A 68,411-nucleotide genomic window follows, 5' to 3' on the forward strand; every position below is an offset into this window, starting at 1 on the left:
AACACACCGAACAGATAAACAGGAGAGTTAACACTGTCCTGAAGCACCAAGATTGACAAGAAGGACTGGCAATCAGGCAAGGGTCTCTTCTACATAGAACTGAAAGGATACAAGGATTGCAAGGATTTTTGTGCAAGAATTTTTAACTGTGTCTCTACTGAATATTATCAACACATGAGTTTCTTCACAAATAAATAGCTAGTAAAACCACAAACCTTGAACTCTGAAAGGGGCATTATTTCAAGAAAGGGTTTCTATGTTCCCTCAACTATTTTAATCCGCACCATGAAGGCATGTTTCTTCTCATGTAGCACTTTTCAGGGCTGAGAAGAAGGAAAGGGGACACATTTTTATCAGGACAGATCAGTTAGCGCTTATGAGATTAACTACAAATGTCAAAAAATGAATTGCAGACATATTTTAACTGTCTAGTTGCTACAGAATATCTATTTTAATTTCAGAATTCCTCAGTTAAAAACAAGCAAGTTTCTCAAAGTTTTCATCTGTTGCAGGCTTTTCTAGTTTTCAGCAGCAGGATTTCCCAAGTGAATCAGAAATACCATCTTTCATCACAGTGCTAATGATATCCTACAAGGTGATAAAATTTAGCGTCTGGAAAGTGTAATCTTGCCACCGCGCTTCTCATTTTCCCATCCACCCCTTCCAAGCTGTTGTCCAGTTTATGCCATTTTCTCAACAAATTTCCAAACTGTTTTCTTATACATCCAAAGCATATGCTGCTGACAAGACTTTTGCAAGATAAATATTTCCATTACTGTCATGAGAGACTAATTCCCAAGAAACTTCTGTTTTTGACTCCACAGTCAACATTTCTTTATAAAGTTTGTGCAGGTCACTTAAAAGTTATGATTTCCATGGAATTTTCTCAGAAGACATCCTTATTTTCAAATTGTCTTGAAAACCAAACATTTATTAAACACTCATTAAAATTTGCTAGTGTTTTGATGTTCCCTGATAAAAGAATTTATGCTTTTAACAGTGTGAGCATTTCTCTTCATAATTAGAAAACAAACCAAGGAGTACACAACTTTTTGGTTCAAAGTATTTAAAACTGCTGAGAAAGGAAATATATCTGTCTCTCACATGAGATTCCAAATGCATTTGAAGAAAGCACAAACTGAACGTTCAGGATAAATTAAATTAGAATTTATCCAACATTTACTTTACCTCATAAAATGATTGAGCTCTGCAACAGACAGCAAACTCCGTGAAATTTCCTTCTACTATCTTTACCATTCAAGGTCTGGTTTTAGCATTTTAGAGGACAGGCTGGAGTATTTTTGCTTTAAAACCTTTTGTCTGTCCCTGACTCCTCTCTGCAAATTTCTTGCAAGCAATACTATCATGTCATTTTTCTGCAGGGAAATCCCAGGCTAAAATTCTATGACTCATGCAAGCATTCCGGTGCTTGCCCTGGTCTTGCCATCGGAACTGATGCAGCCAGGCAGGAACTGCTGGGCTAGAGGCAGAAGTGAGATAATAACAGGCAGCCAAACGAGCCTAGGAAGCATCCGAACTGGTACAATTGCCTCTATCTTCCTCAAGACATATATTACACTAAGCTGGATTGTTACTAAGCTAAGTTGGAGCACCCTTGTAACTTGTGTTCCTTAATTTACAACATTCATGAGTTTATTACAAGAGCATTAAAACCACACAAAAGAGCCCAGGGCTGTGGAGAAGTAGGAAAGCTAGCTCAGGGCCTGAGCAGGGAGGAGCTGCGTTAGCACAGAGACTACCCACACTAACTTAGTGACGCTTGTGACTTGCAAATCGTCCTTTTCAACAGGCCAAGGTAGCAAGAAGAGCTGCGCTATGCTCCTTACAGGAGGCAGCAGTGCTTGGGTAACTGAACTGTTAACCTTTACTCATCTATATTGAACTGCCACAGAAATCTAACAGTTTACACGTCTTCTACAGATTAGAACACACCACATCCATCATATGCCCACCTAGTGAATATTGCTTGCAATTCTGCTCACTCTCCAACAGAAGAGCACTGCTAGAGTTGAAGAGCAAGGTTAACACGACACATACAGCAGCTTTCATAGGAAAGTAACTGGGTTAGGCCTTTCCAGCTAGGAAAAACGTCGATGGGAGAGGACATGCTGGATGTCTATAAAATCACACTTAATGAGGAAGGCAAAAAGGAAGTGATGCTGCAGTGTTCTTAGCAGCATCCTAGGAGGCTCTTATGCAGCTGCCAGGCATTGGGATTATCAGCTCAACAAAAGGAAACAATATGTCCCACAGTGCATAATTTCACTGTACTTTGTATTATTTTGTTGCTGCCATTAAAGAAATTAAAGGCCAAGAATATAAAAGGGTTTGCAAATGAGGTACACAAATTAATAAGGGATAGGTGCATTGCTAATTTCTCCCTGACAACCTCTGTGTAGCTCCAGCTCGGTCAGGAGAGGTCAAAATCCTCACAGCTAGAGGATACTATAAACCAAAATACTGAGCTATAGCGCTAACCTGGCACAGGACAGTTATTTTGATGTTCTTCAAGTGTTCCTCTGTTTCTATACTGTTAAGCCCTTATTTTCATTTTCAAGTATTTCTGACCCTAACAGAACAGTCTAGGCTAGCCAGTATGCTGCTCTAATTTGTACTGGATAAGCCAGGCTTGCCTTGCTTTCCTTCTACCCTGTCACTTGTTGCATGGAAATAAAGAACAACTGAACAAAACCTAAGGCATTTTTACACTGGTGGAAAGGGACTCTAAGGTAGAGATCAATCTATTCCTTCATGTATCTACTGGCAGAGACCGGGAGCACTGCTGAACTAACGCATTCCACCAAATTTGTCACTCTATCAACTCCTTATGTGGTGCCAGGATGGGTGGTTAAAGGATTTTTATGGTTGACCTTAGAAGCTTACCATGACACAAAGCTATTGAGGAGAGGAGAAGAGAGCCTTTTGCTAGAATAAGAGAACTGGAATCAAGAACAGCGAACAAGAGAAAAGAAATCAGCATCAAAATAAATTAACTCATTAACTGGCATGACAGTCAAGAATGGTAAAGTGATCCTCCTGAAGTGCTCCTTTCCAGATTAGACTGGAAGTCAATACAACTATCTTGTTTCAGGGAAAATGTTGTGATCTATTTTTTTAATTGCAAGACAAATGCTGAACTGTTTTTTATCTGACCAGTATTGCTCTGTGCAGATCACCCCTTGAGCTTGCTCTGTCTTAAGTGAAAAAGAGAAAAAGAGCTCAGTAAATTCTCAAACCAGTTAATCTATTGATGTTATTCTCTCTTTTCTTTGTTTTCTTCACAGCGCACCCATTTTTCAGCCTAAGTGGTAAAGTGAGTTTCCATGATGGACATGTACTAAAAAATACAAATTTCTTAAGACTTGCTCTGATTCAGATGCCTCACTTTGGAGGGGACACACACATTTGTCCCAAAACAGCTGCGGCACTATAGGTCCAACCATACCCAGATTCAACCTAGTTCAAAAAAAAAGAAGGAAATAGAGTTTTTTTTTTTTTTTTTTTTTTTTTTTCACCCGGGAGGGGAGAAAAATCTGCCTCACTGCCTCAAATCCTAGTCTGCTCTTAGTGAATGGCAGACTGTGTGTGTGTGTGTGTTTTTTTTTTCTTTTACACACGCAGTAGGAGTCTGATTTGAAACAGGGTAGTAGTGAATAAGAGGCAATTGTAAGTGATAGGATTATAGCTGGCATGTTCTTGTGCAATCCACAACAGTGCAAGTGGAGTGCAGCAAATACAGAATGGCTGGTAGACTGCTCTGCTGCCTTGAGCTTTTAATGCCCATAGAATGCTTATTTAAAAAGCTGCTGGATAATCAGATCACCAAAAGGAAGTAACTTGCCCCACAATGCCTAATTTCACTGTACTTTATCTTATTGACAATTGGATATTTGCAACTTACCAAGTGGTTGTTGGTATATACAAAGCATGTGTTTCGCTTAAAGAAGTTTAGCTCCTCTTAATCATTTTGCAAATGAAATTAGAGAGTTCTTGCAAATGTTTTGGTAAGGTAACATTTCCCATTCTTTCAAATACCCTTTTTTTTTTTTTTTTTCGAAAAGGAAAATGGTATTATTCCAAGAGGAAACCTAAGGTAAGCCAAAGTACAGGTATCGTAGCAGTGAATTAAGTGCCCCAACATATACAGAAAAAAAAAAAAAAAGGCTTTTAAAAAGTGTTTACATATTTAATACTAATGGAAGTTTATTTGCTAAAAATTGGTATTAGTGGTGTTTAAGTGCTAAATACAGTTTTAGTGTTCTGACTGATGCATATAAAACCTTCAAACACATCAGGTAAGATTAGAGAAATGGGGTAAAGTTTCAAACTGCTGGGCTTTGAGTCTGGGTGTGCAGATGGAAGAATAACCCCCTGCCAGAAAGGCAACTTTGATTTGCTGATTTCCCTTTTCTACAGTTAATAACTCATACAAACCCTGATTTTTTTCATAGAGCATGTGCTACTGTTAGTGCTTACCCTAAATGACTAAGCTCATGCTTATAACCTGCTCTGAATATCAAGGAAACCTTGAGCAGAGCTGGATCAAGACATTCACATTGATCATTAAGCCTTCACACAGATGGTATCTTTGGTGTGTTTGCAGCGCGTGCTAAACCCTCTCAGGAGCTGGAGTTCACAACTGCTCAGAGACAGAGCCAGAGCCCAACCAGCCCCCTGTATGGATTATATGACACTACAGCCCATGACAGCAGGGGAAGAGCCTCAGTGACAGAGGGCATCTCATATTTCTAATGCCATCCTCATACTCTCCTCGTTTTGTAGCATTGCAGTCTCTCTTTCAGAAGTCAAAGCTTTAGGTGAAAAGCTTGGCAGCATCCAGCCTCAGACCTGGACTTTCTTTAGCTAACAAAACCTCACATCTTGCTGTAAAATAAATACACGATTCACCTAGTTTCACGCAAACACTTTCTTTCCATCTCTTGATAATTAACTACACTTTCTTAGAAGCTGGTAATGCAAATGTGCTTTATGCAACAAAATTCTATGAAAATAATTTGCGTTCTCTGTAACCTGTTCACTGCATTACCATGAGGAAAGAAAATTGACTCAATTGCTTTGTTTACAGTGTAGATAAATGACATATGTGCAACATCATTCATTGGCTTTAGAAGAAGTAATAAGGTCACAGAAAGAGCTGAAGGAGCCTGATCTTATTTTCCTGTAGGGCTGATTATATTAACACAGTTACCGACGAATGGGACAGTAATGATCCAGTCAGTACTTGTAAGGAAAAATTGAGGAATGATATGCAGCCCTGGTAGTTTAAAAGTAAGAAGCTCCAGTTCTAACAGAAGTCCTGATAATGCCCTCGTTTGAAGTCCAAGCAAAATCTGTGCACGTAACTCTCCAAAACAGCTTAGTATTAACAAAAAGCAGTAGCAACAAAAAGAAAACAGAAAAAGATCACTCTTTCCCCCCAAACCCTGAACCAGCTCTAAAAGTTGACTGCTCAGACATTCGTGTGCTGAAAATGGGATATTCATGTGCTCTCTACAGCTCTAAAAGACTGATCATGAGGAAATCTGCTGAAAAAAGGTCAAAAAAAAGCAAATTGGAAAAACCGTATTTTTTTAAGTTCTAATGATGCAGAAGCTGCATAATAATCTCTCGGTGAACCATAAACATAATAAAAGCTGAGGCCATTTCTAACATAATCTCTATCAGCAAGATGCCAGCGCTTTTCCAGATTTCCTAACGGGTCCCTGCTAATTCCATGCCAAAACTAGCAGTGGATTTCTTCCTTCTAATCTCCCCTAATGCCTTATTCGATTATTGTCACTGCTCTCCGGCCGTCCCTCCAGCCCCGGATTCCCCCGTGGAGCCGGCGGAGGAGCCGCGCGGCGGCACCGACGGGCGCGCACGGCCGCAGCCCCGGCCCGGGCGGAGGGCACGGGCGCCCCGCGGGGCCGGCCCGCCGCGGCCAGCGGCCATGAGCGCCGCGCCTCGCGCCGGCTGAGCGGGCTGAGGGCGCCGGGCCGTCCCCGCCACCCGCCCGCGGCATGGCCCCGCTCGCCGCCTGGCTCTGCGTCGCCCTGAGGTGAGCCAGCTCTCGCCCCTCACCGCGCTGGGCTCCCGAGGGGACGAGGCGAGGCGGCGGTTGGGCGCGCGGGGGGCTGAGGTGGCCGTTGGGCACGAGGGGCTGAAATGGCCGTTGGGCGCGTGGGGCTGAGGCCGCTGTTGGGCGCGTGGGGCGGGAGAGGGGTCCTGAGACGTCCGTTGGGCGCGTGGGGCGGGAAGCAAACGGTCCGTGGATGCGTGGGGCGAGGGGGGGCGTTAAACGTCCGTTGGGCGCGTGGGACAGGGCGGGGGTGCTGAAATGGCCGTCGGGCGCAGCGGAGCGTACCCGAGGCGGGCTGCGGGGCACTGACGGCGGGACTCGGCCCTCCCCGCAGCATAGCCGAGGCGCTGGGGGGCCAGGAGCCGGATCAGGGCGACGGAGGGGACCTCTACTCGGAGAACATCACACGCATCCTCGACAAGCTGCTGGACGGCTACGACAACAGGCTGCGCCCGGGTTTCGGAGGTAGAGCCAGGCTCCCGCGCCGCGGGACGGGACCGGGGCGGGACGGGACGGGACGGGACGAGGCGGGACGGGGCGGCAGGAGGAGGAAAGTTTCCCGCAGCCCCCGCGGGGCTGCCCGGCCCGGCCCGGCCCGGCTCTGCGGCGGCCCCCGGGCCCCGCCGAGGGCAGCCGGGTGCCGCGGCCCACGCGTGCCCCTGTCTCGCAGGCTCCGTGACGGAGGTCAAGACGGACATCTACGTGACCAGCTTCGGGCCCGTGTCCGACGTGGAGATGGTAAGGGGCCCCCCGCGCTCCTTTCCCGGGATTCATTACGGTGGCATCTGAGTTGACCGTCATTAGAGCAGATTAAGAGGCTTAATCTCCCTGACAATCTCTGGGGCCCGGCAGAGCGCTTTGGCCGGGAGCTGCATACAGCTATTTCCCCTGCGGAATCACCCCGGGGCAGCGCGGCGGCTGCCCCGGCCCCGCACGGAAGCCTCTTTAGCCTCGTTAAGAAGGTTGCTCGGGTGGGTGCTGGAGCCTCCCTAGCCCAGCTAAGGTCAGCGCTGAGGCAGTTTTACCACTTTGCTGCTGGAAATGGCCTTTGGTCTCTTGTTCTGCCCCTCTACTGCAGTGTGCTCTGCAGGCTGCAGGAAAAGAAGTGGATGCCCTAAGGTGGCACCCAAAAGTTTGTCCATCTCCCACTCTCAGAAAGCCTTGGAGATGGCACTACCTCACACATGCATCAGTCCAACAACATCACTGCTGCTGCCAAGATTTAACTGCGTTTCCCTTCCACCACCCCAGTAGTGCACTGCTCTGCATGCTCAGGACAATAGTACCAAACATCCCTACGAAAAAAAGCTTAGCCTAATATTAACAGGGCCCCATAATCATACTGAAATGGATGTTTTAGACCTTCAGAACATTTTCCTGGTGAACATATAAAGCAAGCTGTCTGATAGCACGGCTTTTTTTTTTTTTCCCTCTGGCAACCAAACATTAATAGTTTACTTTAGCACACAGAAAGGGAACCGAGACATTTATATTTCCTTAAATCTCAGTCATGTGAATTAAATTATTTTCTCTGAGAGGACAATGAGTTTCTTCTTTATACATATAAATTTATCTGCTCATTGGTTAATTTGCAACTATTCATTAAAACAAGAAAATGAGTTTTTTTTTTTTTAATAGACTGGACTTTTTTTTTCTTCCTTTTTTTTTTTTTTTTAGTAACTACTTAATGATAATAGGATTAAGTGTATAAGTAGTAAATGAAATGCCATTAATGCGTATTAGGGTCTCCCATGGAGTTACTGTATACGCAGCAGCTCAGGACTGCTGGCCCATACACAAGTCACCTATTTGCTTTCCACAGGAATACACAATGGACGTTTTCTTTCGTCAGACATGGACTGATGAAAGGTTGAAATTTGGTGGGCCAACTGAAATCCTGAGATTGAACAATTTAATGGTCAGTAAAATCTGGACACCAGACACCTTTTTCAGAAATGGAAAGAAGTCAATTGCTCATAATATGACTACACCTAACAAACTTTTCAGAATTATGCAGAATGGAACTATTCTTTACACAATGAGGTAAGAGCCCTCTGCTTTTGGTTGACATTTGTTTTTCCCATATTCAACAGTATTCCTGAGTACCATTTCTTTTTCAATGCCGTCTGCTTTAATGTATCCTAGACTTACCATTAATGCTGATTGTCCTATGCGGTTGGTGAACTTCCCAATGGATGGGCATGCTTGTCCTTTGAAGTTTGGAAGCTGTAAGTTTTTCTATATAATTCAGCTTTATATAGTAAATATATCTGGTCTGCACATATGCAACAAGATCAGAAGTGAAATGCCAGGACATTACTTAATGGCATAGCTAAATTTTTTACTATATTTTTGTATTAAAAACTTACTCCCCTGAGACTCAAACCTTACACAGGCATTTGGATTCAATCACTGCAGATGACTTAACAGGATGTTTTCTGGTTTGTTATTCTTATGGAACTGCTAATGTGTCTTTAACAAGTCTTGCAAGCTGTGGTAGTTATTACAACATTACTCTTAGTTTTACAAAATAAAAAAAATTAGTTGATCCATTGTAATCAATGTATGTGTTTTGTAACAATTAAGAAGCAAAAGCCAGTATCTAATGGTTGCCACCCCAACCATTGCCTCACTATTGATTTTTTGCATTTTGCCATTAATGAGATTAGAAACTTATTGGAGTAAGATCCATTTTTCTATGGTTATTTGAACAATAGAAACCTTTGTGTAACTCATTTTGTCAATCGCTAAAGAATTATGTAGTCAGTTATAGTATTTTTTTTTCCCTCCATAATACAGATGCCTACCCAAAAAGTGAAATAATTTATACATGGAAAAAAGGACCCCTCTATTCAGTAGAAGTACCCCAAGAATCTTCCAGTCTCCTCCAGTACGACCTCATAGGACAAACTGTATCCAGTGAAACAATTAAATCTAACACAGGTAAGGTGTGACCACATAGAAACTACTGACATTATAAAATACATCTTAAAAGATAAATGTCAATTATTTTTCAAAAGGAACTGTTTTGTTTTCTTTCGTGAGTTTTAAAACTAAAATTTCAAGAATCTAATTATCATCTCTCAAAAGATAATTTTACAACTTTTTGTGCAACTCTTTCGAATCTCTAACTTGCAGGTAATTCAGTAGACTTTTGCTTTGTTTCAGAGAGGTCACTTTAATTTTTGTTATCAGTTTATTGTTTATACAACAAAAACCTACTAGTGCTTTCTTCAGAAAATAGCATATACTGTATTTTAAGGTGCAGCATGGTTTAAGCCTATGATGTTTACTCATATTTTGCAAAAATAATGCTGACATAGTTGTTTCCTAACAGGTGAATACGTAATCATGACAGTTTATTTCCACTTGCAAAGGAAGATGGGCTACTTCATGATACAGATATATACTCCTTGCATTATGACAGTCATTCTTTCTCAGGTGTCTTTCTGGATTAACAAGGAGTCTGTTCCAGCCAGAACAGTTTTTGGTATGCTGCATTAAGGTCTTTGCAACAGCTTTGCTTCACACATACCATTCATTCATCGCTTTCATTGCTTGTTTGTTTTAGGTGAATATTCACTTCAGCTGCTCTATTTCCACCTCCAAAGGAAAATAGGCTACTATCTCATTCAGACATACATTCCATGCATCATGACTGTTGTCCTGTCTCAGATTGTGTTCTGGATCAACAAAGAATCTGTTCCAGCAAGAACTGTGGCTGGTATTCATGTCTTTGTTCTTCTCTCATTCACTGCATTCACTGTATTGAGTACACTGGGTTGAACAGCTACTGTAATCCAATGAGGATTAGCTTTAAATTGGTAAACTGGTAGGTTTCAGTAAATACTAAAATTCAGTGAATACTAAAATTCAACCAAGTAGTTTTTCTTGTTTGTTTGTTTGTTTTTTTTGTTTGTTTTTGTTTTTTTCTTCTTCTTCTTCTTCTCGTGGTTGGAATTAATGCTTAGCACTAGCTGTGAAGCTGAGTGTTTTGTTTCCCATTTTTAGTGAGTGCTCTGCTATTATTAAAGCTAGCTTCCACATCCATTTAGGTATTGACAAACTCTAAAACTGCTCTTAGAGTCAAGGGCTAAGCTTTCATTGACTGGATTTTGCTTTTAGAAAAAAAAAAACATAGAAGAAATTAAGCAGAAATAACAAAGCTTGTGTAAAACTGTCTTAAAATTTCCAGGCCCATTTTTCTATTTTCCCTTAACCCAATATTCCTATACAATCCATTCCTGTTGTGAGACTTGTCTTTAGTAGCAAATATGCAGTTATATGTTCCCAGAGAGTGACTGAGCGCTGGAATGGGTTGCCTAGGGAGGTTGTAGTGTCTCCTTCCTTGGAGATACTCTGCCTGGACACAGTCCCGGGCAACATGCTCTAGGTGAACCTGGTTGAGCAAGGGGGATGGACTAGGTGATATCCAGAGGTCCCCTCCAAACTTAACCAGTTGGTGATTCTGTCATTCCCGCTCCATAAATTATGTATATCACAATTTAAAATAAATTTATAATTATAGTTAGCAACGTACAGAAGTTTGTCAAAAGTTGTTTCAGTAAAGTGGTGTTTCATGTTCGCATGCAACAGTATTCATAGAAGCATTATGAGACTGTATTGTTCCAAATATGCGATCCATCTTTTAGGAATGGTAAGTGAAGACAACATCCTCAGTTGCCTCTGAAGGAATATCAGTACCCTTCTTTTTTTGAAATCCCAATCTTAATCGGGGTGCAACTGAGCAGCATTAAATAATTGCAAACCCAACATTAGGTATTCATCAATTGGGATTTCTCCCCCTTTTTTTTTAAAGTTCTTACTTAAAAAAACATATATTTTCAAAGATGCTAACTGTTACTGAAACATAAAATATATAACAGGAAGTTTGTATTACCTGATGCAGCTTTGCCTCAGGTGGGAAGAGAAAGCCAATTCCGTGTTTAAAGTAATGTGCAAATAAGTCTTTGGATGATTCAGTAATAATTACATAAAGACCCTGAATCTTGAAATAATGACTCTTACATGTCATATTGAATAACAGAAATAGAATTAGCAAAAGAACATATTTTAAGAAAAATAGTAAAATAGTCACCTTTCTCAGTATTGTAAAAATTAGTCATTCTGGCATTTTAAAAGAATATTTCAATCCTTAACACATTCTTATTTCTCTCAGGCTCAGCCTGACTGTATAGTCCTAACTAATTCAGAACTTCACAACATCCTGGTCTTCAAATACCTTCAGTCTGAGGGGAGAGAAAAAAAAAAGCCAATTCTTTATGTCAAAAAAAAAAAAAAGATTTCTGGACCCAGTAAGAAAGGAAAGCTTTAAAATAGAGAAATGTTCTTGCTGCATCATATGGCAAATACTTATATTACAACAGTTTTTCAATTTTGCATCTAAGCTGCCTTCATTCTGTTCTAGGATAAATCAGTGGTAGAAGAATAACAACAGTGTACCCAAACCAATTTCTCACACCAAAGTCAATGCAGCAACTCCATTTTCTTTAAAAAGAGGTGCCAATTATCTTTTGCAGATAGTGTCACAATAAATACTCTAAAACTTTTGCGAAGACAGATTAATGGTTCTAAGGATCTGTTCTTCCCAGACCTTTAAGTAAAATGTGGGAGACAGAAATACCTGAAAATACACACCTGTGCTCTTTGAAATTGTGTCACTGAAAAACTTCTGCACATATGTGCATTTATCACACCTTACAAAACATGACATTATCAGAACCAGTTTAGAATAAGAAACATGGTTCTCTGAGGCCTAATTTTTAAGTATTACTTGCTATGTGTCAAGTGCTCTGAACTACATAACAATGGCTGTTATTTCAGGTATTTGTTTGTGTTGATTTGATCTCTCAGTCTTGGCAGAAAAATCCTCCATTATTTTTGTAGAGGAACACGGTCATCTTCTACCTTTCTATCAGGTCACTTTGGGAATTTTAAATTATCATCTATTCATTAAACTGTGTTTATAATAAAGTCTCAGATACAGATCTTTTCTTTTTAAGATACTTAATATAAATACTGAGATCTATATTAACAGATCTTTCAAACCCTAACAAGAAGTATTCAAAGTAGCTAGGCAAAGGTGAACAATCACCACTCAAACAATTTAATAAGTGTAGTTTGGCAATGTCTTGAACAGCTTTCCATAGTCCAGAGCATTAGATCAATATTCATGCCACATTAATGAGAGTCTCATCTATATCTCTAATGCCATAGGAGTCCTATGCCTTATTTAAATTCCTGCTGCAGTAAGTTTTTATTCAGGTTTGAAATACATATTTTTGTTATTAAATGGGACTACTCTGATTCTAATCTAATAACATTTTTACTGAAAATATTTTTTGATTTTTAATTATTAAAATAATCATTTTGAATATCTGAAATGGAAATATATTTCAGTGTATTTATACTGCTATTATAAAATGTACATGGCAGATTTGGGGAAAGTAGAGATCCTGCTTATTTCATAATATCTCCTCTTTATATTTCATTAAAACATGTTAAGTAATGACATTGGGGCTTAGTTAACCTCAGACAGCTGGCAAACTACATCATGTGAGAGCTGCAGGAAAAAAAAACACCCTGAAAATAATCAAGTCACACTGCCTTGGTGCTGCAGTGAGATGCTACATCAGTATGCAATGACACTGCATTCTTTCCACTCAGCATCACTCATAGCATATTGATTCATCACCAGAACATGACATTATATTATCTTTTGTTTTCCCACCTACCCTTTCCCAAAATGCAGAAAAGAGCAGAAGAGGGCATTCTCCAGCTTACCGTCTTTAAATACCTGCAATTTTCAGATTTTAGTAGGCATAATTTTAAGACTTTAAGAGAACATGAGTCATGGAGGCTTACATGTTACTGGATGAGTTTGTTCTTTGGAATATTTTTTCGCTTGTATCATGGTAGCAGGCAGCAGTGGGATGCAAGTACATTTCCCATGTTATTGATGAGGTACGCTCCAAAATAAAAAAAAAAGTTCATGACAGATATGAAGAGTATTATGGGGCCTATGAGCTATGTGATCAGATTTGTTGTATGAAAACAATATCAGGAACTCTAGAGAAGCAACTTTTCCAGCCTTGCAAATCTATGGCTGTGGATACGTTCAAATCTATACGTTGTTAGTAACTACTACAGATCATACTCCATGATTAAATTGCCCAGAGGACCAAACTTAGCAGAAATATTCGTACAATGGCCTACCACTTGTTTTAATGCAGGATTCTGCTCTGTTCAATGAACGTTATGTAAGCCATGGTCTGTCGGGGCAAAAAAGAGGATAACTGTTAGGAAGTTGGCACACATCAATCTGGATTTCTGCTGAGCATTTTGCTTACTAACTCTTAGGTAAAGCAGGCATCTTTCAGAGTCTGAACCTGAATTTTGTTATAGCCATGTTTTTTTTCAAAATTCTAAGCATCAGCAAGGTGGCAGACAGCTATCTTAACTTTCAGTCTGCTTAACGTATTAAGGATTTTATTCAGAGCTTGTAGAAACACAAGCCACAGAACATGAATTAAGAATTTGAAATACTTAGCAACCTCGCTAGTTACCTGATAGGTGGGATGACTGTTAAAAACCAAGAGGACATTAAATACATATAGGTAGATATATTTAAGAGTAGCAAGGTTGAAGCAAAATCCTAATGCCTCCATTTTCTTTCTCTTATTTTCAAGGAATCACAACAGTTCTAACAATGACCACTCTAAGCATCAGTGCACGCCATTCCTTGCCCAAGGTGTCCTATGCTACCGCCATGGATTGGTTCATAGCTGTTTGCTTTGCCTTTGTTTTCTCTGCACTTATCGAGTTTGCAGCTGTCAACTACTTTACCAATCTTCAGACTCAGAGAGCAATGAGGAAGGCAGCCAGGGCAGCAGCACTGGCAGCAGCGCTATCAGCAGCAACTGTACCGGCAGAGGACGAGATTGTCTCGGTAATTGCTTGCTTTTCTGATAATAAGCATCATATAGGATGAGGCAGCTGAAGTAGCGAAGGCAAAACAATATTAAAGTGATCTTAACCTGAAATAGATTATGTAACCAGATCGTGTTTATCAATCAAAGGAGTTCTTAATTCCATAAAATGAAAAGACCTTACTTATTCATACTGTTTATTTAAATTTGAAATATGATTTGATATAGAGATTTTTATTTAGCAGGATATTTGGTGAACACCATTAGGCTGTTACCCATAATATACTCCCTTGAGCAATGCTATAGGTACTGTGGTCAGGCAGCCCTGTGGTTCTCACCTCAGAATTTCTACAGAATTTTTAGAAACAGTAGAATGAATGTGTGCATTGGCCAGATGATTATGGGATCACTGTAGTATACTGGTACATACCATAAGTGGGTCATCTAGAAGAAGAGGAATTAGCTTTTACATAAACTTGGCATCTGTTACTTTCATAAAAATCTGTGTCAGTGGAAGCTTGAGGAAAAAACATAAATTTAAAGATTAGAGACAGATTTTATACATCTGATAGACAGGAAAGCTTTTTGGCATCAGAAAAAAAAGAAGAGTTATTTCCAAATAGTAGTCCTGATATCTTCTGCTAAGTAATTAAATTTGTCTCATAAAATACGTTAATACATTTATAAGTACAGCCCTCCTGTTTTCAAGATCAGCTTTAATACCATCTCATTCGCCAATCTGAGTGCCCTTTTACAAAATTTTTGAATCTGTATTTGACCTGAAAGTCAACCAAGAGCAACTGAATGTCAGGGCAACGCCTCATTGCCAGTATAGTCATTCTTTTATGCTTCCTTACAAATAACAGTTAAAAATACACGATTTAGGCACATTCAACTGTTAACAGCTAATAAGCTCCACTTAATACTGAAACAAAAGCTGTACCACATCTTGCTACTTGACCTCGTTGGAGCTAATCAACAAATCTTCTTTACTTTCTGTGCTTGTGAACCGCATTTACAAATTTAGTGCCGCAGACATCATAAGGGATTTTTTTTTTTAAACATTGTTCCCTCAGCACCTGCAGAACCAGGAGTAAAGATTCTGTAATTTTCCAAACAAACTTTCAGTTCAGAGAAGATTAAACTAAAATTATAGTTGTTCAGCTACATACCAGTCAAAAACTTTGTTGTTTTCACCTCTTTTTTTTAATGCTCAGAAATATAACAAGCAATCATTTCAAGCCCCAGTCTGTTTTTTTACAGAGATAAGAAAAGACTGCATCTTTCCTATACATTCTCTGTTTTTCAAATTTCCCTTTATCATAGGGTGGTTCCAACTCTGGGGAAAATACATATATATATATAGATATATATATACTTGTTCTGTTTAGGTCCCTATTGAGTGATAAGAAGATAGGACCTGAACTATTCAGCAGTTGTTATTGCTGCTGAATTCATAGCAGCCGGTACAAAGGCGATACACGCTCCCGCAAATTCCAGGAGCGCTACTGTTGCAGGAAAAAAATACCCCTCTACAGATCCCGAGTGCACTAAACATGAACTTGATGACTCTGGCTACCCCAGGTACTTGTGCGTGAGATTTACATGTTCTCTCTATAACCACTGATCAAACTAAAAACAAACTAAAAATTTACACATGAATTAATAAAACAGCAAAATTAAGAATTCCAAGACATTAGTCTGTCCAGTTTCCTTCTTAAGAGTTCTAGCCATAAACAAGCACAGAGCTGAATACAAGACATTTCTAAAATTTTAAATCTTATTTTTAAATCTTTTCTCATTAGTTTTTTTGAAGTCAAGCAAAAGCAAAATATTAAAAACAGGTAGGAAGTGCATTGCAACAATTTCTTCTAGAAAATTATTTATTGCTAGCTAGTAACATCTAGATATAGAAAAGAAGAAAAGCCAATAAAATCAAGGTCCTAGGTAAAACCAATCTCTAAAGCAGCCTACAGTATCCACACTAGTGTCCTAGTCTTACTCAGAGCTCATATTACCAAGGCAGCTGTTTTCAAGCCTCAGAAGTCCACCACTTTTTGTTTTCCTCACAGGACCAATCCTCCCTAAGAACCTTCCTCTTTGTAGTAATAGAAAAAGAAAAATCAATAGACACCAAAAATAAGGCATAAGGCACAAGGGCAGGAGACGCCGTCAACACGGCTCTGGACAGGCCAAGCCGCTGGACTCTGCTAGGTTGAGAGGTCCCATTGCCCGTGCAGAAAGATATGCTGGGAAAAGGAGTAATTACAGGATTAGCAGCTTTAGGGATGTTTTCCCTTCTTTATAGCGAAGGTAGGGAGGAAAGAACTTCAAATGCTTGGGGATTCTGTTATAATGTGATACATAAGGCAATACTGCAATGTATTTTCACCTTAAATCACTTGAACAAACTGCATACTAACAATGTAGTTAAAAAGCCAACTGCATGAATAAATTAGATAGCTATTTTTTCAGAATGATCATCCTCCTGGCTCTATGTTTCCATAGATGCATTACTGCTCTTAGGGCAGCGTTGTTTACATAAGGCATGTAGCATAATACTTGTTTTCCATGCTATGAATATCTAGGAGCTGTTTTGGGATCCCTAGCTCCAGACTTCCCCCCTACTTAGACTCAAACCTCTTTGGCTTATCTGCTTCTAAATTCCTTCATTGCTTTTCCTTCTACATCGTCTTTCTCTGATTGTTGCCAAGTTTTCATTCTTTATCTCTCGTATAACTTAAGTTATATCCTCTCTCCAGCTTTTCCCCACCCCCCCCCTTTTTCCTGCCCCCAGTCTTCTTTCTAAAATGTTTTTTTTTAATTGATTAGGAAAAAAAAAGATTAGAATCCACTCTTATTAAAAATGTCTGCTTTATTTGATTTTTAAAATTTTAATTAAGATGTTTGCCTGTTTGCCTTCTCTCATGCCTTGAGCTTTGCTTCCTTGTTTTTCTAATCGAAGGGGAGTTTTCTTCCTCTATTACACAAGGTAGAAAAGTTTCATCCTCTTGCAATGTTAGAATGTTTGTATTGCAACTTCTGTGTACAGAGATTGTCAAAAAATTAACTATATGAAGGGGCAGATACAGGATCAAAAAGAATCAACAGTATCAAAAATAGTCATCTGTATTTATAAAAATGAAATAGCATTTTTAGATGGAGAATATTTCTTTCTGAAGACTGTATAAGTAAGTTGCATTAGCTTTGGGGTGTCCACTTGTAGAAATCAAAGTCAGATATACTGGGAATTTTTCATGGCTGTATAACTCCCAATGATCAGTAGCAAGGGTAGGAGTTAAGATACAGATTATGTTTTTAATAATGCATTATCTAGCATTGCTCAAAGAATGGCTAAAGGACATTTTGGTGGCAATATCTTTGTTTTCTCTAAACTAGTACATTCTGTAGAGGAGAAGAGCCATTCTTCTTTCTGTAAAAAAAGCCTGGAAAGATGGCTTGAGCAGAAGTGAAAATTTGAGAGCGCTGCAATGTAGTTGGTTAGAAGCTTTTGTTACTCGAATGGGGGCCCGACTTGATCATTTTAGAAATATTTGCAGAGTATATTATTTTTTCATTCCAAATTAATAATTTTATGTGAAAAAAATCAAAATACTATCAAAACTTTCACCTATGAGTCTAGTTCATTTTGTTCAAAATCTTATTTTATTCCAATGAATAAATCTTTTCCAATCTTGGAAGCTTTTATATGGTCCAAAAACTCTACACTCTAAAAATAAAAATGGCACAAGTCTAAATCCTGCTACATCATAGGAATGAAAGTTAGAGTAACTCTTGAAGTTATTGTACTCTACTGGTTTAAATGGGCAGGCTATGTGCTCAGTTAGCTCATGACAGCCCAGGATGACTGTTTTGGTGTCAGGAAAGCCTCTCTGTTCACCTCAGTTAGCTGAGAGCAGAACTTGGCTTGCTCTGTCTGTCAGCTGCAGGCAATCCCTGTGTGAAATACAAAACTATGGGTGTTCCACTCCAAAATATGACAGCAACAAGCTGAGCGCTCATCTGGACCCTGACAGAAGCCTATTTTTATTTACGTGGTGACCAAGTGGTAGTATGTCAAAAACAGACATTTCATATTATATATAGCATACATATGAAATGTCTGCTTATATATGATGATATATTAATATGTATCTATGTGTGTATATATGCATACTTAGATAAAGCATTGTACCATTTAGCTTTTTAGTCCCCTTGAAAACGTATATTTTCTACATCAGTTATATTGTTTTATCCTTGTGGCTTTCTTTATCCAGAGTATCCCACTTCTGGAAATTACAGTGGAAGGGGAGTTGGGGACACCACCTGGAATGCACTGTTAAAGGGAGAAGGTCACTCTGTGACCTCTGACTGCACACTGTGGGTCAAAAGACATCCTTTCCATGGGGAAGAGTACTTCTAGAGACAAAAGATGGTTGGAAAACGGTAGTTTGATTATAGTCATATCCTGAAGAGGTGATAGTAAACAGAGAAGAGTGCACAGCACAAATATTGGTGGGAGAATTTCTCTCTCGCTACAAATAGCCCTGTACCTGTGTTTCAAAATAGCAAGCCTCAAGCAAAAAGGATTCTCATTCTCTTTAACACCCCTTCCCAACTGCAGAGCAGCCATATGTCACTTCAGTGTAGAGGATTTAGTTTCCTATAATAACATCAGAATATACTGAGTATGTTTAATGAGTATCCTAGTGTAGCTGAGAGCAGTTCTATTCAGATTATCAATGAACCATTGTAAGATTGTCCTAGAAACAGCTTTGTACATTAAAGACTCAGAACATGGCACTTGCAATCCAATTAGGGAGATCTTCCTGCTCCTCCACAACTGCAGATTATCAAGCACACTGTTGGAAAGAACCAACAACTTAGAATTATATTGACTCTTTGGCATTCCAACAAGCAAAGTAGATGCTGATCATTTGGTTCCGTTTGAGTTAAATATTTGTCTGATTGACAAAGCAGGGCAGTAAGGAAAGGTCAGAAAGAGTTGCAATCTACACCAAAATGCAAAAGTACAGGAATTACCTTCTTGGCCTTAGACATTTTTGCTGAATTTTCAAGTCTAATTCCATATTTTTATTTTTGCTAGAAGGAAAAGATAAGGCAAACTATAAATAGAGAGCAAAAACAACCTCTATATGAGTTGTGTAATTAAGTCTCCTGCAGACGTGCAAGAAGTGGTTTTTATGTGCCGCAGAGGTTTAACAAAGCAAACAGAGGTTGAATTTTGATTACTTTTACTCAGCTCCCAAATCAGAGTCCTGTTATGTATCCAGGATTACTCTGGACTAGCAATTATAAGTTTCAGAGCAGAATCTGACTTTGAACATTAGAGTGGGAATGGTGCCTTTTTTGAAAGTAATACTCACATATGCTCTCTACTTCTAATGGCACTTGATTTATTTTTTTTTAATGCAAAATAAAAAAGCTTCAGGGTAGTGAAGTAACAGTCTCTTCCTTACCACCTTCAAACTGATACTAAGGCTATATTTTGAGAGGTGAATTTCAGTCCCAAAAAGTAAAGAATTTGAACATGACTTTGGCATGTATGAAGCAAGTGATTTAACCTTTTCACCAGGGTAAAGACCAATAAAAAAGTGTGGAGGGTAGTTCTTCATAAGACGTCTAGGGAGGGAAATTTACAATCCCAAAAATGGTTGCCTAAAGCTAGGAGCCATGAATTTTTTTTTTTTTTTTTTTTCTGGAAAAGGGATTTTTGAGGATTTAGTAACTAAGTCACAAGCACCTGATTTCATCCATGCAATATGAATGTTTAAAATTACTTAAATTGTATGTATTAATGAGACATGCAGAAAGAAAGTCTACATGCTGACTTTTGGTCCTAATTCTGTTATGTGATATCAGCAAATCCTGTACCTATAATCCAATAATTCAAAAGGAAAAGGAGAAATATTATGTTTTTCTCTAAACTTTTAAAGTTTATTCCCATCTGCCCTATGAGGAGAGGCTGAGGGAGCTGGGCCTGTTCAGCCTGGAGAAGAGAAGGCTGAGAGGGGATCTAATCAGTGTCTATAAATACCTCAAGGGAGGGAGTGAGGAGGATGGAGCCGGCCTCTCTTCACTGGTGGCCACCAACAGAACTAGAGGAAATGGCTGGAAACTGAAGCACCAAAAGTTCCACAGGAACTTAAGGAAAAATTTCTTGACAGTGAGGGTGACAGAGCCCTGGAACAGGCTGCCCAGAGAGGTTGTGGAGTCTCCTTCTCTGGAGATCTTCCAAACCCGCTTGGACGCAGTCCTGTGCCACGTGCTCTAGGTGACCCTGCATGTGCAGGGGTTGGACTAGGTGACCACCAGAGGTCCCTTCCAACCCTAAGCATTCTATGATTGGTCTTATTTTATTGTATGGCACTCACAAGGAAGGCACATGAACTTAAGTGAGTAAAAGAGATGTATGCATGTATTCATTTATTTAAAGTTAGCTGGCTTTTGAATACATAAATGAAGTATTCATGTTACTGTTATATCATAAGCTGAACTGATAGCAAAGATATATATTTACAGTACAAAGGAACAGAGATCTTTAGAAAATTTTACATATATGGATTTTTGAACTATCTTGAGGAAAATGTAAGAATGAAGTATATTTTCAAAACACAATTGGTTTCCATATAAAAAGAGAAAAAAAACAAGAATTAAACGTATTCTAAAGTAATATACCCCATACTAGTAAAAAAAAAAAATAGGGAGAACAATTTACTGAGAGCTTTCTAAGATGTTCTGAGCATGAGTGAATTCTAGTGACAACGATGAGAGGTGTGAGAGATCAACACTTTTATGGACAAGATGAGACTGCTCTGTGAGATCAGATAGCTAAGCTGCAAGAGCTTAATAGGATCCAGACTATACTTTCTAGCCTATATACCAATACCTGTCTGGTGCAATTTTATTATACCTCACATTAAGCAATGATGTGTCCTGTGCTACTGGGCAGTCATACATTGTGGCAAGTTAAATTGTCTAATGGGAATAACATTCCATAGGAGTGCAAAAGTGCCCTTTTAAATCAGAATTGAGTAGCTTAAAAATACATTATTCATTATGATAGCATCTCGTGCCACTTATAGGTTTTGTTCTCACTGTAGCTATTTCTACAATAGTCTGTACTATTTGAATAATTGGCTGTATGAACTATGCAAAACAGGAACAAGAATAGACCCACTCATTCCTGTTATCTCTGCTGAAATTTCATCACGTCACTGCAGAAATCTTTGTCAAAAGGAAAAGCTAAACCTAAACATAGTAAACAAATGACTGTAACTGCTGTTCAGAACTTGGATGCCATAGAAACTACATGGCTTTCTCCCACTTCCTCTTCTTGATTTAGCAGTGTTTTCTAATAAATTTGGGTCATTTTTTTTCGGGCACCAGGACTAGTCTGCTGTCAGCTACCAAATTGAGAAACATCTTCACTACAAGTCTGAGGTAAATTTAGACTTTATTTCCGTATCCTCGGTAGTGGCAGACAACCAAGTCATCTAGACCCTGTCTTGCTGGATTAGCAGACAGGGGTGTCAAAAACTATAAACAATTGTTCACTTAATGATTTACATCAGCTCTGAACCATACCCTCAGCAACTCCAGGGTGTCAGAGTGTAAAAAATTACTCAAGGTCTTGCTTAATCACTTGTATCAATTTGAAACAATATCTTCAGCATCTGAAGAGCATGGCAACTGCAGCATTACTGAAGCAATAAAATGTACTCACCCTTTTCAAATAACAGAAGAGGTTATTTTAGAGAATGAGAAGGGAGCCATCTCTATTGACCCAAAGGGATCTAAAGAGGTCCAAAAGTGGGACCATAAAACTGTTTTCAGCTAAGCATTGCTGTCCTCCCCAGATTCTGAGGATATATACATAATCTCCAACTCTTAAAAGATAATTTTCCCTCTATAGGAGTATGTGTATAATTTAACAATTAAGCAATGACCAATATAATATTTTTCAAGGGTTCAGACTAACAAAATAATTGTATTACCTTTGCATTGCAGAGTATGTCCAGTACAGAAGATCATCCACAAATCATGCCATGTTTGTTCCATCTGTTTTAGCCATCACCTCAGAACTACTGATTCATGCTTGCACAAAGCAAAGCAAATCTGACCTAGTCTGTTACCAGATAAGGACTGAGATATACCTTCATTATTCCATTTATTCACCATTTATTCACCACAACAGGCCAAGCCATCTTGCTTGTAAAACAAGAAACTACATTACGACCCCCACAGGGCAGCACAAAGCAGAGCATACAAGCAACTTGAATGAAACCAGTGGCCCTGGCTCTGTCAGCTGGTCTGTTCATGGAACGAGATTATTATTGTGATTATGAAAGTGAGCATGGCTAGCCCTCTCACTGGTTGTGACACATCCGTAGATGATGTTCCATTTAAATCTCTGCTGCTTGCTATGTAACCGGAAAACACAAAACTAAGCATATGTGTTCCAAAGAGGCACATCCTCAGAGTATGACACTTAATATCCATTCAAAGCATGATACTCATTTAATGTGGAGATGACAACATGAAAGGAAGAGGGTATGGCAAGTAGGAAGCGTTGATGGGATGCAGAGGAAAAAGGGCAATAGATAAAAGACAGATAAAGAACAGTGTGTGTGTGTGTAAGAAAGAGAATAAGATATTGTTGTCCTCTCTTCCTTATCCTTAGATTAAAATTGACTTCAAGAAATCCATCTCTCTCCACTTCCAGTTGGATGCCAGTACAGTCACCCACAAGCAGAAATTGGCATTGTGTTCTAGCAATGTAGTTTGCTCTCGTTTTTTTGCAGTATAAAAGGACTGAACCCTGAGAGGGTAATCTCTGTTAGATCTCCTTTTTTTAAATCATACCTAGCATTCCAGGTAGGTAGGTTAGGCTTTTTTTTTTTTTAATCTAGAAATTATTGCTAGTTTGCAAGTATGACCCATGTATTTCAACACATGCTCATTCCTTTTTTTTCCTAAAGATGCAGTCCATCTGAGTTACAAAAATCTATTTCCATGCATAGAAATGCTAGGGGATAAAATCATGATACTGAAAGTAGGCTACACTTAGGTAAATAATTATCACTAAAAGATGCTCAAAGAATCACGTTCGAAGTTCTGTACATAGCTAGCAATTTTGCTACCCTAAAAACATTTAAATGTTTCTATTGTGATTTACAATAGATACACCGTTCTATTGTAACAGTATTTACATGGCCTAAGACTCTCCTTATTAGCTTCTTTTATTTAATCATCTGTCTGACCAAAAAGCTGCTTATTTAACCCAGAAATATCTATCAATATTTTGCAATTTGACTGCACAATGTTTTTCATCAGTGATCTCAAACTAAGTTTTGCAGTCATTCCTCCCTCCATTATCCTGAGACTCAAGCCTAACTAAAATATTGCTTGTTAATGTTGCTTGTTAAAATCCAAAATACTGCTGCCCATTAGCATAAAACTTGAAAACTTCATATCAAAACAATAAAAAAGAGAAGGTCTTGTTTACCTTCTTCTCAGCCATTCAGCATGTCTTGTAGCTGCTGGCATGGATCTGCATTCCTCAAGGCGAACTCTGGTGGTGGCTGGTAGCAGGGGCTGCTACGTAAGATTTGAAAATATCCTCCCTGTTGGATGCTACTGTGGAACTGGGTGAAAAGTGTACACTGTGATAAGGCATGAATTCTGTGATACACTCAAATCCAACTTCTGCAACTATGACATTTTCACTTCTCTTGTGAGAGTTAAAAAAAAAAAAAAAAGGTCAAATAAAACACGTCACGATATAGATGTTGACCTCACAATTAAGGCGATAAACACTAAACCTTCCTTGGGTCAACTAAATTTTAAGAGATTTTGTACAACTCTGGAAAGTGGAGCTGGCTATGAATATTGCACAAGTATGACAATTGTGAGGTTTCATTTTGCCATAAATTACAGTAAAAATAGTCCCATTATAGTTAGGAGAAACTTGGTCTTCATTTGTATATATGACACTGCTGTAGGAATCATATATTTGAAAACTGAATTTCAGTCTAGAAAAAAATGAGATTTTGGTATGAATGCCTTTGGCGCCTGTACTGTTAGTTCATTACCTTCCCTTTATCAGTTTTCTAGTTTACCAACAGTTAGTTTGGGGAACCAATAACAGTGTGACAATTTGGCTCCATTCAGTATTTTTCAAAACTTATCAATGGATTTGTACAGTGAAGAATGCACTGGAACCAATACATGCTATTTAGTTTAAAGTTGTTTCATATTTAAATAAGCTTTAGTCAGACACATGCATTGAAATTTAGACACACTTACCTCCTTGTGTGATCCTTTTAATGTTGTCTCGTCTTTTTCTTCCCCCTCTTGTAACTTCCCATTAGTAACATACTGGCAATATGGAGTGGACATTCTTTTTCTCTTTTTACAGCAAATGTAAATGTAGGCCACAAATGTACCTCTATTTTTCTCTTAGCTGCAATTTCTTTGTATCATTCTCTAGCATAAAAAAAAAAAAAGTCAGTAAGTCAAATATTGCAAAACCTAGAGTTGAAAACCACGTAACCATAAACTAAATGTTGTTTATTTTTTCCCCCCACACAGCATTCTGATTCCAATTGTAACCTGAAGAAGCGAATAAACTCAGTAACATCTCAAGCAGAACAGTCTCCTCACGCAAGCATAATATCAGATATTACATCCCAGTGTCAACCAGCGTCTGCTGCTCCACCAGCCCCACCGCCACCACCACCACCACCTATTGGAGGGACAAGTAAAATAGACCAGTATTCTAGGATCCTCTTTCCAGTGGCATTTGCAGGATTCAACCTGGTGTACTGGGTTGTTTACCTTTCAAAAGACACTATGGAAGTGAGTAGTAGAATTTTATGGTACTCAGTTATAATACCTAATACATGCACTGGACCAATGTTCATTTGGTTGTTCATTTAATCTTGCAACTCTGGTTAACCAGCTCTTTGCAAGGGAAATGATTGATATTACTTTTCTGTAAAAATCAGCTGTGGCTTCCAGTAATAAAGGCATTCGGGGTACAATGCCAAAAAGCAATTTGAAGCTAAGAAATATAAACACTTCTAAACTATATGGCACTGAGTAGGACACAGACAATTATGTAAGGCAGTATATGATGCTGTTCTCAGCAAATACTCAAATCTTGTGTCTTCCATTACTTAAAATTCTTATCTGTAGTTAAAGAATGGCAGAACATTTGTTGAAGCAATGCAGCAAAGGAGATAAAAACCTTAATGTCCCCTAAAATTTCTTCAATGAGGTAATAAGATAACATTCTCAAGAAAAAATATTTCATGTGCCTTCCAAACACTTATCAATAGGGCAAAGAATTGGCTGCACTCAGTGCACACAAGATACAGTTCTGATAAAATGTATAAGAACAGGGACTCAATTGTAAAATTGACTTTTTCTGTTCCTTTAATATAACTGGACTGTTTTATGCAGATAGAGCTACTGAATACTTGGCTTGAATTTGTTTGAATCAAGCAGTAAGATATCCTGTCTTTAGATTTGCAGGAGGTCCAGAAGAGATGTGTGCCTTAAATATTGAGCATGCCTAGAATAATCAGTCAGTGATTAGCTTATTTTCAAGCCATTATTAAGCTTCAAGTCTTTAATGCTTTAATTTCCTAATTTTTCCTTCATATAAATACAGCTAATGGTGTCCCATTTTGTTGGTACAAAATATATTTATTTGCCTTTCTGCTATAGAGTTTTGGAAACTTTTTAAAACAAAATACTCAGTTGTCAGTAAAATCGCTACATTTAGCTATATTTAGGACAGCTAGATAATGACGATATTTAGACAATACTGAATGCAAAAACTCCATATGTAAACCAAAGCAGAGGTTTGCAATCTGTTATGAGTGGTGTGCAGATTATACCTTCATTTCCTAGATTAGAGGTAAAGCAGGCAAAGGGAAATCTCATGGAGATCCAGGAGATGTTGCAGCTCACAGCAGCAAGATAGTATTGATCAGCCGAGTGGTTGCAGCTTGCCCCTGCTTGAAGCAGAGGCTACTAGCTGCTAGTTCTACTGATTTCTGCTGCTAGGATGATCTGGAAAGCACTGCCTCTCAAAGAGGGTGTGTGCTGCCAAGCAGCTTGTAGGAAAGCAGGAGGGCAGGAGGATGCGAGGCACCATCTCTTACAAACGTTGCTGCAGATGTCTCTCTCAAGAGGTCACAGCTGCTAACTCCTGGCCACTCAAAATCTGTCCATCCATAAATTTAGCATTTGTGCCAGAGATACTGATCCCTCTTAAAATATGGACTACGTGTGCACATTATTTGTCACAATCAAGAGAAGTATTGAAAAAGCTCATGTGTAATTATGATAGCTTCTGGTAGCATGCTGTTTAGGGGCTACTTAGTTTATGCAGCTTGCCACAACTGCAGTGATTTCACTGAACCATTAACATTTTGGATATAGAAGTGTTTAGAAGATGGCTGCTGAGTTCCCTTGGTAGCTATGAAATATTTATACTGAACTGTGTACAATAAGTGTTATATTAGAACTAGCCATCTGAAATACTAAAAGCTAGGCCAGAATGCTGACTGTAAAAACCTTTATAACATTTCACTTCTGCAAACTCAAACTTGCACAAAATTCAGTAATCACTTTCTGTAGTATTGTTAGAGAATGACAGAAATCCACCAGCAAGATTTGGAGAAATGGAGAATGTGAGCAATTATGTAAGACATTAAGTTCTGCATTAATTGCATTTTTCTGTTTACTCAGTTCTAAATAGCAATGGTTGTGATATGTATTTCTGGGTTTTTATTTCCCTGCTTGAGCAGGGAGATTTGACTAGATCTCTAGAAGTCCCTTCCAACCTCAACCATTCTGTGATTCTGTAATTCTATGTTCTATCAAGGCTGTTTTTGCTTTAAATATGTATAAAAATGTTATCTCTCCATTCAAGCAAAGAACATACAGAATTTAGATGAGCAAAGCATGGCATGCTCAAAGCCATCTCAGCTCAATTACAGACTCAGACCTAAAACATCACGCATTTGTACAATACTACTCAGTTATCGAGTAGTATTGTACTTTGTGAAGAAAGTGCATTTTATGTGGTAAATATTAGCTTTTGGAGTTACTGCTAGAGTTAAACTGTCTTTTGTTTAAAAAGAAAAAGGCAATAGAAATCTTATCAGCTTGAAATAGGAAATAACCAAACTGCCTGGGCACAGGTTCTTGTAGTCCAGCTGTCCCCGATTTTGATTAGTGCAGTCTGGAATGTGCTTCACTTGCATCACTCCAAACAAGCGTTGCTTGATTGGAATTTCTACACTGGTCCCAATCTGACACACAAGACATCTAGTCTCCTTTGGGAATTCTCTCCACCCAACAAAGCACTGCACTTGGGGAGCTCATTTCCCTGCCTTTGACTGCTTAAGGGCCTCAGAGGAGCCTGATGACACCACAGTCAACTACTGACATTACACATGTTATTGCAGAGATTCCTATATTGAATAGCTACCTACACTCATTGGATGGCCCATACACAGTAATTGACAAAACTATAGAAGTTAAGCTAATGTAATCTTTCACCTGCATTTTGCTAGACTGCATATTATTTGAGCCTCGTTTAACTGAAAACATTAAAGAATAAAAATAATTTGAAAATATTTACATAAAATAACTCCTTTACAACATAAAGGTTATTAAAGATAGGAAATATGAAAATATGAGATCCCCATGATTTGTACATGCAAAACAATCTTGCCAGTTTCCTATGATGCATGTTCTTCTGCAAAGCACAATAATGCCCACCAGCCAAAAAGCTCTACACAGCAACAAACACCACATATTCATATATATTACTCAAAGTTCTTAAAAGGAGAACAAATTTACTTGACAAATGGTAAAGTTATTCTTTTAATTTCTTATACATGCATTTCTTAAACCTTGCTAAGTCCTTAGCACAATGATTTTAATAGGTGAATTGCATGTTGTGTTTAATGTAATTTAAATTATTAATTTAAAATTTAGTTCACTTAGAAAGTAAATACCCCTTAAATTAGAAAAATAGGTACACAGACTACTTAAGCCTTGTCATTCATAGTTCACATTTTTATGCATATTATGACACCTCTTTTTTCAAGTAACCTGCATCAGTTATTATACAGAACATTATGTTACAGTTTTTCTGTATTAAAACATGGACTAGTGTCTGCATGGAGTCAATCAGTCTAAAGGAGATGATTTAAAAGTTTTCAAGATAATCTGCAGGAAAATATTACAGGAGATATCTAGTAATTTTTTTTATCCTAAAGGTGTGAAAAAAGTAAAAAGTCATTGAACACGCTAAACACGCCAAGCACTTGGCTCAGAATATCCATGTTCATAAAGCTTGCCAATCATATGGGAGAATAAAGTCCAGGAGAAAATAGTTATATTAAGCTACCTATAATTAAGCTTTGTTGATCCAGACAATGTATTTCAGATTGAGAAGAATCTCCCTTCTCATATAATTATATTTTAAGCCTGCAGAGACAGCAAAAATTAAAGGTAACAATTGATGTGGTTTTCTTAATACATTATTGACTATTTGTAACTTAAATTTGCCTTTTCTTCCAGTTTTTTGAACCAACTGCAATGCATCTTCGAAATGATCATCAGCCCAATTGAAAAGTAATAGAAGGTTCACAAGGAAAATTATTGAAGAATTTGTAACATTTCAGTTACTTGAAAGGATATATCTCTTCACAGGTGCTCTAATCAAACAGGAAACACTCATATTGAACTTCTCCTGGAAACATCACCTGGCCAATTCAAAAAAATGGAAGTTGTACAGAGTTCTAAACATACTTTCTTATAATTTGTTATTTGATTCTTCTATAAAATAGTTACTTTGTTGAATGGTCAAAGAATATGAATGTGTATTTGTTATAGTACTTTTGTAAATGATTGAATGTTTACACCCACATGCACCATCAGACCTAGAATTATTTTTCTTACTACAGTTAGGTTGGCTAAAGTCAGATTCTGAACTGGTAAAACTTATTACAGCTTCACTGAAACCTTAGAAGCTGCAGTGATTTTTATCTGTTGAAACTGGTCTAAAATAAGACAATCCCATGAAAGGAAGCTACACTATCCTTTTCTTCTTCTTTAAAACTATAAGCAATATTTGTAAAAAAAGTATAATAAGGAGAAAAACTGTTATAAGATTAAGCTGCTTAATTATGATGGTATTTTTGGTGAGAGTGACAGTGGAAGTACAAACTAATCACAACCAATCTGAGGGCAGGATCTGGGAATGGCAGGATTGACACCAGGAAGTTTGAGGTTCAAAAGTGGACAGACAACAGCAGCTTCCCATCAAGCAAAACACAAGCCTATGGCTGCAGGAAGCTTCCCGGTAGCAAGTCCCCACATCTGGGGAAACAGCTGCATTTTATCAGCTGTTGTACTGAACTGCCCACAGCAACCCACCAGGACCCTTTTGCAGCAGCAGGAACTATCAGCTACTTTATCACTCTCACCAAAAATGTGCAGGATTTCTTTCATGTTTCCTAGTCATCACCTCATTGTACATTCATTTTTCAGCTCCATAATCATTGTTAAGAATGTAATTAGTTAAGATATACCTAACTAAACCAAAACCAGGCCTTCGCGTTGCAGGGATAATGGAAACTCGTGGGCGGCAAAAGCACCCAAGCAAATGTTACAAGTAGCAAAACATAAATTAAGGACTCCTATCCTGAAATTAATTCTAGTATATCAAAACTCAATTTATTTGAAAGAGAAAAATGAAATCTGGCATTTTTTTTTTCTCTCTAAACAAATATCTCAGTCTCTATGAGAAAACAATTAGGGTCTGGCTGGTTAAGGTAAGTCATCAAAAGCTGTGCTGGCAGTGTAACAATTTCAGCTATCTAAGGACCTAGCACTAGCTGTTTCTCTCCTCCCATTTTGAGGGCCCTATCACTTGTACTAGTGCAGGAATTGGATCACTGCTTGATCACATGCTAGATCACTTTTCAAATTCCCTATATTCTTTATCTCTGTAGAGCTTGGATATGGGCAATTTAAGTACATTTGATTCAGAAACAACTGCTGTCTGCAGAAAGACCGTTTATCCTCCCCCTAGCAGCAGATTGGCATACTTGGATGTATTTCTAAGTGCACTGAATTTTTTCTTTAGTTTCTGGGAAAACAAATTTGTGAAGTTTCACCCTTTTAGGCTTTCATATACCATTTTAAAAATAAAAGCATGGACCCCACTCAAAATTATAGTTTATGTATTTACATGTCATTTTGCAAAAAGCAAATTGTGTTGTAGGGACACAATTAAATTTCCAGTGTAACTATACTTATTTTTGATTCACAAGCTTATTCTGTGTATTGAATATGTTAGCACATGCATAGTATTCTCAGAATCCTTTAAAATTCTTTTATTTTTTTTCCACAAAATCAAAGTGTCAAAAAGATGCAGGAAACAAAGCTGAATTGGTTATTGCATTTCCCTTGTCTAAAGAGAACTCTAAGTTTTAGAGCAAATCTGGAGAACTATTGAATAATCAAAATTTTCATTACAGTGCAGAATTTATATGTACAAAATACTAGTAACTGCCTAAGTAGTAGAGTGTATCAGCACTTAAAACATACTAGCAGCACTTGGTATGTGACTTTTTAACATAACCACAAAGACTGTTTATCTTGTTTAGAAGGAGGACAAGACATGTGGGCGAAATAGAAACAATTCTCTACCTGAATATTAGCAAGGGAACATGCATTTTTGCTATTAAACACTTTGTAGAGACATGGGTATAATCAGTGAAAATATTAATAATGTCCAATTGTCCCTTAGAATACTTGCTATTTATGTCAGCTCCTTTATGTTAGCAGGTTATGCTTTCCCACTAACCAAACAAGCAACTCCGTGAAGAATCGATGAACTGGTTTATATATGTGTATTTATATGTATGTATATTTGTATACATTATATAGAATATATAAATATATTTAATGCAAAGCTGAAGGAAAGCAAGGTGGGTTTTTCCAGCCTTTTTGAGCACATGCAGTAGGAAGAGCAGGAACTAAGGCAGCTGTAAGGGATTTTGTATGTGCAGAACAGGACGGACACAGAGCGAGAAGGATGGAAGTTACCTTGAGCTATTACCCCGATAATATATTTGACATTGACCTAGCTTTCTATGCATCCTAGTGGGAAGTTTTCAGCTCACAAACCCTCAAAGAGATCATGGGCGGCTTGAATTCCTCTTCAGTGTGTTCTGCTTCAACAGAAATGGGAGAAACAGAACTAAGGACAAAATTACAGAATAATAACTTAGATGCAGTTGAAATCTCAGTTACATGCTAATCTCCACTTTCATTGTGTGGGGAGTTCTAAGGTTCTCCCCACACTGTCTTTCATGACTTCTGAACAAAATAAAAATCCAGCAGCTCAAGATATATATGGCACTCTAGATGAGCTCTGTGATCTGTGTTCAAAGAGTAATCCTTACCAGGAGCTAACACAAGCAGTGTATAAATCCCTGAAATATGGTTGTGAATATCAAAGTCCTGAATACCTCTGTTATGTATTCAGCTCGATATCAAGTACTGTCCATGATTTTGATGCATCTTGTCAAGGTACTCGCTTACTGGTTTTGTTATTATTATATACACGTAAACAAAATTCAAATGCAACTTGGTCTTTGTTTAGTTTTGTTACATTCTTGTTTCTCTTCCAGTTCATGAGAAGAGCATTCCTCAACTACTTCACAGCATTCATTCTTGCAGGATTTTCCTGTAATCAGTAAACAATTAAAGCCTTTCAAGTCTGTTCGGATCCTGTCTGCCACTTGGCCCTACGAAGATAAAAGTCCTTATCCAAAAGCAGAACTGGTAGAGACTTCAGGAGAATAAACTGTTCCATTCTTAATCTCTTCCATGTTTTCTGATTATATTTGAGACATCGCAAAACAGAAAGGTTGTCTAAGATGCACAAAACATCCCCCAAGTACCAAAGGATCCATACAAGCAGCCATCTTGAGGGTCTCTGGTTTGAAAAACATTCTGAATTCTGTCCAGAAACAATCCTAACCCACATGTATAATACAGTTACATAAAATTAGGACATCACAAGTTTGTAGACATTCATAAAACATTTAAGATGCATTTTTGCTAAACCAAAAAATAAAGCCCAAACTTTGCAACACATCTGGATTGTAACCAAATGAGTATTTTTAGACAGCAGTCATTAATCATGACGTTTATGAAAACATCATCCGTCCCCGGTTATGACTAGACTTTTTTATTCCATAAATAAGACTGAAGTTTTAATAGTTTAAGAATATTCTTTAACCTTAATTCTTTAGTAAATTCTTTACATGCCTTAAGTAGCAAATACTGTTCTTTGGCCAATATGAAACTAGATATTCAAGCAGTATTGCAAAGGTTTGGGGTAGGGGGTTTCATGCCTGCTTTATTTACCATAGAATTTTCATGGAGCAGGTAGAAATGCTTTTGAATTAATAAAACTGACCATCAAGACCTTTAGTGCAATGTTTAACATCTACCACCTATAAATAAATCAAAACATTTACAGTAGCTGAATGTCATCCTAGCTGTGGATAATATTAGTAACACAGCTATTGCACAAAGTTGACTTATCTAAAGGCAAAACTTCGTGTGTCTACTTGGACTATCTGGAAACATGCTCCTAAAGAGAGGTATAGGGAGTGGTTTACACATTTAAAATCAGGTTTGAGATCTGTGGCAGGTGTGCTTCTTCCCCAGTCCAGCCTGACTTCTCACACATTGCCCTCATCAGATGTTAAATGACACATTATCTGATCTGGTAGTTGCCTCCATGATCATAGTAAGAGACAAGAAATACCAAAATTCCAACCATACCTTTTAGAGCTTGCATCCACCCTCTTCCTGTTTACCAATTGAAGAGACTCATTGTTATTTAAGACAACGCAAATAACTGGTGATCGCACTGGGAGAATGACTTCAGAGAATTATTAGTTCCATAGATTAATCTATGGTAAAGAAGAATTGTGGTGCTGAGATAGACAGGAAATGTTTGGAAATGGAATATTTTAAAGCTCAATTCAGTAAAAATCAAATATTTCAAGGCAGAACTATCTTTGCCATATATGAACAAATGGATGCTTTTTGGTCAATGTCTCCATTTTAATAAGCTATGAATTCCTCAGGGGCTAAGACCCCTGACATTCTTTTTTGGTATTTTATGTAGAAATATTCTGTAGTCTTCTCACTTGTTTCAAGCATACTTTTGTGAACCAAAGTGAAGCCTTTTAATACTGTGTAGTAAACAATTCATGGAAACAACTGACTTGGCTAAATTGTTCCTAAGTTACTCAACAACAGCTGCACAACCTCACAAGAGTAACTGGGTAAGTATTAATAAGGAGTAATTTTTATGAACACATGTGAGACACCCAGAGCACAACCTCTGTACTACCTACTCATTTATTGGGTTGATTCCTGTGCTACCTGCTGCCAAGGGCAGATTTTCTCTTTCGTTAATTAACTTTATCCAAAGCATAAAGAAAAAAGTACTAAAACAAGTGTTAAATACATTAAAACTGTAATGTACCACTGAACATCTTGCATTTGGCAGGCAGAGGTTGTAATCTAAATGTTAAGGCTGAATGTCTAGGTCATTTTATTGTATCCTGGAGCAGCAAAAGCTTGTGAGCAAAATCTGGAGTGCTGTATGGTGCCTTCCATCAGCAAGGGATGTCACCAATGGCTGCCAGAGCTCAAATCACCGACTGAGGGCAAGGAAAGGCCATTACTTGATCTTGGCATTTGTGAAAGACTTGGGACATTTTATGTTCCCTACAGACCTGCCTTTACTCCTTTCCCACCTGCCAAAAAAGGTATGGCTTATTCTAGGGAGTAAAAAAAGCATTCCCGGGTAGGGAGAGACCTGAATAATGCTATCAAAAAGGGCTCCATAAAATAGTATTTCACAGTAGCGATTACCATATTCCTGTTTTCTAATGGTTACTTCCCAATTCAAGAACTTTACAAGCACGTCACCTGTCTGGCCTGGTCTTTGAAACCATTCTGACATTTATCACTACAACTATAGTTACCTCAACTGTCCAAAAAAAGCCCTTTTCTACTAGACTAAATGGACAGAACTTTTGCTGGTAAAAGTCAGTGTAGATGTCAAACTTCATGAAAATATAACTATCTAAACTAAGCCTAATTTAGATAGAATTTTAAAACAATATTAAAAATAGTAAGTTTTGTCCTTGCTACTCTTGGGACTTGATTGAGATTTTACTTCCAATACTGTGTAAGTGGACTAATTTTGCTGAAGTTGATTGAGACCAAAATGAAACAAATTAACTGAGACTGTAAATGGCAACATATTTAAGAAGCTAATTTAAATATCAATTTTAAAACATATGTGATAGCTCAGTTGTAATGGTACTATATTGCCTAGGACTTGTGGAAAAACCTATTACAAAACTTACTTAAATCCTTTCTTGGATATCACAAATTGAAATGCTGAAGAAAATCAGCCAAAGAAAATCAAAGGGCCTCTTTCCATAATTACAAGAATTAAGGTAAATGTATCTTTAAAAGCTATACTAGAAATTCCAGTTATTACAGTACTTTTTTTTTTAAAGAATAAAAACAAAAAGCAAACCGGCCTTTATGTGCATTTGAGGGCAACATTAGGAGCTCATTACAGTGAATAAAAGACAAACCCTCAGAGATGCAGCAACTTAGGAACCAAAAAGACCAGTGATGTATTTGTAAGAAACTCTGTATACAATGTACCTATTAATATATTTTTATTCTACAAGCATAAAAAATTCTATATCAAAAATTGCTTTCTGCATTTGAGACCTGCTCATTAACACCTCTTTGCAGAGCAGTCACAGTTATTAGCAGGTGCTTGAAAAGAAATAAAATCACTAGATAAATATGCTCTATTCAGGACCAATAAGCAGCCAGTGAAGGTGAGCATGTAATTCCAGCTGTACTAGAAGTTCAAGATCCATAGAACTGCAACATCCTGACTTTATTTTAGGATTGGAAAGTAATTTGTTCACTTACAAAGTATCATTTCATTAGAGGCCAATCAAGGAATCTACTTTTAAAAATGAGTACCTTGCTAGTGTTCCCAAATCATCAGGAGAATATTCGGGTCACTGATGTGCAAATATGACATTTCTTCTCCAAGACTTCCATTTAAAGGTACAGCAATCTCAAAAAATCTCCCCTGACACCCAGACTGGACAAAAATTATCTCCCAAAGACAACAAATAGAAAAATGTAACTGGAAACTTATGGTTTGGGACTAAAAGGAAAAAGCTTAAGTGGATTTTGATACTTTGGTATTTGTGCAGGGGACAATTCAGCCATTACAATCTCTCAAAGGCAAAATGTGTAATTCATCATTTGTGGTGGTCTCAGAGGGCACTGCCAGCAGTAGATGAATTAAGACCTCCAGTAGCCAACTGAGCCATTCTCTTCACCAGACTCACAACTCATGTTGGCTTAAAGGCTGAAGAGATGGTAAAAGTGTTGGTTTGGCACCAACAAAAGGGATATCACACACAGTCACAGAGGGTTTTTTTATGGTGCTGAAGGACAGTGGGCCAGTCACTAGAGCAGCAAAAAACTATTTTCCTTGCAGACACACTAGTGAAATTTGTGAGTCCCTAACATTTGATGGCCCTTCAAGGATGGAAATAGGCAACTAAGGGAATGATAGTGAAGCATGCTGAGATTCCATAAATCATGCAAAGGCCACATAGAAACCTCATGTTTCTAAAAGTGCCAATCCAATGCACACCTATTCAGGGGAAAGAGACTGTCAAAGAAATTTAGAAGTCAAATCCAAATGCAGAAATTTGTATATGGGCTCACCAATACATGATCTTGTACATGCTTCCAGTAAAGTGGAAAATAGCCATTTTAAGTATCTTATAGCACTGCACAACTGCACCAATTCTCAGAGGTACTTTTCTACAGTAGTTTATTCAAGGGTTGATTTCTACTTTTCCACTTCTCAATATTTTAATTAAAATGTCCCATAAATCACAGATCTTTGATTTCTGTTACGAACACACGTGTGTTAATCTGTGCTGCAGTGCATTGAGTTCAGCACCCGGAAGGCCTGCTTGAAGACCAAAACACCAGGGACTTAACAGAACACAGGCAGCCTCTCGGTCAATAGAGAACTGGTGCACTTTAATAAAACACTGCTAGAGTTGTTTTCCACACTCTGTGTGCCAGATGAATACCCAAATTAATTAACCTTATGACAGGGTAATTACACAGGAAGTATAGTATGTAAAGATGATGTTTCAAGTCAGAAAAGTATGCAGACAAATATGCTGAAAAGCATCTGAAACACTGCAGAGTGCTACAGCTGGATTAACAACTCTAATTAAACTCCGTACCATGCTTTTCTAGCTATTATATATAGAACATGTGGACTAATCTCAATTAAATGGGATGGTAAGTAGAAAGACAAGAAAGAGCACTTATCTACAAAAAAACAAAAACCAAAATATCTGAACACAAAATATAAGGCATTTCTTTTCCTTTCTAAATGGAATTATTTTGCTGTAACTTTTCTGACTGAGTTATTTTCTATATATAAGCATATTAACAGTCAATTCACTATAATAAGAAAACTTAACAGATAAACATTTTCCCCTGATTCTGTTTGGATACCACTAACGTGCCTCCACAGTGCTAACACACTGCCAGAATATTAACTTCTGCAGCCACTATCTTCTGCTTCTGTATCTGCAAATAGAAATCAAACATGGGACATGTCAGTCCAGCTTAGAGGACAGAACTAGAGGTAATGGCCACAAACTGAAGCACCAAAAGTTCCACAGGAACTTGAGGAAAAATTTCTTGACAGTGAGAGTGACAGAGCCCTGGAACAGGCTGCCCAGAGAGGTTGTGGAGTCTCCTTCTCTGGAGATCTTCAAACCCGCTTGGACGCAGTCCTGTGCCACGTGCTCTAGGTGACCCTGCGTGTGCAGGGGGTTGGACTAGATGACCTCTAGAGGTCCCTTCCAACCTTAAGCATTCTGTGATCCTATGATAAGGAGAGATACAGTATTTTCTTACTAATCCCTGCCATCTTATATTTGATTGGAGGTCATTATACGCAACATAAAAAGGAAAAACACACCAAACCAAGTGGGTAAAATCTGCCTGAGACTAGGGAATCACTATAACCTTTTTTTGTCTCATGCGAGACGGTCAGCCTCAAGGAGGGTCTTTTCTCAGCACTGCAGGAACAGAAGAGGCAAAGAACTATGACAAGCCAACCTCCTCGTCAGAATGTTGCTCAAAATTTGGTTTCCCATACAAAATGAGACCAAGACAGGTATGAAATCCAGTATTTCTAAGCAAAGTGATTTGTATTAAAAACTATTAAAAACCAAATCAATTATTTTGGAAAATAATTCTCATGAATGTCTGATTCTAAGCAATGCAGGTTGCTGTCCTGCCCACTGAATTCTGTGAGTAAAAAAGTGGTTTTAGACCCGCTATTCTTACACTTTCTTCTCATTACTTCCTTGCAGGATGAGAATGACTTATCAACCACAAGATAAAACAAGCACTATGAAAGTCCTACTTTAATTAACAGGAAATAACTTTTGCAGAGCTCAAGAGGCTCACTCGTTTTGCTAAATAAAAAAGCGGTCAGTGGTGCTTGTTAATATGAGTTAGTCTGGAGAATCACTCATAAACAAACCTTTCAGACAAATTTTCACTACATGGCTTAAAAATAATGTTAGGGACTAACCTAGGTACAAAGAGGCACCAGGTGCCTGTAGAGAAAAACCCAACCCTGCTAATTATTGTTAACCTGCTGACACAATTCTGAGATAGAATTGTCACCCAAAGATTAGAAGAGTAAGATTTAGTTTGTATGTTCTTCAATAAACTCTTAGGTAACATAGATCATTTCCAGCATATCTGTAAACAGGATTTGCCATAGACTTACACAATGTCAGCCCCAATCCCTTCCCTAGGGCATGAGAACTAGACATGGGCTCAGAACTTGTCCATATAGTTCCCATTTTGCTTCCAGTGGCACAGGGCAAAACTGAAAACTTTCAAACTTTATTTCTAGAGATTGGACATTTTAACTAATTGTAATCACTTTTGTAATCAACGCCAGTCTGTCTCTTCTTCCACTTGTAGTCATTTTATGTGGCTCTGAAATTCCAACAGTTAAGGCTTTCATGAGATGAGATTATCAGTTCAAAATACAATGTACCAAGATTACACAGTAGTAGTCAATACAGTAGTCATTTGAACATATTGCAGTGACAGGAATCACCAGATGGTGCAGTTACATGTGGTATTAAAAGTTTATTTTCAATTTTGAGTAAACTATTTGACAAATCCAAATATTGGGTTGCACTTCAAATTCTATTGGTCAATTAACTCAAATGCACATGGAAATGTTTTCTGATTTTGTGCCTCAACTTTTTCATCACAGTGTGAGTAGAGTTAAACCACTGAAAACAACAAACAAATGTTTGTACTACACTTTGCAGTTAAAGAGAGATTTGCCTGCATGCTGTTGATGAACCTGTATCCAAGGCTTGATGTCTCTGACCTGATTTGCCAGGTCAGCTCAACATCACTGATTTCTCTCTCCCATGAGAGCTCTGTGCCTAGTAACAGTCAGACTTGCATGGTCCCCCCAGCTCTGCATATCCACATTCTCAGTTCCGAACCACACCTGTAGCTGCTATGAATCAGAATCAATTACGCCCTTTGTAAGAATAGCCTTGGTTATCTACATGAATCATATGTAGGAATGCTAATTAGTAACCATTTTAGAAACAAGATGCTTGACATACATATGAAATCTGAAAGATTTAGGCTCAGAGTGCCTGACATTATCCTAATACACATCTTTTAAAAAAGGCTCAGAAGTAGCACAATCACTTTTAAGTATTAAACCTCTATCTTATTATCCTCACATTACAATAGTAATCAGTTTTGGTGATAAATTTTTCAGAGGGCACTTTTAAACCAAAGAAACTGTGTAATTTTACATCAACCCTGTAAGGTAAACATAGATGTCTATTTTTAGAGATAAGAAAACAGAAATGGGAGAGTCACCAGCCCAGTATGACACTCAGCATTGTGTGCAGGAGAAAATTAATCTCATTTGCCACTATATGTGTAACAAAGCTGTCATAAGACATTCAAAATTAGAGACTGATTTTAAAAAACCTTAACACAACTTTCCAAGGTCAAATTAACCAAGACAGAGCAAAAATTAGAACTAATGCTTCTTCCACTGTGGCATGTTTTATAGCCACTAGTAGAGCAGCAGTATCCATGCAGGACCTCTGAATAATATACAGCTGCAAAATTATCCCTTTGCAAAGGGATAAAATCCACCTGCTTTAGCCACCATTTTGCAACCTCCTTTTGCACATGCAGCAAAATCCAAATCTACATTTTAGAAAGCCAAAACTTGGCACTCATTTATCTGACAGGAGGATTAGCACAAAGTAGTGAAAAGTGCTAACGCAGTCCGCAGCCACATTCCAGATACAGGTATATCAATAAAGACCTGATTTACAGTTACCAAAATAAGACCAGTAAGATATAGGGCATTACAGTTCATGCAATAAACCAGGATTCAGGGTGTCTAAACTTGATTCCTGGTGTTGTCACAAGTCTCACATATGACCTTGCAAAGTTCACAGTCTCTCTGGAATTTGCATCTGGCAGATGCAGACCAGGATATCTTCCGTCTTTCCCACTCAGATTGTCAACTGTTCACATCAGGGTCTGCCTTACATACCTATTATAGTGAACTTCCCCTATTAAGCACCAAAATTACCATCTGTGTATTTCCAATATATAAGGAAACTAAGAATAATTTGAGTTTTCCAAATCATACAAGTCGATGTCAGAAGACGTCCTGCTTGGTTAAAGAGAATGTCAGGAGCCTCTCCAACCCACTTACTCTGTAATTGGTGAACATTCATCCACCTCACTGTGGGTAGAAACACCTCTCACTTTCAGAAGATATGGTATTTTTATGAGCACTTATACGCAGCTGTTAAGAATGCAGTCGCATCATTTTTTATTCTAATAGTGGGAGTACATAATCAGTTCAAGTGCTGCACTACTAAGGAGAATTCAAGATAAATTATAAGTCATAGATAATTACTATTAATAGAAAGCATGCCCCAAGGAAAACGGAGTTTAGATAAACATCATTGCAGCTCTCAGTAGTTCAGGAGTGGATAGAAGAAAGGGTGAAGTGCTTTGCTTTAGGATCTACCACTTTGCACTTACTGAAATGCTGGGTAGACATTTTTTATTATTAATTTTAACACTTTCTGTTCCTAGCCATAGTCTATGATGAAAAATCAGTACCATTTTCAGAGGCACAAGAAACTGCAAGTCTGAGCCACCTTGAAAAACATGATAGGTTGATGATGCTCCTCAACCAAACGAGGCTCTTTATTCTTGCGCATCATCCTGTCCAAGATGATTCCATCTGAGCTCATTATATTTATGCTCTTAGATGAGTAAATTAGATATCACAAGTAATGTTTTTGTGGCTATAATCTTTCTGCTTTTAGGTTTGGGTTTGCAGATAAGTTTGATATCCTGCTCAAAGAAATCTTGCCCCTTAACCTTATTGCCATTGGGCAGCTGGCTGCTCTACCTACAGCAAACAATTTTTCTTCAGATTATTATTAGCAAGAAAAAAAACAAACTAATTTCCTTCAGTCTTGGAGCAAAAATGATTACTGACTTGATTTGCTTGATTGCATGGTATAATCTGTGACTAACCTCCATTTCCTTTAAATATTTTGTAGCTGTTTTCCTTTAACAGTACTCTATGAAGGATTACTTTTCAAGAACCACTTTGAAGTGTTTGGATGCTGTACTTAGCTACGGAGCACACCAAAACATGAGACAAGCAGCCCAAATGGAAACACTTCTGACAGTCCAAGAAATGAATCAATAGTTTGCTACCACACACCCTGAAGCACCTCAGTGCTAACCAAAAAATATTATTAATCTGAGCCATCATTGAAAGTTTTTAAAATGAACTCTTCTTTATTATATTGCCTGAACTATAGAAAATTGCTGGGTTTTAAACCCTTAGGAAAAGTTCACAACAATATTTCTTCTTCTACATTAAGCATTTCTGGTTTTATTGTATTTTATTCTTCCTGTTCTGCAAAGTAGAAAACAGTTTCCCTCACCTATTTTTAAAGGCAACCTCCAGTTGTTTCAAACTAGCCCCTCATGCCTTTTGAAGTCAAGAAGTCTGCCCTAAAGAGGAAAGTTTGCTTCATTGTGGAATCTCTTAAACCTTGCGGCAAAACACAGAAAAGCATGAGGACAGGGAAGATGGGTATGGGCATTACTGAGACTCAGGGGATACAGCTCAATCCTTCTGCCAGGAAATTATCTTCCCACCACCATCTACCCCAAATTGTTCCACAAAGTTTACAATATAAGTTAAATATGAGTTTTACTTCTGTTCTTAGGAGCAACACTCCATTTCCAGTATTTCTGGCAGGGACAGATTTTATGATCATTACTTGATAAACTAACTTGGTTTTATGTTGCTTTACAGTCAATGGCCACAAAAGAAATTGTCTGGCACTTTCTGTTCTGTAGGTCCATAAACAGAGTTAGCAAGGTTTTTCACGGAAAATCTTGGTTTGCAAGTACTTCACATCACACAAAAGGCTGATTCATAACCAATTGACAAACCCAATGTGGTGTGATTTTTGTAAGAGCAGAAGATTGGATAATTGCAGACAACTGAATGTTACACCAAGCATCTAGGAAGGCAGCACTGCAAGAATTCACATCCAGAGAAGGGAAACAAGTGTTGGTAACAACTGGATTGATATGGAGCTCCCACCATGTGATGCTGTAAATGCCTGAGAACTGTCCTTTTCTGTCTGCTCCCCCACAGTATCAGCTCTTCTGAAAGCACCGTGGGAGAAGGCCTAGTCTCCTGCAATAGAGAGTAACTACAGCTGACCTTCCTTCCTCTAAGCACTTCTCATACCTCCTCTACCTTCAAGTCTGGCCATAGCATTTAATCTCACTGCCAAAACTCTTGGTCCCAGGAAATAGGCCTGATCATGATGGTTTGGAGGCTCCAGAGAAGCACTCGGGCTGCAAGAACATCAGAGCTAGCGTACTAACTGCTTTACCCTCTTTTTAGATGGAAAATAAACAGTCCCACAGGACTCGAGCACAGATCACAGTGCTCATAACCACTCACATCTGTAAGGGCAGGGAGGACCCTCCCCAGAGCAGCTCTGTGCAAGGGCAGACGCACACAGCTCATGGCACCATGCAGTGCCAGACTCAGTGCACACCGGGGCAGGAGGGACATCGGCAAGCTCAGGGGAGGCAGGGGCCACCCCTACTGCCGGGTGGACCAGGGTCTTCTGCATGTCTGCACTGAAGCATCTGCTCCCCAGCTGGGCACACCTGGGGTATGGGCTGCTCCCCCAACAACCTGCAAAGGCAAAAACATGGGTTTCCTAATTACACATTTGCTGCTTCCAGTCTGTTTTCCATTTGGAAAACCAGCAACTTGGCACACCTGGACATTGCTCTTTGGTAATGCACATGTGGATCAGGTCACAGCTAACATGGTAGGAGAGCTGTGGAGTCTATGCACAAATCTCATCCTCACTGCGGCCAGGGGTGCGAGGATGTTCTGTGGTTTGGTCCAAGCTCAGGAGCCACATTGGCAGAGTGGATATTGCAAGCCCAGGGCTGGGTTTCATGATACTCAGTATTTACATCACAGCAGGCAGTAGTGACCAACTTGTCACAGCATCACTGGCCAGTAGGAACCCTGGAGGCACCTCAGAGGTCACAGATCATGCGTTTGGGAACCTCTGGCAGCCTTGAAGTGCTGCTGAACTCCATCAGCCAGCGTAGCATCACGATCAAGGCCTCAGCTCATCCCTCCCATAGGCCACACTTGAAGCCAGAGACACACGGTGCCACCCAAAGTCCAGTGTCACAAGCAGACATTCCAAGCAGCACATTCGGTCCCCGAGGAGGGGAACCCACCAATCTGCAGAGCCAAGAGCGCTGTACAGCCATCTCAGAGCTGAAACAAGTCTTTACACCAAGTACAGTACGGGAAGGTGAGAACTCAGCAGGCTGAGGGAAACGCCACCAGGCGCCGCTCACTGCACAGCACCTCTCCCTGTCCCAGGGCAAACAGTCCCCTTGGGCAGTCCTGAAAGCCTCAACAGGATGACGTTTTGCTTCACACTAAGCACAGTCCTGCAATAGTTGATTAATTCTTTCCAAATGAAAAGGTACTTTCAAGAATAGAAAAATGTTTGCGCAAGGAGCTTGGGACAATAAATCACAAAAGGAAACGATGCAGCTCTTTCTTCCAACACCCTGGTGAGAGCAAGTCTGGGTCCAAAGTACAAGCAGTGAATCAACATATGGAAAATAAAAAGACTCGTAGAAAAATAAGGGAACTACTATAGCATAAAAAATGAACTTTTGAGTGAATCAGGGAGTATCCACAAGCAAGTATATTTTGGTGTCAAGCTACTCACAAGTTCTTGGAAGTGGATTTTCCTGCTCTCATGCTGAAGCTGCCTCTCCAAAGAGGAAACCCAGCAAGCCAGAGCTATTAAGACCTTGATGCTGAACTTGCCCTTCAGGAAACAAGCGGCAATGCAACCAGCATTACAAACAGCCAGGGTTGTCCCGTTGATTTCTTAAAGATGGGAATGTCTCCTCCAAACCTGAGGTTTGGAAAAGTCTTTGCAAGGCCAGCTAAAATTAGATTGAATAGAATGAGAATAGATTTTCATACATGAGAATACATGAGAATTCATTTTCAACTATCCTTTTAAATTTTCCTTTTAATCAGAAATCATGAGAATTTTTTTCCCCCTGTTACTGGTTAAACAATCTTCTTATTCTTTCATCTGGGATCACTGTTATTGAAGCAAAACAATATAGAGAGTAATTAGACCACAAAAAGCTTCTAAGAGAAATAAATCATAAGTTTCCACAGAGAAATATTAAGAGAATAGAGTTCTAACAAAAAGGACAAAAAAATGAAAAATGCCCTCACAAATCTTAGCAGGAATAGGGAGGAAAAAAGTAAGAATACCAAACATCCTTTTAGAGCCTTGAGAAGGTGACTTCAAAGGAAACTGGGAACTAAATGGCTGCCAACATCCATATTAATGAGCTCAAAGCAACTCTCAATTACAGTTCATTATCATTAACGACTTGAAAAGCAAAACCCCAGCGAAGAGGCAGCCTGTGGCAGTACAAATGGCCCAAGGTGCTGCCTCCCTGCCAGGGCTTCTCCATTAGGGCAAAGGGTGGGCTGCCCAGCACTCAGGATCCAACTCAGCCAGAAAAACACCTGGGGAAAAAGGGAATTAAGTTACACTACCTGCAAGGACAGGAAGAGCCATGGACAAGCTATTCAGGTCATCCTGAGGCCTCTGTCCTGCTCACCCACCCATGCTGGTTCATGGCAGTGCCCTGATCCAAGCTCCATGCTGCCCTGACCTTTGCACCTTCATTTAACCCCATGACTGCACATACCACGCTGCTCTTTACAAAATATTGCTCCATCAGCTGCTTTCCACATCTGCTGGCTGCTTCCCTGCCACTCACTACTACAGAAACCTCCTGCAGGCTGCTGACTAAGGGCATTGCCCATGCGAGCACGTGCATGTGATGGGGTGTGCTCCACATGCAGGCTCAGCGTCAGGAATTTCTTGCCTCATAAGGGTAAGACAAGTCATCCAGCTCTCCTGATCCTGCTTTCACTTCTGGAACGAACATATATAGCAGAAGGGGACAGAGTTTGGAAATCAAAAGGACAAAGGGAAGCCAATAAAAAGCGTCTGAGAGGCCAGGACTGGTCACACAGTGCAAGGAGTACATTGCACTGCAGAGATTTCCTGACCAAACATGTTCCTTAATAAACAGAGCTAAGGTAGAACCAGGGCAACTTTGTAAAAATTATGCAAATGTTTTAAAATTTCAAAAGAATTTTCTCCAGCAGATTTCTTTTTTTTTTTTTTTTTTTTTTAGCATAGGTGTATCATCATCATCCTGTATCATGTATTTTTCTCCCGAATTTATGGGAGACCTGCACTGATTTGCAGTGCTTCACTGGCATCTATTACATTTAATTTCCCTTTCTATAGTCACAGTGAAGTTCATGTGTGTCCTAGTCAACAGTTGATGTTGAGAAATGACAAAACTTCTCTAAAACTGTGAAGAAGCCTCAGCAACAGTTACTATTTTCCTGTTCTTAAATTCTCTGTCTGTTTAGTAAAGACCTCAAGAATGTTATTTTTTTTCCTGAAGCTTAAATAAAAAAGAAAATCTGTTCCATTAAAGACATTTTCTAGTTTATTGCTCAATATTACAGCAATATTACATCCTACCAATTCAAAAAGACAGTTCATTGCAGTATCTAATGTTGAAACAACTTCAGGTAAACTATCAAGTCAATGAAAGCTTACCATTAATTTAAAAGAGCAAATTCATAAACATTTTTCTTGTGCCAGGAAGCAATATGATTATGGGATGTACAACTATCATTTTGCTGCATTTCTTTGATGCAATAAAATGTTTAGGTTAACTAAATGCTTTGATGTCATCAGCATCCATGAAAATGGAGCATAACGAACATGTGAATGAAAGACCACTCCAATCTGTAAGTTAATTTGCATGACATAACAACCGTGTTTGCATTGCAGAATATTAAAATGTCCCTTTTGGAAAACATCAGCACTGTGAATACCCAGGAAATGTGATGCTAAGATCTTGATAGGTTATTAGCTATATTTCAATTTCCCCAAATTTTCCAGATGGGTGCAAGGTAAAAGAATCCCTATTAAGGGAGAAAGGATAATTTTTTTTCTTTACAACTAGAGCACTGCATATTAGTATAACAGTATTTAGCCAGTGTCAGCACCCCTAATATATTACATTTTAGAGTAAAAACTATTCTTCGCTGTAGGAATGCATCTTGTTCAGGATAAAACTGCCTGTATTTTCAGCTTTATGAAAAGCTAAATATTATATTTGTTAGTGAGAAGCCAAGAAACCATTTAAATAACTTTCATCTAACAGCCTAAAAAGTCTTCTGCACATCCTTTCACCCTTTTAAGGGACAGATGATAAGGTATTGCCCTCCAAAACAGCTAGGAGGTGAAAAGGCATCAGATGTGGTCTAGCCAGCACAGCATTGCTTCCTCCCCACCGCGAGGCCAGGAGGTGCCTGGTGTCCTCACAAGGACAGTGACAGGTGACCACAGATCCCAGGCACATTCAGCACCAGCCACCACGGTGCCCAGTGTACCAGCAAAACCCTCTTCTGCAACAGCAGACAGTCTCACGCAAAAGCTCTGGGTAACCCTTACTTTGACACATTGACACCCGATCAAAATGCTCCTATTTCTCCACTTATTCTCTTGCTTATATTCTCTCCAATACACTCCTGTACTACTATTAATGTAACTATTCCCGTGGGAGCATACAGAGCTAAGATGAGCACAGGCAGATCCAGGTGGGTCTCTGCTTGCCCTCCCATCAGGGGAAGAGCGCCACAGCCCCACACTGCTGGCAGAGTGGTAGTTTTAAGAGAAAATCCTGCAAACCCATCACCCAGATGGGGGCACATTAAAGGAGTCTTCAATTTCAGCCATTAGGAACTGTGATACATCCAACTTTATGGCCATGAAATACCTCAGCCATGCCATTACTTCAAGTGCAAAAGAGATAGCAGCTGTCCGCCCTCAGTGAGGAGGGACTTTTTATCCAGAAATAAGCCAGGCACATAAATCAGAAGAATCCTAGTGCCTTTTCCCAGTCCTGATGCCAGCCCTGCAGGAGTGCAGAGATGTACCAGTCCCTGCTCTCTACTGGACCCAGCTAAACAATACACGCACACACACTTTAATCAAAGCAGGCGTTCAAGGCAAGCCTTATTTCAGGTTCACTACATCTTAAAAAACTGCTCTTTAGGAAACATGAAAATTTCCAAGAGAAATATCAAGTATTTAGAAATAGCAATCAATATTTCCTGTTAGAAAAAGCTATCACACATTTTTCTATGTTGGTAATTTTCTGAGAAGACCATGGCTGTACCTGATGTCAGAAGAATTAATACATCTTTCCTTTAGCAGCAGAAGGCTTCTGGGCAGGAGTTTTTGGGAATAAAATATGAACAACCTTATTTTTATAGTGCTGCCTGTTAGTGACTTAGAATCACTTTATACCACAGAGGTTCAGAAACTTGGGAAACTTTTTGGATTCCGAGCCCTTAAGAGCACTCATCTCACCCCATCCATAACAGGCTGAACCTGGGGAAGGAGGAGCTTCCCTAGGGCAGCTGCTTTCCCTGAACAGGTGCATCTGATTCCAGACAGGAATTATATCCATGGCCACATCAGAGATCTGTCTGAAACCTAGATATTCTGTTGCCTTGATGTGATGAGTTCCCCCCTACCCCCACCTTAAATATAGAAGGAATATTTGTGTGTTCTGAATCAGTATTTTTCTTTGAAACAGCTAAAAATACTGCTGCTGGAGGAAGCCAGCCATTTGAACTACATATATTTAGTCTTCTCCAGCTGCTGGAACTGCTGATAGGATTTGCATTTATCAGAATTTTGGTGTAGACTGCAGTTTTTTTCTTAACAACAGTTGCTACGCAAATTATTCAGAGAGTTTTTGTTGTAATTGATGCTAGACAGATTTTTAGAATATCAAACTTGAAAATCCTTGCTGTAAAACACCTCAAATCCTTAACTTTAATGTGCTGAAAATTGACAGCTCCATCAAGAGAGTTCCATACTCTTCCATATTGCCCTTCAAGGAAACCCTAATATTTTATGGGCAAGAAAAATAGGAATTAGCATATACCCTTTGCAAAGGGGAAAGCACCATTCCTCTCTAACAACACTAGACTCCTGAGGGGAAAACAGGGGAAAAAAAGAAAAATTCATCTCATGTAAAACCTGCTAATACCTTTGTGAAGTTTGGGTTAATTTTAAATTCCCTGTACAAATAACAGTTGAGCTAGAAATAGTATACTCAGCTTCATATTTTTAATTCTTGCTCCTAGTCCATAATAATAAAATACTAATGTATTGTACTAATGTACTGATTGTCTTTCCCAGATCCTCTTTTGAAGGGTTTGAATTTCCGCTATTTGCCACTATTTACATAAAAGCATCTCACATAACCCATGTTCTCTGCCCAAGAATGAGTAAGGGAGTCTGCTGTGATGATATAGGTTAGCCATGTAGAAGTAAATATGGTCAGAACACAATGCGATATCTAGTGCTTTGGTCTAGTTCAAGCAAGATTTCAATGCTTGGGCTCCTCAACATATCTAAGCTATGGTTGCATGCTCAGCAGGCATTTTCCTTTTGCTCCAAAAACCTCATAAGGTTAAGGCTAATGTATGAGCATAATAGCTCTCCTGAAGGTTTTCGCAATTCAGTCTGGACTGAGAAAGTGGGTACCTGATAGTTTGGGGTCATATCTATAACCATGGTCTAGGGCTTCAAATCTGACCATCCTTTTCTTAATCCAGGAAGAAAAGCATTCCAGGGTGAAATTTTGATATGCTCTGGGAAGTTTGGCATGGTATACAGTGACATTATCCCTCCCTATTTTTGGTTAAAGCAGAGGAAAAATATCACTCATAAGGATGAATTTCGTAACTACAGAACCTGTAGCTATTTTTTCCTTATTGCTATGACATTGTTCTGCTTAGAGAAAAGCTTCATTTCCAGCCAGCCTCAATCATCATGAATCTCCAATTTGAAACTTCCATTCATATCCAGAGGGATCAACCAAAACAACCAATGTGAGAAACTAGGATACAAAGATAATCTTTTCAAGGCTAATTAGGAAAGGAAAAAAATCAAGTCTATGCACACCTACAGAAAAACTCTGCAGTTCATTCTATACTTTTTGGTTATGTTGTTGTATAATTGCAGAGTTTGAGCATCATCTCCGCATACCCTTCTGTAATCAGTGCTTACTTCTGCAAATGTCATTCTGATTAGCTAGATCCTCATTGTCAAAGAATTGGGCTTTTCTGTTTTGTACAAACAATCGAAAAAGAAAGCCTTTCAAGGACACCACAGACAAATGGAAGCAAATACATTATGTAATAACTTATATTAAAAGAAGTGGTAAGCATAACGTTTGAGACCTCCTTGACTCTCAAGATAAAAAAAGGTGTATCAGCAGAAAATTGACATTCGTTGTGAGGAGGCTAATCTAGATTTCAATTATGGTAAGTAGCCTACAATGGAAAAATTCAGAAGTTAGATGCTCCCCTGCTGAACTGCTGTAAGTCACTAGGGCTTAGCAGCCCTGTGTGTACTAATTTTATCTTGTGTCTGCTACAAGAGGTAGGCATTGTAGAAAGCCTGAGCACCAAGGAAGAAAAGGGCTTTTTATCCCTTTTTGTGCAGGTAGCTTTTTTTGGGAGTGGGGGAAAAGTAATGTTTTCAATTCACTTCTTAGCAAACCATTAGAAACCATTTTACTCACTGAAGTGAACTAAGAGACAAAACGTTAATAAAAGCTTGCTTTGGGCAACAGCTTTTGATTTTTTTTAGAAATTCTATTTCTATGTCAATCATGTCTGGGCAGTAAGAAAATCTCACTTTCTTTCCTCAGCATCTGACTTGATTCAGCAGGATACTTATTCCTATTTTGCAGGGAGCTGGAATAGGATGATATGCAACCCAGCCATTCAATCAGCAGTCTTAGTCCTGTGCATATCTGAAACCACAGCATATACAGGCAGTTAGAAAACAGACCCAGAATGACTATGCAATATTGTTGTAAGCAGCAAGTACTGACATTTTCCTTTATTTCTTCCTACTGTGTTTTTCCACTATCTGTGCAGGCTTCTTTGCGCATCAAGAATTACCTCTTCCATTAGCAGCTTCAGCCCTTTATATATGAACAGACTGTAGCTTGTTGCTCTGCAGAGTAAGCACAGGGCTTCTCTGAAGCCTTGCTGGCATGTGGAGGACAGGGACATGGGGGTGTCCTTGACCAGTCCTTGACCCAGCTAGTTTGGCTAGAAATGAGGAGGTGTAGCCACCTTGAGATGTCAGTGTGGTTACTGTGGTTAGGCCCTTGGATACAGCTGAGCAACCTATGTTAGCACGTCAATGCATGTAACCAATCACTAATGCTCTGCCAGAATGTTGCCATGCGAGTTGCCTATATATTGTGTTGCATACCGCAAAATAAACGAAGTCAGTTCCAGCTTCTATGAAGTTGCTGTCAGGCATTCCTGACCCACTCCAAGTTGCAACACTGGCACATTTAGCACCTTCCAGGTTCAGCATGCTTCAGAGTTAACCACAGAGTCAACTGCTCATTACTACCAGCACCACTGGGTGGGTCAACCAAAAAAAGGGGAGGAACACACTCCTCTAGAGTAATAAAACCCGATAGTCACCTTCCACTTGACACATGCTCTCTGCATTGAAGAATAAACAAAATAGTTATTTTCTTTACAAAAGAATATTTGTCGCTTGCCAAGACAGGACTTTGCTTATTTATGGCAATTAGAAAAAACTATAAAGATGATTTTGGTCATTAAGCTTAAGTCATGGCTTCATCTTTTTTTCTAGTATTTGGGGTATGCAATGACCAGAGTTTTAACCTCACCAGTTTTCGAAATGAAAAACAAAAATTATGAAAATCCGTTTCATGCATAGTCACAGGATAGATCTTTGCAAAATGAAAGAAAAAAATCCCTACCTTCACACAAAGGATTCAGCAAGAGAGCTTTTACCTAAATATTTGTTCATTTTTCATTTCTCATAATAATTAAAAATTATTACTAAAGGTTAAGATAAAAAAAATAAGTAGATCACTTAGGAAACAGCAAATTCTATGTTTATGGTTAAGATTACAGCCCAAGGGTTCAATGAGAAATTTGAAAACTACGGTTGAACTTTCCCTGTGAAGGACCCTCCTCCTTCCCCTATGCACACTGACCATTGCTTTGGTATGTCTTGATTTTTTCCCCCCACAACAGCCTCAGAAACCCTGACTAAAACTTAATTACTTTACTTGAGAAATTGCTGTGAGCATTCCACTGTAGAGAAACAGCTTTTGTAAAGCAAACATGTATGAATTTCTGAGATAGAAAGGCTTCAATTTACAGAAGGCTTTAGAATTGCTTCTTACTGTTTACATACTTTTTAGCAGGGCCAGATTCCCTTTGTAGAAATCATTAGCGCAAAACTCTTCAGCAGACTACATTCGCTTCAGTCATTTCAGTTGTTTATTTGGAAATGATTTAACATTCAAAGTAAATGAAGATCTGCTGCACTAAAGTCTGCTTCTTGCTGTGCCACAGCTGCTGGAAAGAGTCCAGCGCAGGGCTACAAGGATGATCAGGGGCCTGGAACATCTGCCCTATGAGGAGAGGCTGAGGGAGCTGGGCCTGTTCAGCTGGAGAAGAGAAGGCTGAGAGGGGACCTGAGCAGTGTCTAGAAGTACCTCAAGGGAGGCAGTGAGGAGGATGGAGCCGGTCTCTCTTCACTGGTGGCCACCGACAGAACTAGAGGAAACAGCCACAAACTGAAGCACCAAAAGTTCCACAGGAACTTAAGGAAAAATTTCTTGACAGTGAGGGTGACAGAGCCCTGGAACAGGCTGCCCAGAGAGGTTGTGGAGTCTCCTTCTCTGGAGATCTTCAAACCCGCTTGGACGCAGTCCTGTGCCACGTGCTCTAGGTGACCCTGCGTGTGCAGGGGGTTGGACTAGGTGACCTCTTGAGGTCCCTTCCAACCTTAAGCATTCTATGCTTCTATGACCTTACAGCCTCACAGGACAATAAATGCCAAAACCCTATCTCCAGGAAGGAGGCTAAATATATTCCCCAGATAAAAGATAGAGTTCTTTTGAACTTGCCTAATCAGAATCCTTTCCTTAAGATTTTCAAACCCATAAGAAAGTTTTGGGACAGTGATCTGACCTTACACCAGCTTTCAGAATTTACAATATATTTAAAGCAACCAAGAGTGACAGTTCTTGTAGTCATGAAAATGAGCTAAACCTTTCAGACCTTTTAACAGCTGGACCTTTGCAGCAGTGATAGGCTCAGCCACTTGATTCTTAAAAATCAACAGTCCTAATGCTAATAGAGATTTTCACAAATTCAAGGGAAAATGGAGGGGGAATTTCTTCCAAAAATAGTATAATTAGCCTTCATTTTGGGTCACCCTTCTTCACCAGTAAGCTGAATTAACATCAGGGTGGAAAACACCTCCTTCTCAGATCTAGACTAAATAATTATAAAGGAAAATTAAAGGAAAAAAAAGTATGTACATCTTGTCTGTCCCACTGGGTCTGTGAAGTTTCTACCAAGGCTTCTCCAAGACTCCCAGCACCAGCCCAAAGATTCTGAGCATACATCTTCAGATAATAAGATTTAAGATCATTTCAGAGCCTAATATTTTCAGTATTTTACAGTTCCTACTGTTCGGTTGCCAGCTAGGCTCATAACAAGAATCACAGCAGCACCTGAGAGAAGGAAAATAAGGGCCTGTTTCCATCAACACTCCTTCTGCACCATCTCAGTTACCTAGAGACAGTTTGCCTGATCTTTACACAGCCCGTTCTGGTGTTTACTTCAGTTAGGAAGGAAATCAGTGTCGTCATTTTTGGCTACAAGGAACATATTGCTTGCTGGGGAGAACAATGTTATCAAACAGAAAAATAACAACTTCAGATGAAGTGCAAGTTCTTCCCTTTCAATCTTCAATTCCTTTGAAGAAAATCTAAATGACTGCCTGGAAATTTTCAGTTTTCAAGACAGAATCCTCCAAGTTGGATTGCAACCCTCTCTCAGCACACCATTTCCTGCTACTTCTCTTCTCTGTAAAGTACCTTGTCAAACAGAGCTATCTTGCATTTGATAAATTCACTTCAGTCAGCAGGTGTCTCTATTTATGACTAAGGATAAAAACTAGTTAATCAGTCAAAAATATATATAATCAAATAAAGGAAAACTCAAGCTCCATGAGGCAGTAGCTGAATGTGATTAATAATTAACATTTCCATTTTCAGTAGAAGTTTTATTGTTGGAGTGACTAATTCTCCAATTCAAAATTCCATCATCCTTGTTAACTCTAATATCCTTCCAGAGAAAGCATAAGTGCTCTTCCCCAAAACTTGCATCTCAAAACTCAGATGAGCTTTGATTACAAAACTTTGCTTTCAGGAGAGTAATTGGAAGTGACAAGCTATTTCCACTTATAATTTCTGGTGAGATTGAGAAGTTCAGTTCTACCCATGTCTTCTACAGAGCTATGAGGCATATTTGGTCCTTCACTGTTAATGTACAGGATTTATACCTATCCAAAATGAACAATAATTATCGGAAATGTACTGTGTACAAGCATGTGACATTCTTGCTTGCCAACACAGTTTCTATCTGAAAGCAGTAGATACCTGCAGCAGGCCATGTGCCATGGTGCCATTCGTGACTTCCTCTGTTCTCTCTTTCCCATGCAGAAACTTTGGAGAGCTAAGATTGGAGAACACAGACGCTCAGCTTCTACAATAAAAGTAACAGATATGTGAAATATTTGGTACACAGCATAGACATAAAGGAACTGTGGCATCTTTTTTTTCTGATAATAGGTGCAACAGGACTATGGTAGTCACCTCTAGTAAGTCTGTCTCTCAAAGGATCCAGTTCACATTTTCTAGTGGACCATGTTCAGACAGGATTTACTTGTAGTTTTACCAGCCCAAACTCTTTAACACCTAACAGATCTATGACTTACTGAAAAGCAGAGCATAACCTTTAGCAGTAAACCGCTTTCAAAGAGAGCTCATGTGCTCAGACTGTCAAGTGAATTTCAATACCTCCCTACCAGCAGCCAGGAGAACCAGAATTTCCCTGTACCAGCATGAGTAGGCGTTAGCTAAAAAAGCACCTCTGTACCCTCTTGTCCAGCTCCTCCAGGCACCGCGCACCATTTCATGCCAGAGGGCTAATCCAGGGACCCGAAGGCCTTTGTTAAAAGGCCACCACCAAACCGAAGGTGGGATTGATTTCCCCGTCTTTGATGAAGTTCATCCCTCTCTGGATACTGCTTAATCATCCCTGCTAGAAATAACTTTTCCCTGAGGCTTATGGAGAGACTTCTGAAGAGAAAATCTTTTGCTTTCAGAATGTATCTGGCTGCATGAAATGGCAGGTATTTTCAAAAGATACGTTCCCGAAGGAGGATAACCTCCTGACAAGGTCTTTACTCCTCGCGCTTTCCCTGCTCCAGCCGCCGCGCACTGCACCAGGATTAGCATGCACAGCATCCCTCTGCAAAAGGGCACAAACATTTCCAGCAAGGGCACGCCACACAAGTTCCTCTGTTAAGTGGCTTTGCCTCTTCTCTAAAACACAGTTAAAATAAAGCCATTCTCAGCAAAAGATTTCCCTGTTTTCTTATGCTCTGGACAGCACCCAGAACCAGGACATTTTTAGAACCAGGACATTCTGTTAATCCCAGCCCCACCTTGCAGTGGAAAGAAGGCTACGTCACAGCCTGTAACTGCCCTCGTCCCTGCACTTTGCAAAATATCAGTGTCACAGCCAGCACCTCCGCAGCTCAAATGCCTCCCAGGTGCAGTGGGCAGTAGCAGAGGCCTTCATATATGTATCAAAGGTAATTATTTTGGCTCCCCTTACTTGCACTGAGGAGCATACTAGCAAGTAGTCCCAAAGGATCCCCAGGCAGACATTCTTATGATTAGAAAACAATGCAACCAGTAGACATGCATATTGAATAATAAAAATATTGTTATTAAATAATTCTTATTAGTCCATATCCATGGCTACATATCAGATATGTATCAGTTTGCTTTGAATTAATCAAAGACAAAATGGTAGGTACATATGTATTTTATACATGCACAGACACAAATATTTATATACACATCCTGCCGTGCTGCAAGTTCATCAGCTTCAAAGCACATATCTTGACCAGGACCATTCTGAAAAATCATTTCCTCTATGCACAGTTGTAACACAACAGAATCCGATTTAATTTAATGACAAAATTGGATTTAGGCTACTAAAATTTCATTGCAGCAGAAATAACTGTTTCTCACTTTGTCACATAGTATGGATTATATACTTTGTTAGATCTTGACTACAATTTGAAATGTTTTAAATCCTTTACATAGCCCCGATGAATTTTATATTTGCCATTTATCTCTCACATAACAAAGAGGATCAGACCACTTTATACTCACACACACGCATAAATATATATACACACACACACAAGCTGAAACCAAAGACAAGCAAAGAGAACATTCTGGTTGAGTCTTCTTAACATTCTAGCAAATTGCTAGAGTGTCAGTTCCTCTGAGTCAAATCCACTATCTTTCTTCAAATAAATATGCTTCAGGCCCAAGGCTGCAAAGGAGTGTGCTATCAAGGCTTAGCATCCATGCCCACTGCTGGCCCCAGCTCAACCTCAAGTTCAATGAGCAGCCACCAAAAGCACCAAGGACAGGCAACTCCCAGCTGAATTCGGATAAATCAGGGCAATTCAGCCCACCAGAACCAGAGCACAAACAGGGCACTTGCCTCAGGCCTCGCCACTGTGTCACAGCCAGCACAGCTGGAGTTACAACACAAGCAGCTGAAAAACATCGAGACACTGTAGGTGTCTTCTGCTTCACTACTCATAGGTGCTAAACACAGAATAGGAATGAGAATAAGACAGAAAAGAATAGAAGCCTAATGAGAGCTACCTTTTAAAATACCAGCTGATTTATCTTTTTTAAATGGAATAGATACAGGCAATGCAATCTTTGGCAACCCCCCCAAGCCTTCAGATCTATAGTTAGCTCAGCAAATGAACAGGAGTAGAAGCTAAGCTAAAAATGATCGCATATATTCTAAGAGAATAAATAAATCATTCATCAGCCTTTAATTATCATACTCTATAATCACAGAATGAAGCAATAAGCATTTCATTTCCAAATTGAACACTTCTACCTGGCCATTGACTAAAATTGGGAAGCACTTAAAGACTCATGCTTTGTTTTAATTATAGACAGCCCAATTTTAACCTATCCATTTATTATATCATTTGCATCTCATCCTGAAAATACATATGCATTTCAGCATCTTTAATTATGTGATTAGACCAATGACACTGGTATCTACAAGAACACTTTGAATATTGTTAGCCTGATACCTTAATGGGCCCACCCTGAAAGCATTTCTAACCTTCAGATTTTCCTATACATTATAGAAAGCTTCTTAGTGCTCAGATTGGAAGGGAAAAGAGCAACAAAGTAAGTAGCCAACCATCTTTGAGTCCTCTGTTTTCTGAAGAGCAAAATTTCTATTACAACCCTAAAAGTCAAGTCTTGGACCTCAGTGAATCTACTCTGCAACTACCCTGGAAAAAAACTGTATACACAAAAGATACCAAGAACTAGAAAGTAGTTTGAGGCAGAATCTCCACTCCTGCTTTTTAACATGGTGGATTTAAGAGTTGGGTAGTTTATATAAAATTTCATGACATAACACAAATACTGAGAAAAGGTTGAGTAAGGTAATTCAGAGATAACAAAAAAAGATTCTAAATACAAGTCCCGGTTATACTTAGAGCCTCCGTTGCTTCTCAAAAGCAAATCCTAACTTGAATAATTTCTCCTACAAGCAGAATATATTAGTGAATGTGTGGGCTTGACTATCTTAGAGGGTATTTTTCCACTTAATATTGCCATGCTTTTGTGCTATAAAGAAGTGTTTACACGAAAGAGTATTCCATTATAGGTTCAATAATTTTACCAGAGCTTATACTCTAGCAGGATAAAATAAGATTACTTTATTATGTTACTCTAACATGGGATAAATAATACATCTAATGCAGGATATATGATAAATATTAACATAATGGATAACATAGACATGCAAAATTTCAACCATATTTGAAGAATATTTTTGAGTTTACTATACAACATATAGCCTAAATAACAGTCTTGGTTGTCTTCAAAGCATGACTTTAAATAAACAGTTTACACAAACATACTCAATCTCATCCACCTTTTTACTGTATCAAAAATACAGCAGAAACCACATAAATCTTGTAGCCAATGTATGGAACAACTCCCAACTACAGAGCATAACCAGACTTAAAATATTCATGCAAGTCCCTTTGAACAAGGAATTCTTTACAGCACCTTTGTTATCAATGCCTATTCCCCAAAATCAGTCACGTTAGAGTGCCCATGTGTATGATCTTGGGCAGCTTCACATTTTAAGAAGGGTAAAAATAAGTCACCCAAATCTTTGACAGTGAATACTTTCTCTGGGTTTCTGTTGTACTGATGGTATTATTGCTTAGGAAAAAATATTTAAGGCCTAGAAACTCATGGAATTGTGTTAAGGTTTATCAGTGACATCCCTGAAGTGCGAGCAGATATGCCCCAGCCCACTGCTAGGGGCATTTGCCAGAAAACTTACATTTCAACCTTGCCCCTAGGCACCATAGCACCTCTTAGAAGAATTTATGTTTATTTTTTATTCATCTGAGTCTTACTGAACACCCAGGTAATACAGTTTCCCTGTGAATATGTCTAAGCATGTCAAATTAACAGAAGAGCCCCAGAGAGAATATCAGTTTTCACAAAAGCTTGGCATTAAAACATTAATACAAAACACAGCCTACAAACACAATATTAAACCAGGAGCTATCCCTCCCACTTTACCTGGAGAACCTACAGGCCCACCTACTGCTGCTGAGTTTCAAGGCCAAATGGAGGCTTGCAGGTAGCCTGATCAGCATTAAAACTACAGATAAGCTTCACTGCAGAGCTCAGCACGGCATGACCATGCTACCTGGCCCAACCTAGGCTGACATGCTGCTCTTCAGGTCACAACACAGCCCCCAGCCCCAGAAGAAAAGGCATTATGCAGCCTTTAAAGCACCTTAACTCTCAACTGAGAGGAATTACATAGGTCCCCACTTACAACACCAGGAAACTGCCTGAGCCAACAGCCATTGCTTCTGATTTTCCCATTACATGGTCCAGAATCTGGCCAGGCCCTGGGAGATCAGTAGGAGAGTGGAGATTCATGGTAGTCCTACTCTTTGCACCCTCCAAGTATTCTTCCATGAGTTAAAGGACTTGTAAGCTCTTCTGCTGACCAGTTTCTTCTACATTGGAGCTCACTTCCACAACAGCAAGAATGGAGAAACACCTGTTGTCTAAGGTTGAAGTTTTTGATCTCAGGTTTACCCTCATAGCCTCAGTGGCTCCCCTCACAGAGGTGGAAGAGAAGAAAGTTAAACAACTACATTTAAAAGAAATTTCAACTGCAACCTTTGTGGCAGCTTCTTTGGCCATTTGTCTGAGTAGTGTTTTGTATAACAGGATGTCAATAACATGTAGCATGGGTGAGAAGTCTCCTTGCCATAAGGTTCCTTAGCTAAAAAAAAATTGTTCATTTTTCCTTTGAGAGCATATGCAGTGAGTTTTAGATGTATCTTGTTCTGAGCATCCTATCAGAAGTGTGAACTTCTGAAGGTGTAATTCCAAATACAGATACCACAGATGTTATCTCAGTTCTTCTGGAGGCACCGCTAGCCAGTTTCACAAAGGAATAAGATTAAAAACCATTGCAGAAACCTGACCTCTTCCTATTAAAACTCACTCACATTATCTTTAGAATGTAGCTTTGATTAGTTTATCAAATATAACACTCAAGAAGCATGCCAATCCACATTAGCTTTATATCTTGACATGCAAATCAGTTATTGAACATCAACATTCTGAAATATATCAGGTTTCCCTTTAACTTGGAAGAAATACAGTAATCATACAAAAAGTCAAAAAAGTCAAAAATGTTTGGCCTGTACTCTAGTTATAAATAAAGAACTGGGATTGCGATGAAGCTTCACATACTCCATCAGCTCTGTGCTTTAGCCTCAGCTATTGTATTACTGGCACTTCATTACCTGAATCTCATGAAACAATGTGTGAATGGCAAAGCTTCTGCTGGTTTGATGAGATGAGTAGGAAGAAAGGCTGCATCTCCAAATAAATTTTGGATAGAATACATATTACAGAGAATCTACTTTAAAAACTCATGTACTTCTCAGCTGTGACCTTTTTTGGACAGAGGCTGTGTTAAAGTGTAGATTAGTGTAATTTTGCTGAAGAGATTAATTTTAATAGTAGTGCTTCTCTTGTTTATTGGTAGAATGCGCAACTTAAAAGCATTGATTGACCTAATATTAGGGTATTTTGAGTGCAGTTTTTCATAGTTTTTATAGTCTTAAAAACAAAGAATATCCACAAAGCTGTTGCTAAAAACTCATCCATATTTTTCTTTAGAACTTATCTGCCTCCTCAATGCTTTGTTCTCATCTTCTCCAAACTCTGGAAGGAGGCTTTGAAACAAGACAGATGGCCACTACCCCAGTTAAGTTAGATAGTGCTTTGAAATCCAACAAGAATTTGGAAATACAAAACACCAAGTGCTGTTACAGAACGGCACCTCTAAATTCCACTGCGTTAAGAACAAGAGTATAAGCAGTCTGCCCGACAGGTGCCAAAGATCAATAGCACCTCTGAGCCTCCCAAACTTTGATTTAGAAAGATCTTGAATAACCTACAATGACATACAAACATAATCATGGTTATACCATCAAAAACAGACAATGAAGAAAATCCTGATCCTCTCAACAGCTAACCATCTTTTTTTTTTTTTAATATATGATTGACTTCTAGAAACATTACTTGCTGATTTTGGAGTAGCTTCAATACTAAGAAACCTATTACAGACTCTGGGCTAATGAAAAGGGTTGCTCCATAAAAGGGGGGGGTTTAAAACATTCAATTGCTTCTCTAATTCATCCATGGCATATAGTTACTACTTCTTCATCCATGTGAGAGAAACTATTTAACTAAATGTCTTAATAACTGAAGAATGGTAATGGAAGATTAAAACTATGAATTGAGAATGTGATGAAAGTATTGAAGTTAAATAATTTTAATGCTCTTTTAGGGAGCAGTTTTAAAAGGAATATAATAAATTTTATGGTTTATGAAAAGGATCAAGGCACAGTTCAAGACCAGACCTGACAGCAGTCGTTAAATTTCTTCCTGATGCAAACTTGACAACTTTTCAAAGGTTAGACTTTCTACCCTCCATATTTCATTCTGTTAGAACAGTATCAGCACATCTTGATGAGTAGATGTATTCTCACCCTAGCTGAATTCAAGAGCATTCATGCTTTCCAAGGGTCTAAGTATAAGGCCTGGTGCATTACTGTTTAGTTCATTGCTGTTTTCAAAGAAACAGCAGCTATGCTGAGATCATTGTTCATCCTGGTCCAGCTGACATGATATATAAGACTTTTACTCATTCCTTCCTGCGCAAGCATTTTGTCTTTTTCCTGGTACACTTATAAAGCTTCTTTAATACGGCACATTCTTAATTCAGAGATACCTCTGCTTGTGTACTTTCAACAAAACTGTAAATGCATGTACCTTCTCAGCTGTCACACTGCTTTCACAGCTTACAACAAGCTCAAGGCTATGCTGTCCTCCTCCTTCCCTGGAACACAAACTGCTCCGCACAAACCATGCTAATACCAAGCCCTGCAGGTGCTGCCTTTCGGTGGGACAAGAAGAATTGAAAATAAAGCTTTGTCACAGAGGTGGTAGGGCACAGAACCCCCTTCATTCTCCTGCTGAGGGCAGCGGCTGCTACACTACAAGTGAAAAGCAGTTCATCTAGGAAAGCCTTGTTACATTGGCACATACCTGTATTAAACCTGTAAACCTGTATTAAGACAAGATGGAGATGTTGCCTATCATACAGCCCCAGTAACTGCTTGTCCCCTCATTCAGCTGACCAAACCTTCTGCCTTACTAGGTTATATCCTTGGAAGAATCAAGGATATTTTTCAAGAAAATCCCCAAACCTTCAGAACTGAATTCTATTATTTTATTTTTCAGGTAAATTATACTTAATAGTTTCCCAGAAAGGATTATGTAGCTCTTGATCCATACTACTGCATCTTTGTGTTATGTTCAACTCAAAAGCAATTCTTCGAGGGTGAAGCATTTTACTAGCATACTCCACATTTCTCCACTGTACCTTCAGATGCTTGGAGGCTGCATTCCAGCTGCAGTGGTTGTTATAGGTGAAAAGCAGTCTGGAGAAGAACTGCATTGTTACATTGGTTGACTCTTGCCCTCTGAGCTTTATCTTTCCACTTTTTCTTCTGTAAGAAATCTAATGAGGCTCCTTCTGCACTCAGCCATGCTGCCAGTCACTCTTCATTGCAGCGGTCCTTTAAATAGCTTTTCTTTCAAAAATGTTGCTGTAAAGGTGTTAACTAGTTTTGGCCTACCAAAGACTATTCACTCACTTCTAAGCACGAAATCTTTTTTGGTAGCTAAAATTCATTTGTGTGAATGATATTCTAAATCACAAGCTTGTTTTATAAAACATTTTTTTCCAGTCTTGGGAAACATCTTTTTTAGAAATACTTTTCACTGCATAACAGCAATCTTTTTCCTTTTTCTCCTATGTTTATAATACTTTGTATAACAAAGCTTTTACAAATGATAAAAACTGTGAAGCTATTAATACTTTGTTAAAGGCATCTTAAGGCACAGCACTAACTGCAGGTGCAAGAGTTCAGGATTAAAAGCTGTTTCACAGTGACTTCACACTATTGAATAAATGAATATGCAAGTACCTACATAAAATATTCTAGAAAGGTATGGTTGAAATATCATATTCAAAGCCATTTCTATCACTGCACATAAAAGCCTAGCTGAGATTCACATCAATTCAAGGCTGTTTCATTACTAAAGATTTGTTTTGAGTAACATTGAACCTTTCAATCATAGGTACAAGATAAAGTCTAACAAACAGCTGAAAAAGCATAGCTTGTGCTACAGTGTTTAGCCCTGTAAAGCTTTGCTGAGGCCAAGAAAATTTTTAATGAAATGTTCTCTCATTTCTTGGTAACATTATGGCTATTTTCGGGAATAGGTCTTCTCCTGGAAAACTCCTATATACATACACATTAAATTTACTCCAACAAAATCTGTGGTCCGTTATCCATTTTACATTTAAATAATGCAATCAGTATTTAATTAGCTAGTGCTTGTTACATATTTTTTATAATTTGGAATAACAGGATTTTTTCCTTGTAATTAACTTGTTGGATATTGTTTACACAGAGAACCTGCCCTCACTGACCTTAAATCCACCAACTGATTTCCATGGAAAGACTCTTAAAGCAATATCCAACACATCTGAGAAGCATTTCTGAAATACCAAAATCCAAACATCCAAAATAAATATGTAATAGGCAGTCCCAGTGAATTGAATGGCACTATTAGCATCCTTAAAAATAGATGTCTGCATTAGATGAACACTTAAAAGATGTTTCTTGTCAGATAAAGCGGATTTTTTTTCCTTAACAAATCAAAGTATTTGCTGCAAGCTGCTAATGAGAAGAAAGAAAAACAAGGGGATCCAAGCTCAAAAGCAATTGCAACTCACAAGATGAGTTCACTGTAGGATGGCCTTCTAAAGAGGCATTTTTTCCACATTTTTTCATTCAAAAGCTTATTTCATTCTTTAGCTTTATTTGGAGGAATGATAATGTATGATATCCCTAATAACACAGTGTTGTTGTCTATCCTGACTCTCACCTTGCCACAGCCACGATAACTCAAGATACCAATTCTATCTTTCTAGTTTAAAGTAATACCTTTACAAGATATTCTCCATATCCCTGCCTTTGCAGAACTGTCTTTCATCCTAGTCCAGCAGTAAAGACAGAAGAGTGTTCGCTTGAGAAAGGAAAGTGGGAGTAAAGTCTAGGGTGGGCTACATGAATGTTAATTCCTTGACTTGCCAAGCATGAGCCAATTCCGAGCATTTGACTTGACCAGCTTAAAAAATTGTCAACCTCATCATGTACAGGGCACTTGTTGCTCCTGTAAATCAAAATACAATAAATTAAAAATGAGTTTTGCTGAAACTGCCTGACTGTACTTGCTCAATAACTCTACATGATTGATTTCATTTTTCTTAATATAAATAAAAATGCCAGCATACATGAGGGAAAAAAATGAGGCTGATTGATAGACCATATTGGACATCCTGTACTTTTAGTATGCTGAAGACAACAGAGCAGGCTGAGGATACAGACCATACTGACACCTCTACACAACCATGGCTGGTTCATCCAGAGAAAAAAGCCATAGGTCCATGAGCTCCACAGGAGGCTTCTAGCAAGGTCTTCCATAGGGAAACCAAGTCTGGCTAACTCAAGTTAGCCATAGCCAGCATATGCAGACAGAACCTGTAACAATTTAAGATATGAGGGAAGAGGGTATTTGATTTTTTTTTAATTATTCAGGTGGAATAAATAAGTCTTCAATATAAGGTTTTATTTACTTCAGCCTCAGAAAGCATCCTGGTTAAGCAGCCTGGCTATGCTTCCAGTCATATTTTATATGCCTAATGTCTATAGCATCAGTCTCAAAAAATCAGCCAAATAAAGTGATTCAGAATAACATTTGTTATAAATACCTAGTCATTATCTAGTAGAATAGATTAGGGCATCTAAATCAAAACTGTTGATGCTACAGAGCAACCTCCACCAAGTATGTACATTGGGTGTTCACTTTGGTGTGATTCCATGGACTGGACACTCTTTAAATAGCTGAGCACACATACTCTCCAGAAGTATCTTTCCTTCTTTGTTAGCCTCAGAATAACATTTCCTTCTTTGTTAGCCTCAGAATAACATTGAGTCAAGTGTTTTCACATTTAAGTGTATTCTTATTTTGATTCCAATTCTACATTTAGATTGCAAGAATATCCAGCATACATGCATTATATCAAGAAAAATAAAACCTTTAATAGAAAAAAATCTAGGCATGTTATTGTCTTCAGCTGTATATGTACAACTATATATTCATAGAAAGCAGCTTTTTAGCTTTAGACAGTAGCAATACTTGTTCCATATGAATAAGTACTTACAAAACAAGAAAAATGCTCGACTTAGATGACTGATGATTTTTCATCTACATAACTTAATTTCAAGAACAGAAAGAACATAAGGAAAAGCTCATGAAAGCAATGAATAGTGTGAAGAACACATAACCTGCTTTTCAAAGGAAGTGCAGTAAAAAACACAGGATGGATCAAAACACTATGTATAATTATGCACAGACTATATGTGTATATGCCATATTGTTACTTCATTTCTACAGTATTTTTATGCATAGGAAAAAAGGACAGAAGTAGTGAGTACCATGAAAAACAGATATTTTATTCTCATATCAGAGGTTTTATTAAGATTAACAATGCTGTGTACTTGTCCAATACAATACCATTCACATCAAAACTTCACAGCTACAGAGGCCAACAGAAATGTTCCAAGCAATTTCAACAACCATACTTTTGGAACTCTTAACCGTATCTATCCTCTAGCAAAAAAGATACAGAAGTATTTAATCCCATTCAGGTCTAATGAGATTAAACTCTAAGGGCAACTTAAAAATTAAGCATTTAGAGTTACACAGCTCGGACTCCATGATAGTCACTGGGAAGTGACACACACACCCCTCAGAAGAGTGACTCATTCCCCTCCACACTCATCTTTAAGAAAAATAAGAGTTATGCTATCCCACTTCACTGATTACCAGTAGTGTCTATGTGACTAATTAGGTGCTTTGATAGCTCAAGATGAAATAGACGGGCTGCAGAGCAAAGTTTTACTCTCAGAAGAAAGAGCCAACTTTTTACTAACCTTACCACCAAATGAAAAATTGGGCAGCATTTCCAGAAGCCCGAGGAACACCACTAAGAACATCTTTTTGTTCAGAAGCTGGCCTTGTTGATGTGATGCAATCTCATCCACCTGGGCAGGGGAGATAACTACAAAGAACTTGCAATTTACTATAAATGGAGGCTTTATCTTGAAAAGCTTGTCATGCAAGTTACTAAACTGTGAAAGATACTCCCATTGACAAGAGGTAGAGCAGAAAACAGGCCTGAATCTGTAAGCTAAGCAAAGTAGATGGCAATTACAAGTCCATCTAGCAGGCCCAGGAGAAACTTCAGTGAATGCCAGAATTTCATCCCCTTCCTAGAACAAGGGATGGGCAAGGAAATGCAAACATATGCAGATTCTCATGCACAATACTAAAGGAACAAGGCACAAGCCAGAAGTAATCAGAAATAACTCACCCTAGAAGACCTAAGAAGCACAAACCAGGAAACTTAGGACAAAAAGAGGTTCCAAACCACAAACCCTGCTTTTATACTGCCTGTAGATGCCTGCCTTGAACCTGGCCTCTGATTGTCTCAACCACACCTGGCTCTGATTGTCTCAACCACAACACCTGGCCCTTTGACTCTCCCCGTGCAACAGTTTTTGCTTGTAATTTTCAATAAGTATAAAAACAAATAAAGGTATTTCTTAAATAGAAAGAAAATGTGGAAGAGTTGTGTTAGTATTGCTTAATCATAAAGGGGACAAGGATTTGCAAAAATTAAGCACAAAATCATGACATTCCATGGACGTCACTTTATTAATGACAAGTCCAGCATACCCTCCACGAGCTCTTGCTCTGCCTCCCTACACTGTGATTCCAACACAGTCGCATTGAGATGTAACGGGGCCGTCTGAATATTACAGAGATGTTTGCTCTGGTGTTTCTAGAGGGACAGCACAGGAAGGTGCAAACAGGACTGCTGTGACCTCCCGCTAGAGCCGAGCAGGCAGCATCGGGATCTGAGCAGTGCCTGCTGCCCATGCCTGCAAGAACCACATGCCCAGAGAGCATCTGTGTCCCCATACTGAAAAATCCCCCTGAAATTCACAGGAATTTTGGCTAACTGAACATCACAGGTTGCAATGTTCTTCTTGCAGATAAAAATACCAATACAGAGAGAAATTAAATGTGTCCAAGGTCACCTAAGATGTCAGCAGGGTGGTTAGATGCCAGACCAGCAAAGCAGCCAAATCCACCCCAGTGTCACGCATTTTAGTTTAGCAATACATATGACCTATTGGCATGGACTCGATTTCTATGCATTTTGCTGAATAGAGATAGATTTAAACAGCTTTTAAGCATCTCTCGGAATTCAGGCCAATGTAAACGAACTGTATGTAGCCCTACTGTATTTTTTTCTCATTTTTAAAAGGCATTTTCTTGCTTCTTTTCTCTGGAAAGATTTGCTTTATTTTCTTTCCATATTCATTTATTTTTATACCCCCAGGTAACGAGAGCTTATTAATACACTAAACATTCTGTAGCTAGGTTATTCTTTAAAAAGGATAAAAAATCTTAAAATATCAGGATTCAAGAACTTCAGATCCTCCAAGATTCTTCTTTTTAAAATAGATTTCACCCTTCTGGATTTTAGGAAAAATCATAATTATGGCTCAGTCTGGTTGTGTAAGCAAATATGAAATTACCGGGCAGCTCACTGGTTAGCAGGAATATGGCCAAATTGCCAGCCATAATTGCAAGGTATGAGGCCCAAAGAAATCTTTACTTCTCGGTGCACTGCAGAAGAGCAGTGAGCGCCCAAATCACATTCCTGAAGTGTGACCAAGTGACACCCAGGTTGTGGGGGAGGTCCTCCCTCCCCTGCGAGGACAGCGTACGAACTAGGAATTGGTGTGAGTTTACACCAAAGGCACTGCGAAAGCCCAGGAAGGCCAGAGGTGCAAAGGAGTGAATGAGGAGTTTGGCCTCCTTTCCACAGAAATCCAGCTGGTGTAGGAAAAGCTCCCTGAAAAAGATCTCAGCGATGAACCACGGGATTGACAAAAGTCTTGTAATCCCTACAAGCTCCCAGGCATGAACTTTGTCCTTTCCCATTGCTTTCGTTAATTCTACATTAATTCTTTTTTCTGTTTCTTTTCTTTTTGGAAATTGATTATCATCCGATTCTTCCTTTCTGACATCAGGCAAGAAATACTATTATTATCTGGGAAAGAATCCTACAATGCTAGCTTTACAGATTGAATTTTGCGGCAATGTTTGGCAACAGCATAGCATAATAAATTGTTGTTTCTATGGATTAGAAAGGCTGAAAAACTTGTAAGTAACTGGCTTTTCTGTCTGAAGTATCATATTTAGGAACTCTAGAATTCAATAATCAATCATCATTTCTAAGTTTCTGAGTACCACTATATTACATTTTTATCCCATTTTTATAACACAGATCTAGAAAAAACATTCCTATTTCTACACTGGGTATTGCACCTCCAACAGAGTCTTTGAAATACTTCTTTTCATGCAGATTCTCATTTGTGTGTCCCTTCAAGATCCTCGCTGCCTGTAAACTGGAGGAAAAAAAAACACCGCATTTCCTTAAACCTGCCAAAGGGCCAATAGCCATTCTTTGGTATTTTCTTGAAGTGCATTAAATGACAAATCAAATCCAAATGATATATTTAACATAATATTTCTGTTTAATCACACAAGCAGGACTTGCAAATAATGGAGACCAAAGCTCTGGAACAGATGGGCTTGCCGTTTTAATTCTTTATCTGATCTGCTCGATGCTAGTAAATCTCTGTGTTTCATTTGCTGTATTCAAATCCTTTGCCTATTCAGGACACGTTGTGTCACAGGATTCTGCTGGGAAATTCCAGTTAACTTAAGCAAAACATATGCATAGTTTGCACACACAGTCAAGAATTACATCGATGTCATAAAAACGCAATATTGAAAATAAATTTCTAGTAGAGTGATCTATATAAATATGTTATTCGTATGTTCTTCTACGTATAACCATATATAAATACACAAGTGTAAAACTATATATGTATTCATAAATACATACAGATGATGCATTTTGTGTATGACCTAGAGATCAGCAGGCACCGAAGCAATAGGTCAGACTTCAGAAAATATTTACTAGAAATCCTAAAACAAGAAATAATGTGAAATTAGGAGTTTCAAATTAAAAAAAAAAAAAAAACTGTGTCTACGTCACTTTTAATCCACTATATAATTCATTTATTTAACCAAAATAGGATTCCATTGGTTTAACTTCACTGTTACTAATCACTTGCACTAACATTAGTGCTCAAAGCATTGCGCACAGTAGCTGTGCCAAGTTAGTTTTGGTTGTCTGTTTAGATTTAACAATATTGTTTTTAAAGGATTTAGCTGCTACATTCTATTATAAGATGAATGACATAACCTCCTTCTGA

General features: G+C 38.7%; 1 protein-coding gene across 1 annotated transcript; it reads left to right on the plus strand.

Annotated features, from left to right (window-relative positions):
• The first annotated feature begins 6,463 nt into the window (after positions 1–6,463).
• On the plus strand, positions 6,464–28,734 carry GABRA6 (gamma-aminobutyric acid type A receptor subunit alpha6). The gene is made up of 10 exons (XM_088522614.1): positions 6,464–6,565; positions 6,771–6,838; positions 7,923–8,143; positions 8,246–8,328; positions 8,900–9,043; positions 9,438–9,590; positions 9,672–9,824; positions 13,810–14,069; positions 24,664–24,930; positions 28,678–28,734. Exons 2-10 carry the CDS (start codon positions 6,836–6,838, stop codon positions 28,726–28,728), a joined length of 1,335 nt encoding a protein of 444 aa, XP_088378740.1. The 5' UTR covers positions 6,464–6,565; positions 6,771–6,835; the 3' UTR covers positions 28,729–28,734.
• The last annotated feature ends 39,677 nt before the right edge of the window (positions 28,735–68,411 follow it).

This window comes from Tinamus guttatus, unplaced genomic scaffold, assembly GCF_059628265.1.
Source record: "Tinamus guttatus ecotype Peru unplaced genomic scaffold, ASM5962826v1 Tinamus_guttatus_pri_ptg000155l, whole genome shotgun sequence".
Lineage (NCBI taxonomy): Eukaryota > Metazoa > Chordata > Aves > Tinamiformes > Tinamidae > Tinamus > Tinamus guttatus.

What these genes read in the sequence shown, in the direction of transcription:
- GABRA6 (XM_088522614.1), top strand. An exon ending in ACTATTCTTTACACAATGAG is followed by an intron (nt 8,144 to 8,245) that starts GTAAGAGCCCTC and finishes AATGTATCCTAG; the next exon opens with ACTTACCATTAATGCTGATT. An exon ending in TTTCAAAAGACACTATGGAA is followed by an intron (nt 24,931 to 28,677) that starts GTGAGTAGTAGA and finishes CTTTTCTTCCAG; the next exon opens with TTTTTTGAACCAACTGCAAT.